Source organism: Pezoporus flaviventris, unplaced genomic scaffold, assembly GCF_033815535.1.
Source record: "Pezoporus flaviventris isolate CSIRO_AGI_PZ_B2104156 unplaced genomic scaffold, CSIRO_AGI_Pfla_v1 ptg000375l, whole genome shotgun sequence".
Taxonomy (NCBI): Eukaryota; Metazoa; Chordata; class Aves; order Psittaciformes; family Psittacidae; genus Pezoporus; species Pezoporus flaviventris.
In genome coordinates this window covers 56,410-128,498 of record NW_026892922.1, presented here as the reverse complement: position 1 = coordinate 128,498, position 72,089 = coordinate 56,410, and the positions used below count along the sequence as shown (strand labels likewise).

General features: G+C 40.6%; 2 protein-coding genes across 2 annotated transcripts; one reads left to right on the top strand and one right to left on the bottom strand.

The window, feature by feature from the left end:
• The first annotated feature begins 20,118 nt into the window (after nucleotides 1-20,118).
• On the top strand, nucleotides 20,119-37,135 carry LOC133263617 (serine incorporator 1). Its single transcript, XM_061443460.1, has 10 exons — nucleotides 20,119-20,234; nucleotides 25,322-25,483; nucleotides 26,823-27,016; nucleotides 30,045-30,124; nucleotides 30,294-30,431; nucleotides 31,375-31,544; nucleotides 31,771-31,861; nucleotides 32,958-33,099; nucleotides 33,217-33,447; nucleotides 35,509-37,135. The coding sequence occupies exons 1-10, from the start codon at nucleotides 20,196-20,198 to the stop codon at nucleotides 35,645-35,647; spliced, it is 1,386 nt and encodes a 461-aa protein (XP_061299444.1). The 5' UTR covers nucleotides 20,119-20,195; the 3' UTR covers nucleotides 35,648-37,135.
• A 1,663-nt stretch (nucleotides 37,136-38,798) lies between these two features.
• LOC133263618 (heat shock factor protein 2-like) lies at nucleotides 38,799-53,075 on the bottom strand. The gene is made up of 12 exons (XM_061443461.1): nucleotides 52,854-53,075; nucleotides 49,434-49,542; nucleotides 49,089-49,216; nucleotides 48,150-48,274; nucleotides 47,027-47,102; nucleotides 46,325-46,386; nucleotides 46,127-46,211; nucleotides 45,063-45,253; nucleotides 43,018-43,287; nucleotides 42,361-42,466; nucleotides 40,102-40,186; nucleotides 38,799-39,740 (listed from the first exon to the last, which is right to left on the bottom strand). The coding sequence occupies exons 1-12, from the start codon at nucleotides 52,998-53,000 to the stop codon at nucleotides 39,451-39,453; spliced, it is 1,674 nt and encodes a 557-aa protein (XP_061299445.1). The 5' UTR covers nucleotides 53,001-53,075; the 3' UTR covers nucleotides 38,799-39,450.
• Nucleotides 53,076-72,089: the final 19,014 nt, after the last annotated feature.

Here is a 72,089-nt window from a genome sequence, read left to right as displayed (position 1 = left end):
GAGTACTAATATTCCTGGATAGTGAATAGTTGTTCCACCAACTGAAGTGTAAATTTACCATTCAAATAGTTCTTGAAGTCAGCCAAATAGAAGGTACCAAATTTTGAAAAAGGCTCCAGAAGGTATTTGTATTTGAGTCAATCCACTTAAAAATATCCTAAAGAGTATTGTCAGCCAGCACATGAACAACTCTGAACTAATGGGGAAACATCAACCTACTTTTTGTGGAAGGAAAACATGATTCCTGCTATCTGCTGAAGGCTTCATCAAGATCCTTTTATATGTACATGATCCACTCTACATGAAACTCTTAAATACCATTAATGCTTCTGTTAAGGTCTTTTAAGAAAAACCTGTGAAGTCCGTTATAAAGAAACTCAACTATCTTGAGATGAGGATTAATAACTACCCAAAGGCCCATCACGGGGTATTAAAGAAAATGGTCCAGTTGCATCTTCTGTCTCAGAACACAGGAAAAGGAGCGTTGAATGAAATCCTCAGACCATGGGTTTGAGACAAACAAAAGGAACTACTTGTTCCATATGGCTCCTTATTAAATGTCACTTTGACCACATAATCAGAGAATCATGTAGAAACAAAAATCATAAATGGGTAAAAAAGTGCAAATTATACCAGAAATATCCATCAGGTACAACTAAAGACACAAATTCAAGTTTCCAGCTCTTTATATGTGTGAGGCCTCTAATAAATGACTGAAAGTAACAAGGTTTATAACAGCCTGCAGAGACAGAAAAGCACGTTCATCATCTGTGTCTCAGCTCCCTGCAGCTTTAACACTTGCAGTCTTCATGCTTACTTGGGGAAAGCTCAAACTCTGGAGACATTCAGAAATCTTCTTGGAAAGAATATTGGTTGGAAAAGGTGTTTCAGTATGAATATTAGATTTTTCATTTACTTCTTTACCAGCATTTCCATTAACATACTGACAGCATGAGCGCTGCATGGAGCCCTTCCTAGTTTGCATAGCACAATTACTCTAAGTGGCAACATCTTTTTCTTCTTACTATCATATTCTTATGCTGATTAAAACCAGGAGAGGGCCTCCAACATATTGGCCTCCAGCCACTGGCCTCTAAATTAGTATGAAGCAAGAGTTAGCTCTGCAAAAGTTGAAAGCAAGTATGAAGCAAAAATCAAGCTTCTGATTTATGAGATTGCGTGTATGCATCCAAATACATGCACACTTCCCTGTGCAAGCAACCTGTCACCTGTGATAGAGCATGAGGCTTCACATCTGTCTGCGACCTAGAGCAGAACTGGCAGGTACATATGTGCTTTGAATTAAAGCTCTCTAAGGAGAATGGAAGAGGTTACATTGCCTAGATTCAGATATGTCTACTCAGATATTCATATTCACATATGTTCTACTGCAGTTGAAATGTGTGTTTGTATCAGAATGATAGAGCCAGGGTCTGAACGAAGATGCTGCTTTTTCAAGCCGGAGTTGGCCCTGACATGTTGCATGTGAGATGTGCCCTGCAGATATCTGCCTCTTGCTTCCTACCCTTCCTCATCTCCAGGCTCCCACACACATTCATAAAGGGATTAGAGCATTTAAATAGCCTGCTTACAAAACTGTATTGAGACATAGATACTGATGCAAATTGTACAGCCTGTTGGCACTGTATGAATCATGCCAGGCCTAGAATGTGTCTACATTAATTCTGTGTGTGCTGTATTTCCATATCCAAACTAGTTCTCTTTTGATATTCATATTTGAATTGGCTTCATTTAGATTATTTTCTTTCTTCTTGCAATTTTCCTTTGCATCTATTAATGGTTTGCCAAGTCTCTGTATAAGTAGCTGATTTCCAAAGCTTCCCTCATCCTGTTCTGTGTTTGATGTGCAGTTCTTCCAAAGAATGTAAACAGTGGCAATTGGAAATCGAGATAAAGAAAGAGGCATCTCTTAAGCTAATTGTTACAAACAAATGCTTGTTAGGAACAGAAACAAAAGTATCAGGAAAGGGTCAATTCCCACTGTAAAGCTTCTTCTTTGCATTTCAGATAGAGACACAGTGGACTTATGACCTACCATTTTGGTCAACTTGACTTCCTTTATATGGAAAGCATGTGCTACCCTTCCCACCCTGCCTGCTTTCTAAGGGGAAAGCCAGCTCTTCCCAGGTCACCTCCATGAAAACACAGGCACACACGAAACCTCACCAACAGCACATACAACATATATGCAAGAGCCTGCTGGTACTGTCACTGACAAGGAGTAGTACTGCCACAGGATGCATCACTTGCTGTGATGGCTGCTGTGTTGAATGGCCATATGCAGGTGATATATTTGAGAGTGGCTATAATACACCTGTCAGTAGGAGTTTGTATTTATCAAGTCAGGCATACCTTTGGTAAATCTGGTACCAAAGGGGATTAGCAGGCAAAATGCATGCAACCCTCTGTGCTGCAGCAGCTACCAATGTTTGATCCTTGCTACCAGAAATTACAAGAACACTTGTAACAAATGCAGTTGTTTATAAAAACATGGAATAGCCTGCTGGGTGAAAAGTTCATTAAAAGTCACATTCTATTAACAAATGACTGTCATTGCCAGATGTGTATATCCTGAGGTATGGTTTAGTATGTCAGACACAGCCAGAGCGACGGGCTACATGGTGTTAATGCTTAGCTGACAATTTCACAAAGCATCACACTAAATAAAGAAAATAAACAGCCTAACTCACATACCTTAAGCTAACTGAGGTGAAATATGAAATAAGGGAAAAAAGATGATGTCCAAAAAATACAGAGAATTGCAATGTGTTTGCATGCATTCCCCAGCCTGTGTTTCCATGCTTCATCCAACTGGGGAGCAAACATCTCCTTTTCAGATCAATAAATAACAAATATTTTGTTCAGAAGCAATAAACCCCAGCAACAGAGTTCTAAGTACATTACTCAAAAGACAACAAAGACAAGGTAGGTCTCAAATGTGACCTGCTGGGCTTCTGGAGAGAAGCAGAATTGCATACAAGCTCAGAAGACCCAAAGTGGTGGGTGGTGTTAATGAGACTTTCCACAGCTTTGTGGAGCATCTTCCAGGCTTAACACATTTTACTGTGATGTTACAACTGAAGTACAGACAGCTGAGGCTGTATTTTCATTATATGAGAGGACTGGCAACAGCATTGAGTTCAGGAGGAATTCGCCCCTGACACCTACTTCACAGACGGCCAGTTTTAGCTCCATGAAATGGTGCATCACCTCCTCAGCTGTACAACTGGCTGCGGGGTCATGATGTAAACTGGAGCAGCAAATGGGACATAAGGGTGGGCCAGAGGCACTGACGAATAGTGCCAGAGTGGTATCATGAAAGCATGGTCTCCACTCAAGCTCTGCCATGCTGCAACCATCTACATGAGCTTTTCTGGGTGGGATTTTTTCTTCCTTCTATTGGAAAAGTACAAGGAAGTCAGGAAAAATTTACTTATATGGCTGTCTGCAATGTGTTTCTGCATGACTGAAGCCAGTTCAGCTTTCCAGAGCTGCTAATGCTGGCTGCTGCAGTAATGTCACATATTGTATGAATTCCTGGGCTGAACATTTTCACTTTTTCTGAACTATCTATCCTCTGCACAGCATAACCAATAGGCAAAAGGACCATATGGGATGAGGATACCCACTAGTCCCAGCTGGAAATGTTGCGAAATTGTCCTACCAGAAGCAATCTTATCAGATGTCCAGAATAAGCTGTAATTGCTGAGGAAAAGTGCTAAAAAGGTGAGAATTGAGATTTAAAAAAAAAAAAAAAAAAAAGAAAAAAAAGTTTGAATACAAAGAATTATCTCCAGTTTTCTCACTCCAAAAGGGGCAGGTTCACAGCATCCCTCTTGATCCCTTCCACATTTCCTTTCCAAGGGTGTTTGACCTGTCCCTCAAACATGGCCACAGGAAGCACATGCCTGTTACAAGCACATGTTGCTCAAACCACAGAAAAGCAAGTAGCAGCCGGACATCCCTTCTGCTTGCACAAGAAGCACTTGTGATACAGCACAAGACAGAGCGCATGCAGTCTAACAGCAGTCACAGTCAGACAGTGCTCCTGACATTAACTCCACCAGCAGTACAGAGCACATGTACAGCATTATATGGCAAGTTAGTTGCAAGAAATAAGTCTAGAAGAGTTACAGTGCCCATGTCTCTCTCATAATCCCATAATAACACATTTATTTCCTCATCAAATGACTGTACACAGTGTGTTGCCATTTATTTATATTATGCGTATGCAGGCTACAACCACATCTCTCTCAGGTCCTACTTGTCATGCAAAAGAAGAGCAAACAAGCCCTGAGACACATATAATGAGGAATAAGCACATATTGGTAGGGAGAGAAAAGAAAAACAGCATTGTGGAGAATTATCTGCATGTCATCACAAAGTGATCAGAAAGTGACAATTATTACAAACATCCAAGCATGCGATTGTTATCTGGCATTAGTTGTCATTTGAATTTGGTTTCTGAGTAATCTGGAGTAAAAAAGTTCCAAATAAAGAAGCCACAGTGCATGTGATTTGGAACAAAAAAAGAACAGAGAATAGAGTGGACTTGAATCTGAGTCCCCATTTCAGACGTAGAGATCATTGTCAGGGATGATGTAAGCAGTGATGATACAAGCGGTAATAAACTTGAGCTTGCACTGTGTCTTACTCATTTCATAGCTGGCTCAAAGCAGTCTCCAGGGAGAGAGCACATGGATATTGAAAACCGTTCTGAAGAGGGGTGAAAGGACATTTTGTCTTAAAAAAAAAAGAAGGCCGAGAGAAGATGTTTCATGAAAGAACCTCTCAGAATGAATCAGCTCTTGGAGTGCGTCAAGTAAGCATTACAAAACAGACTGTTTCTATGTATTCACCATTCAAAAAACCTTCAGTGAATCAGTGAATTAATTTCTTTCAGGAAGTTTCTCAGAAATGCCTCACCAACATTACTGGGGAATTAATCTTTATAATTCAGCTGTCAAGCAGTGTGACTGATCACACTTATTCGGTCTTATTCTTGCTCCCTCATTAAATGGTCTCTGCTTTGAAAAGACTTTTTCCCCTAAAAGAAATAAAACCTTCACCTAGTCACAAAATTAATCTCAAATGTCAGCAGCCTTGAAGATCAACGTTCTTAACTTTGTGTTTATTAGTCTCAGGCAGAATTATAATTATCTGAAAAAACAAGGAAAGCAGAAGTTTTGTTCCTTAGAAAGCCCAGGGGAGAACATAACTAGGGCATAGACAATGGATTTGAAGATACAGGCTGACCCTCTTAACCTTGTACAAGACTCTTCAAGCTTCTGTAAAATGGGCATATTAATAAATGAGAAAAGCATTAAGAGAATAATCACTGTGGATTTGGAGGTCCAAAACATTATACCAGGTAATGAGAACATAGAGAAAGACATTAAGAATGGACATATCTGAGATTTAATCAATTCTGAGGCAGGCAGTTTGAGCAAGAATCTAGCTGCCACTGAAAGGTCGGAAAGAGAGATGAGATTTTAGGAAGCAGAACTGACACATTTCTTTCCCAATGGTAATTAAAATGTGGAATATCCTACCAAAATGACCAAAAGAGTTGCAACAAAAAATCATATTCAAATAAAGGCTGGATGTAGTCAGATGGTGCCAATTAGAAATTGTATCTTCATCCAGACCAAGGAATGGTTGTATCTCCAATTTATTCATGGTGTTAGGATGCCAGAGCAGTGCCTCTGTTTGCACTTCCCGTGACTGTGAGAACAGCTCATCACAGAAAATTTCAGTGACTACAGAAATGGTCCATGTGGTCTTTCCATAATTCTAACTCACTATGAGGTTCCTGCTGCAATAATTTAGCAATGGTGAAGAGCTTGGCTGTGCAAAACTTTTAAATCATCGCCATGTAGAAGACACACAGCTCATTTTTCTTTTCAACTGTCATAATCCCTGAAAAGATATATTTCCTCCAATTGTGCACTGGGAAACATTATTTCCTCTTCAGAGTTCCAGACGTACCATGGGACAGTTCACAATATGCAGAGATGGCTCGTCTTCTAAATTAATAAACTAGATCATTTGGGGGGGTGGTCACTGGAAAGTTCATTTGCTGTGTTTAGAGTTTATGCAATGTTTATTCACTGAAATGTGCTTCTAAATTTAATACAGCTGCTTCTATCAGTAAGTTTTCACCTAGAAGATAGACAAAGGGGTCCTTCCTGTATGGGAAGTGTTAAATATGAACAAACCTTTCTGTTTGGTTTCATGCAACACAACAGAATGTGAATTTCCTCTACTACATTTTCAGTTTACTTAAATTTAGGTCAATTCAGCTTGACCATGAGAGAATAATATTTAGAACCAGAAAGTGAAAAGAACAGAGCCCACAAATACTGTAAGAGACTGGTACTGTAATGCTGAAATACGGTTTTGGTTGTAAATTAATGCTAGCACATAATTCTTAGAATCACAGAACATCCCAGCTTGGGAGGTATCTCAAAAGTCCATCTGGTCCAAACTCTCATTGGAAAGGGAATTCATCAATTACAGCCAGTTATGTGATGAATCCTTTTTAAATTTCTGTGAATGCTGGTTTAGTGAGACCAATGGAGTATAATGTTAATGCTGGCAATATTAAATACATAAGCAAAGCACATAAAACCAGAGGTTTCAATCATCCCATTATGCTGTTGTCTTTTCAGCTTTCATAAGATAAGTGATATGACATCCTTAGGCTATACCTTTACTTTCTCTGAAATTTTTCTAATTTAAAAAAAAATGTAAATTATGCAAAAAATAAGTTTGGGGATATTTGGGGGTGTGTGTTTGGTTGGTTGTTGTGGGCTTTTATTTAATAGAAGCTGAGCAAAGGAAGTCTGGTAGAAAGAAAAAATACTTCTCATTGAAACACTGAAACATAGGGAAAAGACATTTTCCAAACTTTTTAGTTTTAATTAGCACCTATTAGAGTACAGCCCCACATCCAAAGCAAAAATATGAGAACATCTTGCTGATGGCAAGATATAACTTCTACAGGGTTTTCCTCCATTCTCCTCCATTTTAAAGAACCTCTGTGGAGGTTTAAATCTGTATGAACCTCTTGATTATTTTGCTTTTATGCATTAACTGGTTAACCAGGTAATGCTACAAATGTCAGGAGCTGAAAGTAAAATGTGTGGTACCAAACATAAACAGTAAAAACTACGTGAAACCAGCTTAGGCTGGGTTGTTCCAACACACATTTTTGTTGTAGGTGGGTCTCCTCCATATCTATGATATTGTTAATTTCAGCTGGGTTTTCTTTCCTTCCTAGATCACCCGGTGCAAATTAAGGAGGCATTGCTGCCCTTAGACTCCCTTCCACAAAATCTGAGTGAGATGGTCACTGATGTGCCATTGTGGGTGTACAAAGGTTCTGTAGTTTGCTCTCTTTTTTCATTCAACAGGGCATGAAAGTTTCGGGGACTGACCTTTTTTTCTTTCCTGCAGTCACCTTTAAAAACATTTTTTCTGCTAATGGCTTATCAAGTCTTGACGCAAGAATGCCAGAATAACCTATAAAATGGTTTCTAGCCTCCTAAGCTTGACTATCTGTGGCTCTTTCTTTAGAAACACTGCATAAACACTTGCATAAACACAAGTTTCAGCAAGAATCAACATTTATATTGTTTGGATATGAAAACACCTGCTACTCAGTGGAATGCTAGGGATGTTACCTGGGGTCCAGAATGGCATCTGTTACTAGCTAAGCAGATAAAAATAAAAACTTAACACTATAAATTCAATTTGTAAGCATTGTAGAAAAATATTCATTGTGGGCTTAATGTATTTCTTTTGCACTAATGCTTATGTATAATATATAAAGATATCCTGCATATTTATAGGCCCAAACCACATTACACATGCTAAGACACCGGAATGTACCTGCTTGGTTGTGCAAGTCTGGGTTCACCCTTACTGACTGCACTCTTGCAGGCTGCTCTCCACTTTCATTCTCCATTGTCTGGGTTAGGATATACACATGTGTCGTGGTTTAAACCCAGTCAGGTAATTCGTTCACTCACTTCCCCCTTTCTTTTCCTCCCCCTACTCCCAGAGAGATGGAGAGGAGAATCGAAAAGAATGCAACTCCCACGGGTTGAGATAAGAACAGTTTAGTAACTAAGGTATAACACAAATCACTACTGCTACCACCAGTAATAACAATGATAAAGGAAATAACAAGGGAAGAGAATACAACACCTCACCACCAGCCGACCAATGACTTGCCCCCTCCCGGCCTGACCAAGCACCCACCGATACCTCCTCCAACCCTGCAGTCCCAGCCCTTCAGGCTCACTCTCCATTACATCCCGGGCATGACGTGCTGTGGTATGGAATAGCTCTTTGGTCATTTTGGGTCAGTTGTCCTGTCTCTGCTTCCTCCTGACTTCCCCTCCTCCCTGGCAGAGCATGAGGCTCACAAAGTCCTTGGCCAAACCAAAACATCCTTGTTCTCAGCTTTGTTCCCAAGCCGAAAGTCAAAACACAGCACTGCACCAGCTACCAAGGAGGAGAAAAATGACTGCTACTGCTGAACCCAGGACAACATGGGAAGGAGATAATTTGCTTCCTGAAACATGCCTCCAGTCCTGAGGCTTGGAGTCCTGTCACCAACATGCCAGAGTTCAAAGTCGACTCCACACAGACTCCATGCTTAAATCAATGAGAAAAATAGCAGCGAGTTAGCTATCAACCATTCCCTGATTTTATAGGGGAGCTCAGGGAACCAGATGCTTATCTAAGGCACATCATTTAAGAAAGCATTAAGAAAGTTTTAGAGTGGCCTTCAATTTGACATGTTGCAAGAGTCACTTGCATGATGGCCTCAATGCATGAGGGCATTTCTGGGCCTCTAATTTATTCTGGATGACAGACACTGGATAGTGACCTTTAATCCACCCTCAGCACCACGTGGACCAGCAACATTTGGGCCTTTCTCTTTCACCATCCATATCGCCCCAAAACAGCCACTGACCTCCTTCAGACCTGTTATATCATCTGCCCCACTTGACACACTGCTGTCACAGATTTTACCACCCTAGAAAGAAGACAAATTACATTTTATTCATTTTCTTGGAGCATTACCATTTAAATCTGCGCCTGTTGTTGAGTAGCCTGGAGCTAGCTCTTCTGGCCTGGATATCAGGTGGGTAGACAAGAACATTTTTGTCCCCAAGCCATGATTCAGTGCTCAGAGCTGTCAGAAAATCTCATTGCCTGTTTTTATGAGACCTTGCATGCCCACGTGAAATAGGTTTGCTACATAGAGATAGGCAAATGCTATTTGCGACTCAAGTCAGCTTTTGCCAAATTACTTTGGCCAGAAAAAAAGCTGGTCTGAGGATTACAGAAATGATGGGAAGCTGCTGAAAATGGTAGTCCCAATCCTCACCAGGAGACAGCAAACCCAGGCATGACTGTTTTAGCTTTAGCCCTACAGTCAGAATAGGAGTAAATCTAGTTCAGCGTTGAAAAGTTCATGTCAGGGTAGGTCTGAAACAGTATGGCTGCTTGGGACAAGCTGTGGTAAGACATAAGATGAGAGTGCAATATGGAACTGGCAGAAGCTGCCCTGATCATGCTGCTGACTGCTGCAGGTTCCAGAGAGCCAGAAGAGGTGGGAGTCTCTGCAGGCTGGGAGTCACCCTGACAGCCCAGAGGAGATAGGTCAGGTAGTATTTCCTTTTGATGAGCACTTTTTCTCTACAGTTCCACACATTGCCACTCGCACATGTTGTCATTGAAGAGAGATGCTTTCTAGCATAAAAGTAAAGCTGCCATGAAAGTCAAAAGACAAGATAAGAAAAATAATTTTAATTCTGGATCTGAAAGAATATCCACAGAAAATATTTATATAAAATATAGAGAACATATCAAGCAAATTTGCCATAATAATATGCTGTGAAAGTCTGGAAAACCTAAGAAAGCAGATCTGGACTAAGTATTTATACAATAGATCATTGATGACTTACAAAATCAATGTTTGTAATTCACTTACGTGAGACAGATGGAACAGCAAAAATCCAGCTGCACTAGTATGAAAAAAAGAAAAAAGTCTTGTGTTGGTAGAGAAACAAAAGTTATAGCCATTCCTTTTCCTACCTTAGGTTACAGTAAGCCAGTCTGCAAATGGGATCAGGAAGAAACAAGAAGCTCCTAGTAATGAAGAACATGCATTGCCACATTCGTGGTAGCACAGTAGATAGACACATTCTAAACTCTTGCATAGTTAAATAAAGAAATCTCTTGTTTTCAGACATCAGAATTTTTATATACAGGAAACACATCTTATAGGGGACACACTGAATTCACAACAGGCTACATAAATATTCCCTGACATTCCTACATAAAAATTTCCTGACACCATTATAATTGCTTAATATTTGACCAGTGTCCCTCTTCATCATAAAGGCCTTCAAGAAGAGAAAGAATCATTTGGTCAGAGTTAAGAGAAACAAATACAGGCAAACTGACAGCCTAAAGTTAAAAAAATGGGGAAGGGAAGTGTTAATGCCCCCAAACAAAAGCCTCCTTGTTGCTAAGTTGTATCTGTGAAGTGCTATAGATTAGCCAGAATACTGTCCAGTTGACCTCAGCCAAGAAATACAGTTCATTTGTATCACAGTAAATACCTCAGCTTTTAATACCTGCTAGTACTTCATCTTTCTTGATAATGTCTCGTGGGTCAATGCTTGACCACCAAAGGTGGTTATAGGTCATGATTTAGTACCCGACATGCCATAATCCTTGTGCGCTTGCTGGTCTGACATGCGGCAGTGGGGCATGCTGTCAAGATCCAGGACCCACAAGAGAAGTCAGGTTACCTGTCAGTCCCACCCACCATCAACTGGGCATTCGTCGCCTGCAAACCAAAAAGGGTTCTGCTTTGGTCCTTCAGCAGCACTTAAACACTTTAAAATAAGTTGTGACTTTTGCTAGAAAGTCTTTGCTAAACAAATAAAGAAAATTATGGAGATTCATGTGTTTTTCATGATAACAAACTTCCACATGCAGCATACTGAACCAGATGTATGCAATGAAGACTTGCTGTACTTGGGTGATTTCATGTGCATAAAGAGGAAATCAGTGGTGAACATATTCTAAAGCAGTCACAGAAATACCAGTACTCCTGAATGCTTCCTTTAGCCCATGGCTCTTCCATCACTATTGTAAAGCAGCTGCTCTGATACCATTACTGCAGTGCAGAATACCATGAAAGATGAAACTCAAATTTATCAGTGAAAAAACACTGTTCTTCAAACCAGTCTATTAAGCCAGAGAAGAAAAACAGCAGAATTATGTTTCTGTTGTTCAGCAGTTTTTTCTTTCATGGTGTTAAATCAGTTTAACTTCGGTTTCCACAAAATAAATTGGCTGTCATCACAAATAAACAATTGTTAAAAATTAATTCTGGCTATAAGCATCCTCTTAAGGTTGCTTTGTTTTTTTTTTGGGGGGGGTGTATTTTTTTTTTTTGTAAATAAGGACCTAAAATTAGGCATGATTTCTGGGTGGCCTGAATGTTCTGCTAGCTGGAGGTCCAGTGAATCAACAAGTTCAGCTAAAGTTAATGGAACAGAAGAGGGGTTATTTACATATTAATTCAGGCATTAATCTCTGAAAACCTTGATTCTTTTTCTCTCTATTTAAAAACTGGTCCCATATGAAGTCAATGGATTCTGGAAATAAACACTGATTTATTTCTTTGAATGCACTGATCAGTATATCTCTGGTGTCTTTTACTATTGGGTTATACTTGCACACAGGCAATTTGTTCCACTCCAGAAAATAGCAATGAGCCATTCTAGCTTGCCAAGAGATCATATCAACAGCTTAACAGACTGAGAGAGCAATTTGCCCATTTAATACACAGACATAAATCTTTTCTCCTAACAGCTTTGTTTGAGGGACAGCGCTGCCTGCTTCTGCACCTGAAACTGCCACTAATATATATATGTTCATGCTGGGAAAGAAGTTGTAGTGAGGGAGAATGCTTACATTTACAAAAGTTGACTTGAATAGTGTTGCTCTGTCTCATGTGAGTTTATACAGATGCAGAGTTCATGTTGTAGTCCAAACTTCCCTCATGTTCAGTACTTCACTGCTTGTGGCTGTAAGAGTTACTAAAGCACACACATGCAAATTTCATCTTTGATTTCCCAGCACAAATGCAGCTCTCAGGTTGAAGGATTATGGCCATCTTGTGTCCAGCTCATGTTCCTGCTGGTCTCCGAAGTCTCTGCAGAGGCTATCTCTCATTGCGACTAATCAAACTGCAGGAACCTTGTTCCTTTCTCCAAAGTCTTCTAAAAACAAGAGGAATGACAGATTTCTGCATTGCCTCCTACACTGTAATTAAAATTACAGCAATTAAAAAAATGGACAATGGCTCAAATTTTGAAAGTTTGCTGTCCTCCAGAGAAGAAGCTATTGATGTGGAAATTATTGCTCTATTTTTAAACAAAATAGGTTATGTAAGAAAGAGTCCTTTGAGCATTAAAAAGAGGAAAACATAGATAACTGTTATTATTCAGTGCATAATAACACATAATAATACGACACTTAGCTAAGAATATTAGAAAGGGTCAGGTAAAAACTAGGTCAGGGTAAAAGCCTTCTTTCCCAGCATTACTTCCCCGGCAGAGGCCAAGAGCAAATGCTTCAGGAAAAGGTGTAAGTGAAGGACAAGCAGGTGGTGGTAGCTTTGCCATCCCGGTTCCAGCAATTACCATTTTAAGGATTTCCTGAATAGAGGTTGCAACTGGACAATTATGTTTAATAGCCCTTGATGGATCTTCCTAATAGCTATTAATCAGAAAGGAAGCCTCTTTTGTCATTTCATGACTGATTAGTTGCTTTGAAAGCTGTTACTGAGGGCCTTGTGTAGGGGTTCTTAGAAATCCAGGTACACTGCAGAAGCTAAATGACCCTTATTCATATGCTCACTGACTTTTTAAAAGAAAGGTATTAGATTTGTGAAGCATGTGTTCCCGGGAAGCTAAGCTGTGCAGGTGCCTCTGGAGCCATTGGGAAAAATGGATTCGCATCTGTTGCCCCCTTTCTTCTGGGACAACTGCCAGAGCCAGTTAAATAACATCTAGTGGTTCAGCAATTTCATATTTTAATTTGCTTAAAATAGCCAGTGAATGGCATCTCATTCCACCAATGTTATTAATTTCTTTGAAATTAGCCACAGTGCCCAAAATACCAGTCCTAACAGCAAAATGGTCCCTAGCTGTTGCTTTCTTGTTGCTTCAAAAGATATTTTAATGGTGCAAATACTAAAATCCTACAGCCTTACTTCCTCATGATTACATTTTAAGATTAGAACCCCTGTATTGCCACTCCTGACTGGCAAACTTTATGCTAAGCCAAAACTCATAATTGAGGGAAATATGTTCTCTTTGCCTTTGAAAAGGAAGGGAAGGTCATTAATAATACAGACAAATAACATCCCTACAGATACAAAAAAAAACACCCCAACAAGCCCAACAAAAAACCCCACAAAATTTACCAGCTTTCCGTAGGTTTTCATTTTTGTCTACGTGTATGTATTTTAATGGTTATTAAAAAAACCTTATTTCAATAATCAACTAGCTCCAGATGGTGCTATCCAGCAGAGATTGAGGAGATACTGTCTAGACCACTATCTTCTTCTAATCAACGCTATAACTATGAGGCACAAAACTCTGAGGCCATTTAGAATTAGTGTCTCATCTAAAACTTCCCTATTAATCCTCAGATAAAAATATCTACATTTCTCAGTCTATTTTTTTTAGATTAGACAGTAGGTATATGTATTTGTCAAAAGAGGTGGAATTAGCAAAAACGTTACAATTCATATAATTATATGCGCTGCCTACTCCATACCTATAAAAATCATTGTCTTTTTAGTTAATGTTGGGACGCATATACCTCCAGCAAATTCAGTGGAGAGAGGTGATGCTGTGCTACTTAAGGTTCTGGCCCAGAGGTAGATTTCACGGAAGTTAAGAGGCATTTATAAAAATTCAGGAAAAGATTTGGCTCCAAATTAGCCATTATTAATGAAAATAAACAAGAAAAAAACAAATGCTTGTGTATCTACAATGTTGAAATGAAGAGGGAAGTGCCAAGAGATTCACTGAAGTGCTGGTACAGCATAAGGATCCATGACAGTTCCTTTCAAGTAACATTAATTCGCACATGTACACATGTATGCATGTTTGTGTACACATGTATGTACATCAGCGTGCAACATGCAGATACATAATTACACACACATTTATCTATATACACAGATCTACATGAAAAATGAGAAAGAACAAATACTGTGTGTCTGTATCTGTGGGGTTAACTTATACATACATAATGAGATGGTGACAGCATAGCTTTCCATTCTGAACTAGTTTTTCTTAAATCTGCACAGAGTAAAAGCCAAAGAAACCACGCCTGTCTGCAAAAAAACCCACCAAAATAATCTAGTGAAGAGAGGCAGGTTACCATTTAACCCTGAACATGCATGAAAGATGTGCAGGGGCAGCTTTCACAGCATTTTCTCTCTCTTGGTGTGAGGCTGTTGATCAGTGTCTTTTCATGGGCAGGGGAACAGGGTGGCAGTCACAGACCGACAGTGTGTACCCAGGGAACCCTGAGCACAAGCCTCTGAGAACCTGTGCTGAAAGCTGCCTTCAGCAAAGCCACTGCCACCAGGTCTCTGCTCACTGATTCTTGAGGCTGGAGGTCACCTAGTGCATTGCCAGCTGGGTCCCCTCAGGTCCTTTCAGACACCTGAATGAGGCCTCCAATACACAAGACAGAATGATTTTGAAGAACATAGACGGTCTTCTAAGATCATAGAGTCACAGAATGGTCTGGGTTGGAAAGTACCTTAAAGATCATTTACTTCTAATCCCCCTGCCATGGGCAGGGACACCTTAGCCCAGGTTGTTCAAAGCCCCATCCAGCCTGGCCTTGAACCCTGCCAGGGATGGGGCAGCCACAACTTCTCTGGGCAACCTATGCCAGGGCCTCACCATCCTCACAGCAAAGAATTTCTTCCTTACATCTAACCTAAATCTCACTGTCTGATGAAAAAAAGGGGGAGGGAATTGGGGGCGGGGGTGTAGAATAATTAATTGGTGTATTCCACAAGTTTCTTTAGACTTATCCCCAGGACAAATAATACAAACACAAAGCTTCTCATGGATGGACCACTTGATAAGACGGAAATAGACTGAAAGTTGTCAGTATTGTGTTTTAATGGTACCCAACTCACACTGCTATAATGCTAGCAGCAGTCTCCAAAATGCCAATTATTTAGAAACACTGAACCATACTCTGCTACACAAATTGAAGGGAGTTGATTTTATTCCAAGTATTTGTGTATTTTCCTGTTAAGAACACAGAGCATTACGTAGTGATGTGGAACTGTCTTGTTAATTTATGCTTGATGAGCATCTTTCCAAGCAAACAATAACAGTAACAGAAGTAGAAATTAGTTTTTCTCTCTCACTTGCAATGATTGTGATGGGGCTTAACAGGAATGTTAATAACAATCTGTATCTAATCTTCTGATGTCATGAATGGAATAATCTGATGATTAATTTTGTTCTTTGCTTCACAACTGTGCCTGTGTAAACCAGTTCCAGACTATGCACACTTATGTAAAGAAAAAAAAAAAATTCATATATATTTATAAAAAAGAAAAATGTACATTGTTAATCAATTTCTACTCAGTAATGTAATTTTTTGAGATGACAAAATATAATTTCATAAACATACATATTAATGCTTTACCATTTAAATCCATTGCATTACTTGATTTTGATCTACATAAATGGGTATTGTTGGAATAAAAAAAAGCCACCTTGTAAGACTAAGATAAAGATAAACATTTATTCTATAGTCCTATCTATTTATTAGACTCAGTATTAGATTTACATCTAGGTCAGTTCTTAAAAAAGATGGCTTCTGAATTCCATTTAATTTCAGCTATCTCTGAGTCTTTGCACAATCCATCAGAAACAGGAATTTTAGTATTTTGTGCTCCACTTTTCTCTCACAATAGAGATATAACCATGGATACTATAATCTTTTATCACAGACATTATTTCTATATTACTTTTCATTTAGAGGATCAAGGGAGAAACAAGGGGATTTTTGTAGACTTCACTTATATATGGCTTAAAGCAAGTGAAATATAGAGTCATACTGTGTACACAGAATTATTCCAGAAAATACATCTCTGTAGACTATTTTTCTGTTAACATTGTTGAGATAAAAATACATCTTCAAATTGCCGATTTCCATTTATACACCAGCAGCGAGACATTTCCATTCTTTAAATTGCACTGCCCTCTGGAGGAGATGATTTTCACATACAGCTCCACATCCATGTAGACAGAACAAGTCTTCCTCAGTTTTGAAGGCTGAACATTTTGTTTCCTTCGAATTTCATGATAATGCTTGGCATGATTTTGGCATTGTAGCACAAAGATGAGAGAGGCCCCGTTACAGCCACCTTTTATTTGTCCTTTTATTCCCTTACACATGTTCTCATCTGTGTTTGTGTGCTTGGAAAGTCTTGTCTGGGAAGGCCTGGAGATGTATTTGTCTGAGATTTGTAGTCTATCCATGGTGAAAGGTCTGATGCTGTTGTACCGTAGCGCTGAGTGCTTCACGAAGCAGTGCCCTAGGTCCCAAAGAAACGTGCTCATGGCATCTGAACAACTGGAGATGGGCAGAAAACACGTCAGGGTCAACACTTTTCCCAAAATGTTTTAACTCCTGCTTACGTGGTGCACGCTCCTAACACGTACATGGGCACTGCCTGGCTATATGCAGAACTGCTGGGCTTATGGTGCACACATTACGCACATGGTCACTGTATGAATACCTGGTGTCTCCTGCAAGCTGCAGGGTTTATTCTGTGTATGCCAGGCAGTGCAGTATTTACATTGTGCTTCCAGCCTCCTACTTGTTTGTTCCTTCAAAAAGCAAACGCAATGAATGGTAACTCAGTTACTGAGGACAGGAATTCACAGCACAAAGGGCAGGCTCCCTCAGGGTGAGGCAGGCACCAGGCAACTCGTCCACCTCCTGTCCAAAGCAATTTCCAGGATTCTCTCTCTGACGCTGTGTACCAGAGTGTTGAATCACTAACAGAAAAGTGCGGATTCAGAAAAGCCTTACCTAAAGCATAAGCCTGTTTGGTGTATCTTGTTCTGCCTAGCTCACCCTTCCTCTCAGTGGAAACAACTTTAGGAGACAAAATGGTCACCAGAGCTTTTCTGATGGAGGTTTAAGTGAGTATAGCCGTGTTGGCTGAATGGTGTGGGATCCCCCATGATGTATCTCTGGGCTTTGCAGATCCAGTGTTCGCTGCAGAGGCTGATGGAAGTTTCTTGTGCAGACCATGGAACTGACAATGGTCTCCAGTCTGGAAAAATCCTCATTTTCCAATAAGCATTTGACAGAAAGATAGTTTTTAGTAAAAAGCTCCCTAACATAAACGAGATGTGAAAAAAAAAGTTACTTCAGTTTTTTGAGCCCTGTTATTTTCTAAAAATGAAAATTCAGAATGCTACCCAAAAAATGTACAGCTCTGCTTCTCATATCCATACAAACTCAAGAGGCTTACAGGGAAGCAGGAGATCACACTGGGGAAGCCGTCCGAGACACATATTTGGGTATGAAGGATTCCTCCCCGCCCCTTCAAACTGAATAAAACTGAAGTACCACAGTGAAAATAAAGCATCCAAACCTAGCAATGTTGCAAGAGGCTTTTCAAGTGGCAAGGGGACTGACAGCATCTAGCTAAAAGAAACTCTGGTGCACAGTGAAGTATGTACCATCATAGCTGAAGGTAAGCAAAGTCCTAACCATTTCCATAGCAGCATAAGAACAGCCAAAACAGGCTTCCAAATTCTCAAAGAACAACATTGAGAAACTGCTAGTTTCTACAAAACTGAGATTTCACAATATGATTTAAAACTGTTGAGCAAGCTGTGTGAGTTGAAAGTGAAACAGAATTCCAGAAACAAAATTCCTGTAGCAGATCTTTTCTCTCTTACAATTTCTTAGAAAAGATGTGTGATGAAGGAGGAGGACTTGGTTCAGTGAAGTGTATGTGATGATTCAGTATCTTTCCACAGTAAATGCTCCAAATAAGACAGCAGAAATAAAGAAACATCAGAGAACAGTGATGTGATTTCATATTTGGAAAGAAAAGAGATCAGGTTGGTCTGGACAGAAATAGTTTGCCTTGGCTATCAGAAGCTCTTGTAAGGAAAAAGAGCACACTGATGATTGTGGGAATACAGAAGCAGAGCAGATCAGTAACTAATGAAAACCTGTATTTAGAAAAGATAAAGGGCTTCAAAATGAGAGGCAACAGACTCCTTTTTTGAGAGACTATGAATTCATCACACAAAGCAAGTCACGGTGTTAGCTGTGAGCTGACGTTGAGCCTCCAGGACCTTCTGGCTATCAGGTGGTGCTATGTAGAAGATGAACACAACACCCATTATTAGCTTAACTTAGTGCGCAAACAGAAGTGATCATTAAGAACTACTATTGTGGATCTACTGGCCAAACTAAAGGGACTCCAACATTTTCTCCCACCCCTGCCCTCCCATTGTCCTCCTCCACAGGACACATAGAGAAGGTTTAAATTCTTGCTCACTGCCAAACCCAGCCTTACAGCGCAGGACAGAGTAGCACCCACTGCCTTCCTCTCCCTGTCTTTTCTCCTCCTTGCCACAGGTGCAAATCCACCTCTCTTATGGAGGTGGAAGGTCCCATTACCCTAGAGTGAGTCTTGTAAGAGAAGATGGCTCAGGATTAGGCTCAGGCGTCATGCTCTGATCATAGCTAGTCTGCAGTCTTGGTGCAGTACAAAGAGGTGCTTATCAGCAATAGCCAGGGCCAGTGGTGAGTAGACTATTTATCCAAGAAGCAGGTGCACCCTAAGCAACAGTTGATCCCACCTCCCATGCTTGAGGACTTCCATTTCAGCAATGTTTTTATAGGAACTTTCCAAAGCTTTCTTAATGTTTGGTAAGGACAGGCACACTGACTTTTTATTTCAGTTCAGCATTCAGTGCCCACTAATTCTGTGCACCTACCTTTCAAGCTAGTAACTATTGCTCTCTTGTTAATTATTCCCATTCCCTTTTTTATCACTAGATAATAGTCTAAGCCTTAAACCTACAGCCTCCAAAAGTACCTTCTTAGCCTTTTCTTTTCATGTTTGATTTTGGAAAGAGGATTGCCCTTAAAATCAATTATAAACGATAGATTTATCTATATTCATAGAGAAGTCCAATCTGAGCAGCAGCTCAGTATGTAGTACTGCAATCACTGCATATGTTAGCAAGGAGAGAAACTTGTGAGTCAAAGATGTTTCTTAATTTGTAAAATGGTACTATAAAACTCCATATGAAATGTTCTGCCTCACACTTCTAAGTATTTTATTTAAAACCTCAATTATTTATCTTTCTCAGGTGCTTGCTTTTGGGGTTTTAAAACACATTTGACATATGAAATGGTTTTGTTTTTCAGCTGAGCCAGTATCCTTGGTATTACTGTGTCTATAATATAAACAGATAAAATATATAATTATATAAAGTGTACATTTTCTGTTCCATGATTACTGATTGTTTTTTAAAGATTTTTTAGGTATACTTTTTTTTTTTGACTATTTTCGGGTTTGGACTGTGTTCACCTTCTATTTAGCACCACCATGGCAGTCCTGCATGGTTTTATACATTTTATATGGGATGCAGTCCGTAATGCCCGCTAGCACCACTCAGGTAGGGGAGACCTCAGCCCCTCACCCATCTCCAGCCCATCAGCCGATTTCGGGAGGTGCCGGGAAGCGCCGGCTTTGGGTACTCGTGGAAAGCACGGGAGCGGCTCAACCACCTCATCCCCATGACCGGTAACCCAAGCGCAACGAGGGCACGGAGGCTGGTGCCCGCCTGTTGGGGGCGCTCCGGCTGCGCGACCCCGCGGAGCAGCTCAGGCCCCGCCCCACCATCACCACCTCCCTTCCTCCTCCGGAAGTGACGTTAGCGCTGCGTCAGCGCAGCAGGAAGCGCTTCTGGGAGCGGTAAACAACCTTGTCGAGAGATATTTGCCGTCGTGCTTCCATCTTTGAGGCGCCGGAGCTCGCCGCCACCATGGGCGGCGTCCTGGGCCTCTGCTCCATGGCGAGCTGGGTAAGGCGGGGGCTGGCGGGCGGTGCGGCGGTTCCCTGCATCTCCGTGCCCATCGCAGGCCCCAGGCAGGCGGCCAGTGCTGCTCCTTCTCTCCCTCCTCGTCCCGTGCCTCGCCCGTCGCCTCACCGGGCCTTTGTCTTCCAGGGGCGGGCGCGTCTGTGGCGCTGCCTTCCCGCCTCCTCCAGCGTGGGCCGTGGGCGCTCTCCCCCTTCCCGCCCCGTGTGGCAGCCGCTCCGCTGGGGCAGGGCTCGTTCAGCGCAGGCTGGGGAAGGCGGGCCCAAAGAATGGGGGGGGGGGGACGGGGACGGGGACGGACGGACTGACAGACAAGATCGCGGTGGTTCCCTCCCCCGTTGGGCTTTTTCAGGGATCCGCCAAAGCCGAGTGAGGAGCTTCGTACTTCACCAGACAGGCCGGCCTGCAGCGCTGCTGGTCGCTGCTTGATTCGCCTAACGGTGTGGGAGGTGTCACTGTCCACTGAGCTCCCTCGCACCAAACGTATAAAGGAGTCAAAATCTAATTAAATGCTTAAGAATTTGGTGTTTCTTTACGGAAAAATAAACCATGTATGTTTCCCTGATCCTAGTGATTGCATTTAATGGGATTCTTTTTTACGGCTTTGTCTTGAGCAGCTCCACCCTTCATAGTATCTTTGTCTTACTGAGCCATCATTTTCGCAGTGCTCAGTAGTGTGTGCTAATGTGTCGCCACCATGCTGAGCATCGTCAGGTGATTTTTCTTAATGGGAAACAGTAGTTCCGATGTGGTTTTAAATTGTTTGCACTGTGCAGAACAGCACAGAAGTTGAAAGAGATCCTGCATAGCAGTCCTCATTTGAGGCGTTGCTCTTTGATCCTTAAGTGATGACAGGTCATTCCAACTCTAGTGCCTGTGTAGATGCAGTCAGGTGGATTATGAATCTTCAGAGTTCTGTCTTGGGAATGTCAGTGCAATTGTGAAAACCTGAATTTACCAAATCAAAAATATTGTACTATACCTGGATTAAATGAAATTATGCGTATTCAAACAGTTCCTACATGCTGGTCTAACAAAGCCTCATACTGATTCAAACCTCAGTATTTGTGCTGCCAAAATATATGGATTTTGGTTCCTGTAGTATAGAGTGATATTTAATTACAGAGATGATACTTAACTCCTTAGTCTCCTGTCTGAATTCTGTTAAGTGATGGGTAAATTTGTATGAGCTAAGCTTCCTGGCTGATATGCATGTAATAGGTGACTAGAACACTGATAATATCCCATTAAGGAAGTACTGTCAGTGTTCATTTTGCTTTAATTAACATTTAAAATGCTACTTAATGGATTAGCCAGTTAGACTTTTAATTACTAGCTGAATATAGTTAACGTTAGCATTTTTAATTATTGTCAAATACAAAGTGACAGTATGACTGTAGGTTTTAATTCACATACTTGAGTTAGTATATGCTGCATTTTCTAGTGCATAAATGGCCATTTCTGATAACTGGCTGGTGTTTGTAGTTGCATGAAGAATCTCGGTTTACTTGCTCTTAGTTTTGAGTGTTTGCTTCTGTACAGAGAAATACATGTAGTAGTCTTTTAGCCAGAATGATTTACATGAGTATGTAATCTTGATTAAGTCAAGATTTACAGTGGGTAATACCTTCTTTTAAAATGCCCAAGCAAATTGGGGTTTCTTTCCACACTTAATACCACAGCTAAGCAGTACATAAAAACCTTGTGTATGATAGTTTTTACAGAAGTCTGTCTGCACTGGTCTCTAAGGCTATGTCAGTAAAGTGCCATTTGGGATGCAGAAAGCAAAGCAAATTGTGAGGGTGAGGCAGCGGGGGAACTAGAAGGAGCAGAGGTTGTGCTAGTGTGGACTGTCCATGGCCAGTAGAACTGCTCTGCTTTTGTCTGAGAAGATGCTGCTATTGCTCTTGCTTCAGCTGTGTAGCTTTTGCAAGGCCACGTGTTGTGGCATGCAGAGCTGCTCTGAGTACCTGACCTTGGCATCTGGCCTCATACCCTTTATTCTGGGATTTTTTTTTTTTGTGTGGTGTTAGTGCTGGTTATAGCTCTGCCCTGCTCTGTGCTGAGCAGGCAGTGCTTCAGTTCAGTGCTTTTAAGAGCACATATGAGCATACCAGAGATGGGTAGTGGGATGGGGGAAAGGCCTTAAGAGCACTGTCATCTCACTAGAAGTCTTCTGATCCTGATTGGTCAGACAGTGCCATTTTCACGCTGCTGGGTCGTGCCTCTCTTGCTCTGTTCTCTGGAATAGCTCAGCTGCTGTTCTACTCACTTTAATATTCTTTAGCAAAGCAAAGATCTTGACTAAATTGGTTCTTTTAAGCACATTGTAGGGATGATGTAGCTAAAACCTGACTAGGCTCAGCGGGGGAGGGCTTAGTTTTTTTGTGAATACTTAATTCAGTATATAATCATGTAGTCATTACCCCAGTAAGAAGATTATATTTGATACTAAAACCCTGTTCTGTGTACCTCGGGGCAGTAACACTTGATTTTTAGTGGTTTTGTTGGCATTTCTCTTTTTCTACAGTATTCATCTTGTTATATGTTCCTCCTGCAATTCCCAGAGAGAATGAAGTGACTAGTTTAGCAGGCATGAATTAACTTGTCTGCCCAGCTGGCTGCTCCCAGAATAGGTGTGTGGGTCATTTTTTATTATTTTTGCCTTAGCAAACACCACTGAGCTCCTTGTATCCCTGTGCGTTTTGGGGAAAAATGAGTTGGTAGGTACAAATGTTACTGGATGGTGGTTGTGACTTAGTAACTGTTGTCTGAGCTTCCTTACAAAACAATCTCAAAGCTAATTGCAGGGTAACTCTTTGTGCGCATCTGTGACTAAGCTGAGTCTCACCTGGGGAGTTAAGCTTTGATTTCTGTGGTAGTATCTTACTTTTTGTACTGTAGGATTCTTGGTAGGAGGTATGGAATTCAGGAAGAAAGCAGCACAAACTGTCCTTGTCCTCTCTGCTGATAAACTCGCTTCTATGGGCTGAATGTTCTTTGCTTTCTGTTCTTTTGGAAGTCTGTTAGAAGTGGTTTTGCCAGTAGTATGATGACATTTGATTGGAATGGTATGTATTTTGTTCTTTTTTGCCTAAAGAAAGAGGGACTTGGACTATACCATGTTTCCTTGTAGAAGTGGCCAACTTGTATAAATAGTATCAGTAATCAATAGGTGTCTCTTGTTCATGTGCATGGTCTCAGCTTGTAAGGATAAGCTTCTTGGTGGCAAAATGTTTTGGAAGCTGTTGTTGGAGCTCAGACACTTACATGAGTTGTATTGCCTCGTTCAAGGCATGTTGTCACCCAGTGAGGTGGAGACAGTCATCTTTATTTCATCCACTGCAAACCTCCCATGTCTCTCAAAACACACATTCCTCTGTGTGCATTTGGGAGGAAGTTGCTTGAATTATTTAAACGCTTAACAAACAGTTTACAACTGGGATTCAGAAGAGAAGTGGCTTGTATACCAGGGAGTCCTTGCACCAAGTTTTCTGCAGCAGATGACCCTAAAGGTTATATTCTACTCCGCCAAACTCAGCCTTTTATTCAACAGGATCTTTAAAAATATTAATGTAGAAAGAATTCGTTCAAGAAAGTAAGTTTTTTGAATAGAGAATAGAAATACTCTTCACTAGAAGGGTTATTTGTGTGTGTTGAGGAACTGTTGGAATACATATAGTACTATAAAATCCTTATGTATCCTAAGCCAATATTTGCCATACATTTCTTGCGTACTAAACATAGGTGCCCTAATGTAGTTGCTTGCAGTTACAGAACAGCCTCAAAGGATCATCTGATCCAACCTTCTATGGGAAAGGGAGCCTTGATAAGATGAGCAAGCACCATGTTCAATCTCATCTTGAAAACCTTGTCATGAACTCTGCCACCTCCTTGGGGAAGTTGTTGCATTGTAAAATTCCTCTCCTGGAATCAGCATGCTCGTACTCTTTGTGCTATAATGATACTGAGTGGAGGAGGAAGTAAAAAAATGTCAACATAATATCTTTTACATATTGAAATAGTTATAATGAGAATCTGCCTAGTTTCACTTTTTTAGCAAGACAAATTCAGTACTGAAGTTTGCTTATTTAAAGATGATTCTGTAGCAAAGCAAGTGGAGATTCTTGGCTCCTCCATCCTCAGAGAGGAACACAAGTACAAAAAGAATGCAAGGAAATTATTTAAAAGACCTCAAGTGTGTGAGTCTGGTTGAACCTGTAAGAACGCATCATCTGTGCCTTTTCCTGAGGGCTTCTGCGGAGGCTGCTGGGAGTGTTGTGACAGTTTGTCTGCTCTTCCTGTAAGCCCTGGGCCCTTCCTGGTAGCGGCACACTACTGGCCTTTTTAATTGTCATATGACTAAATCTTTAAGAACTTGTTCTGACACATGCCAGTCATGCTGCATGATTGACATGCACTGGTCATGTGGCTGTGTAACTAGTCATGTTTTGATGTGACTGACTGGGTGTCTTCACTGCTGTGATTAGCACCTATGGCTTTTGTCACATGGTGGAGGTGTCCTGTGGATGAGCTGGGGCAGAAGCTGGGTTCTGCTGCTGTCTGGTATCTATGTCAGGGTGATGTTTATGAATCCTCACCAGTGAGGATTGTGGCCCAGCTTGGCCAGATACTGGACATGTTTGTTGTAGGTGGCAGTTGTGCTCAAATATTTTTTTTTTTCTGGAGTATTTGTTTAATCTCTGCAGCTGTGGAAGGGAGGATGGAATTGTTAACTAAAAGCAATCCTTGCATCTCATTTAGCTGAAATTAAATAAAATTCAAGAGAACAAATGAGCCTGAATCCAGTCTTTATTTCCTGTGAATGGATAAATGATTACTTCTGACATAGCACTAATTTCACTGTACAGTGGTGCATTAGGAAGTGCTTCCAAGATTGTGAGGGGGCTCTGTAAATGTGTTACAGTGACTTAGCCTGCACTAGTGATGGAATGCACAGGATGAGTAATTTTCCATCATAACTGCTGATGATCTGCACAGCCTGATTAAATATTGAAATCTAGCGGTGCAAACGTTTTTAAAGAGTTTGTTGTATGTTCTGTTTCTGTCAGATACCATGTTTATGTGGAAGTGCTCCATGCCTGCTCTGCCGATGCTGCCCCAGTGGAAACAACTCCACCATAACTCGGCTCATATATGCATTCTTTTTACTTCTCGGCGTGAGCGTTGCCTGTGTGATGTTAATACCAGGCATGGAAGAGCAGCTGAAGAAGGTCAGGTTGCTTCTTTGCTAACATGTGTGGTAGAACAAATGTCATAGATAGTAGTAAATGACATCTTGAAAGTGTGAGTTTTATTTGGAAATAGGTCATTGAGCTGCCACCTGTGCTTCACAGTCACCGTTAATTTGATTGTAGATCATATAAACAAAGAACTCATGGGACCATCACTGCATGGATGAGAAGTACTATTTAGAGATAAAGTTGCACCTCTTCCTTAACAGCTCAGAGGAGAAAAAAACAAAATCTTGTCTCAAACAAGAAAATGTAGTTTATGTATATGGAGTTTTAAATTATACATTATCAACATGCTTGTATTTGTGGCACTTGATTGGTTTTGGTTGCTGTTAATAAAATCAAAAAATAACCACAGTAGTTTCATTCTGCTATACTGATTAAAATTCTGTTTTAAAGTGTGTAAATGCATAACAAAAATACTTTTCACTAACGATAGTAGCATATTTTTCACTAAGGAAATGAGGAAGTGCTTATAGGATTTTACAGTTTATTAGTTATATGCAGATATGATAGTGCATGTAAAATTACTGAGTGATAATTTGAGTTATGGGAGTGCATATAAGTTCACTGAGCTTGGAATGCATGTGCTTTGTTTCTGTTAGTGTTTGATTTGCTGTTTTTATTTTGTTTGTAGGTGATACGAACTTCTGTTAGACATGCTTTTGATTTTCTTCCCCTGAAATGATTAATCTGTAAATGGTTATTTTGGTGTGGTGTAGTGATTAGAGTTTCTGTGAGAGCCATGTTAGTCACCTAGGAAAGAAAACTAATCCTTCTGGAGTATGATTTGACTTCAGAAAGATGTTGTTCATGTCCTGGTAGTGACTGGAAAGGATATTCTCAGCTGTTTTGTATGGAGGTTACAGATACTTCTAACTGATGTTGCTTTTTTGACGGGGAGGCTCTTTCTGTTTTAAAGAGAAGTAAGCAGGCTGCCTTCTCCTAGCTACCTGATAGTAGCTGTCAAATCAAATTTATTAAATTCCAGATCTTTTATTTATCTTCTGATTCAGATCAGCAAGTGAAAACTGCATTTCCATGAGAAGTTCTGAAATTGCTAATATCAAGACACACACCCCCCGTTAATTAGACTTGGTTTTGTGTAGAATTTGCCTATGTGGGATTTTTTTTTCCTTAAATGTTTTTAATATTCTAGTTAGACTGTAAATAACAGTACAGCCCTTCAGTATTATATTTTCTGACGATGATAGTTGCATAATGTTAAAATACTCATTAATGGTATATTAATAAAGCAGTAATACATACTCGCAGGAGGCCTTTTACAGATGACTGAAGTGTCTTGTATTTATCACAGATTCCTGGATTTTGTGATGGAGGTATGGGAACAACTATTCCTGGTGTGTACGGCCATGTGAATTGTGATGTACTAGTTGGTTACAAAGCTGTGTACCGTGTGTGCTTTGGTATGGCCATGTTCTTCCTCCTCTTCTCCTTATTGATGATCAAAGTGAAGAGCAGCAATGACCCAAGAGCAGCGGTGCACAATGGGTAAGATACAGACATGAGCAGTATGTGCATATGAGATAAAGCTACTGTGGAAATAAAGTCTGTGGCCAAGCACACTAGTCAAATATACTGTTCCACAAACAGAGTGGCATAGTAGCTAGAGGAGTGATGTTGCAGTAGAGGGCACTCAAAGTTCTTAGGCATGGCAGATTAATTTTTGTAAGAGGAAAAGATCCATTTTGACAATGGATAATCTGTCCTGAGGTTTTCCAAGATCAGAGGTTCTGCTTTTGTCCAAATATGACAAAATTCAGAGATGAATGATGGTACTAAGTTTCATTCCACTGAGATTTTTTCAACAAATTGAAAGATTAAAAAGCCTCATCTGTCCATCTGTAACAGGAATTACACTCCTAACTTTGATGTTTGTAAAGGCTTGCACTTTTCTGAACAGTTTTGTTTTGAAACTTATAACAATTTATGTATGTTTCTATATAGATACATAACATATCTCTTCCCCCTCTGTTATCTTTTCTTCATTCTTCCCTCTGCATAAAGAAGTATGAGTTATGTATTAAATTTACTGGGAAGCTCAGAAATTATTCTTTGTATTGCATTATAGTTAGAATTATCAGATGGAAGATGAGTGGAATTGACATAAGTGGTAGTTTTTGTCCAGGCTCAGCTTATGTGTAACATAGCTTCTTGAACCAAGGAGATGTAAATAACTGTAATAGGGAATAGCACTAAAAAGTATAAAATTATTTATGGTACCTAGTCTTGGTGGTCACAGTGATTGCTTAGACTACTTTTTCAAAATTATTATATTTAATGGAAGCTATGAACAGCTAAGCCATAAAAATGAAAATCAGTGTAATAAGATTAAACATTTCTAGCATGAAATGAGAAAAATCTTCAAATGATTGCTGTAGGGGAAAGGAAAATAAGACTGAGAAGAGTATTGCTTTGTTTGCTTCTTTTGTTTGTTTCGGTCTTAAAAAAGAGGCTGGGTACAATATTAAGATGCATTAGCAGCAGTAACTCAGATCAGCCTTTCCCTCCACCCTGCTTTGTTCAGAAGGGCATACTTGGTACATGCAAGAAAATAGTTCAGGTACATTCTACAGCAACACTTTGGGGTGGGTTTTTTGTTTGTTTGTTTTGTTTTGTTTTTTTAAACCTGAAAGTGCTTCTTAAGTGTTTGGGATTTTTTTGATGTCCTTGTATGGGGTTGTGCTATCCAGTACAAATGTTGGTACTATTTATGCAACCTGTAGCAGTTTACTCTTAGCCAGTCTAGTGTCAGCACCAGGGTAGAGGGAAAAACAATACTTGTTACTGGTACAATACTTAATAATGTTACTTCCAACACTTCTGTAATAACTGGTTGCTCCAATACAGGTAGCTTGATGAAAACCATGGCTTTTGATTTTTGAAATTGTATGTATCTTCTGTAATACTTCATGATGTCATCTTTCTGCCAGTGATTTGAAATGTTCAGAATATTGGGTTTTCCCATATATATGTACTAACTTTTCCATACTCATGTGCAAGTTAAGCCTAGTTATGTGGTCTGGTGCCAGTTCTTGCTGCCTTGGCTTTAATGGCAGTACTCAGAATGGTTTCCAGCCTTGGGTTAATAGAAAAAAATCAGTTATAATGTATTCACAGGGTTGTTGCTGGCTTGCACAGAATTCATACAGAATGTAGGTGGTGGTTCAGATGAGAAGTGCTTTCAGCTGTCACACATTATATGGGTAGAGTGTTAAGATCACTTTAAAAAGTCTGGAAATTAGAGATTAGATTTAATCAAAGTTGAACATGTTCCGATTTCTACAGTTGAGAATGAGAATTCAAAAAAATATATGGATTCAAAACCTAATTTTAGTGAGGCATATGCTACACCATGAATGTTGTTAATTCAGCCTTCAAAGTGGGTTTAGTCACTTCTCTGTGTCCCAGTGAATTAGTCCATTTCCCCTACATTCTTCACTCAGTCATCTCACATAGTTCCTCTCCACACAACTGGAATGTGTTTCTCTGGTCACCATCCCCTGATTGTAACAGCCGGAAGGACAGATTCCACTTGCTCAAAGTATGAGGAAAGATGGGCAGGGATAGAAAACTGGAAAACCATCCATTGTGGAGTGTGGTACTTGTCTTTGTGTTATATTCAGTTTTGAAGTACATGTAGATGATACTGTGCCTATATTTGGAGCTGCCTGCCACTGTGATCAGAAAAAATCATCTTCAGCTTCTTGTAGTTTTGTTGGTGTAACTTTTTGATTAGAAGTTTACTATGCAGGGTGTATTTGTACACTGTCTGTATTTGGGGAGAGTTTAGTAAATCTTTAGTGGAAGATACTTCCTTGTCTGTTTTCTAGGAAACATCTGATCTGTTTTGTTTGTCCAAGACTCTATCTTCTACTAGAAAAAAATAAAATCCAATGCTACTGCCCTGGAATGGGGACTTAGTTTGTTTGTGTCTATTCTGTGAAAGATAAATCCTTTGCTTTTGTTGCTGTGGTTAAACCTCAGCAGGTGTAGGCCTAAAAAGTCTGAATCCAGGGTTTTGTACATCTCTTCCATGTAGGAAGTGAATTGAGACTGGTAGGGAACTCCAGCATAATGTTGTCTGTCATTGTGGGAACCGAACAGATCTTCTGACTTTTTGGTTTGATATTAAAAACAGGTAGGGATTTTTAACCTGTTTTTCTGATATGCAGGCGGCTCAGTGATGTCACTGTGCTAGGTAGAAACCTTCTTAAAAAAAAAACAAACATCCAAACATAAATCCTCTCAGTTATCTTCACCCTGGCTTAATTTGTAATACGCGAATGAGATATCCCTGGGAAATGTGCCAAATTGTATGTCAGTCTAGCACAGTTCAAGCATAATAAGAACAAAAATCTTGGGCAGGTAAGAAGAGATTTATAACCTACTTCAAAAGACTTAAGAGTTGGGGGCTTTAATTCACTCATTCTTAAAGATGCGTATTTTGTTACTTTCAAGTTCTGGTGAATTAGATTAGACTTCAGCAGTGGCCTTACTTTTTTTAATTTCACTTTAGATTCTGGTTCTTCAAATTTGCAACAGCACTTGCAATTAGTGTTGGAGCTTTCTTCATACCCGAGGGACCATTTACAACTGGTAAGGGAATATTTTCTTTTGCCGTATCATGGTGCCATCATAAATGGGTTTAAAGTTAAACTAAGTGCATGCTGATGTCTTAGAGCTTTAATTGTAGCTGTCTTAACTATAGCACTTTTATTTGTTTAGAGACATATCTGTGGTTCTTCTTGTTTTCTTTCTCTTCTAGTGTGGTTTTATGTAGGTATGGCTGGAGCATTCTGCTTTATTCTTATTCAACTGGTCTTGCTTATTGACTTTGCCCACTCCTGGAATGAATCTTGGGTTGAAAAAATGGAGGAAGGGAACTCAAGATGCTGGTATGCAGGTAAAGGACTGGACCACAAGCAAGTTTTAGATTTAGTTGTGCATTATATTAAATCAGTTATTCACCAAGCAGTGCATTTTACAAGAGTGCAGAAGGGCTACGTCGTGCATAAGTATCACTTTCTCAGATGGTGTAGTTCAGCTCTGTTGTGCTGTCCTTTTGATGTCAAGTTAAATAAGGGGGGCAAGGGAGAGGGGCAACAATCTATCAGTAATAAGATCTAATTTCTGGGAGCAGAGTTTCAGTTCGTGATAGCAAAGAAGTGGCATTTGTAGGTGTTTTGTTTTTTTTTTGTCTTTTCTTTTTTTCAGCCATAACTTTTGTTATACCTTAGCACTGATTAAAACCAAACTGGCCTCTTACTGCTTCATGTGGAGCATAAATATCTCAAATAATTGTTTTTTACTTTCTGTCTGCCAGTCGGACATTCTTCAAATGTACATGCTGAGTGAAAGGCTGAGATAGTAAAGAAAATACATGTTAATTTTAATAAATCATTTCAGATGTGATAATTTAGGTATTTCAAAAGACAGCACGGCCTGTCTTTGTGCAGTGGCTGTTTTGCTGTTTAATGTTTTTAGCAAGATGGAATTTGGAAATAACATTTGGTTTTCTTTCTATTGGAGAAGTAGTTCTTCAATTTCTTTTTTAAGCTTTTAGCCAGAGTGTGTGTAATAGAACTTTGTTCCTTCACACTTGCTGCTCTTGGTTGCTCTTTGAGCACCAGAGAATCTAGTATGGCTTCAGGCTTCCCATTTATTGTGTTCTTTCTTTTTAACACATCAGAGTATTGAAAACTTACTTCCTTTGTGCTTCAGTGCCCAGAGCTGCTGTCTAATTGTGATTGTATGCCATATCCAAAACCTGAGAGTCATGTAATACTACTTCAATTCTAATACTTTCCATTATTAAGCAGCTTAACTCTTTTTGTGTCTCTTCACAGCACTGCTGTCAGCTACAGCTGTCAATTACCTGCTGTCTCTGGTAGCTATTGTCTTGTTTTATGTTTATTACACTCATCCGGAAGGCTGTTCTGAAAACAAGGCATTTATCAGTGTTAATATGCTGCTGTGTATTGGTGCTTCTGTCATGTCAATTCTGCCGAAGATTCAGGTATAGTTTTAATTCTTTTATCTACTAGATTTGTTTGGGGTATTTTTTTGCCTTTTGTTTTTTTTTTTTGTTTGGTTTGTTTGGTGTTTTTTTTTGGGGGTGGGGGGGTGGGGGGGTTGGGAGTCTTATTATTAGTCCCAGGCACCTATTATATATAACAAAATATATAATTGTGCCTGAGAATTGTAATTGGCTAACTTTGCTGTTCCATGACTACTTTGCATAGGAATCTCAGCCAAGATCTGGTTTGCTGCAGTCTTCTGTGATCACAGTTTATACCATGTATTTGACTTGGTCAGCTATGACCAATGAACCAGGTAAGTATAGGAGCAGTGTATGTTTTTTTGGGTAACCAGTTTGGCAGTAGATTGTATTTTCACCATTTTGCAGGGCAGTATTTGAATGGGCTACTACCATGCGTGTAAGGTAGAGGCAGGAGTCATTACTTAGTGTTCTCTTCCCCCTCCCCAACTTTCTGTAATCATACTGAAGAAATAGTTCTTCCAAAGTAATGTGTTTTTCACTTGCTCTTATGTTTATCATATGGAAAAATTTTGATTTCTTACTGGCAGGACTGCCGTATTCTAAAGGTTAGATGTTGCAAGTTCCCACAGCTCTTCCCAGGTGTCTGGAAGGTTCATCTCCCCACCCAGTTTCAAGTTTCTTTCTGGTGACTGAGATGCTACTGATAATATTTTTCCAAACAGAGGATTTTAAATAATGTATTAATAAATGTTTTCAGTGCTGCTTGCACTGAAACAGCAGAGCATCTCTAAAAAAAAAGATTAAAAAAAATGCAGAAATTCTGGTCGTTAAAATAAGCTGTCAAATATTGATTGTTGGTGTTTTTAATTGGGTCTCTAGCCCTTTCGTCTTTAATGATGGACAGTCTTCTCTGCTTCTGTGTAATAGTACATATGAGTCATATCTAATTCCTGCAGTAATTATGGAGAAATAGGATGGTCTGCCGTTCTCAGCTGTTTCATCCATGTTATCTGTGGAGGCGGTGGATTGGGAACAGTTGGTAATATGAATCTGACTTTGAAGCGTTATTTTCCAACTCTGAGATGACTCTGGTACCCCATCTACAGAGTATATTGTTGTCAAACTTGTTTTCTAATGGTAAAATTTGTAAAGCTCAATATGCAGAGTGTTTTTATGTTGTGGTATCTAATTATGAGATGAAACAGTAATGCAGTTGATGCATATCTTATATAAGTTTAAAATCCGTTTATCTGCTTGGAGAGACAGATTTTTATGTCACATACTTTCATTTGCCTGCTTTAGAGAGACTCAGTAGGTTAAAATCAGATTTAAAGGTTATTTTTTAACTCAAGACTGTCACAGTTCCTTTCTATTACCATGCATTCGATGTGGAAATGTACTGAAGTCCTAACGTAGTATCTCCCACAGACAGGCGCTGTAACCCAAGTTTGCTGAGCATCATTGGTTACAATAGCACCACCATTCCAACTGAAGGTCAGATAGTTCAGTGGTGGGATGCACAAGGAATTGTAGGACTGGTTTTGTTTTTGCTCTGTGTTCTCTATTCAAGGTAAGCTTTTTTAAAAAAAAATAAAATAAAAATTCCTGTTAACTTGTATTACTTCTCATTGCCAGACACTAAATTGTATTTGGGTAACTGTACTGTGTCCTTTCGTGTCAAATGCAGCATCCGAACATCCAACAACAGCCAAGTGAACAAGCTGATGCTGACCAGCGATGAATCAACACTGATAGAGGATGGAATGCCCAGGAGTGACAGCTCCCTTGATGATGGAGATGATGTTCACAGAGCCATAGATAATGAGAGGGATGGAGTTACTTACAGTTACTCCTTCTTTCATTTCATGCTTTTCCTGGCATCACTGTATATCATGATGACACTTACCAACTGGTACAGGTATTCACATTTGATAACATGCTTTTCTAATAATAGTAATAATCATACAAGATGCTGTTAAGGAAAATTCTTGACCCCCAGGTTTCCCACAGCAGAGTCTCTGTCATCTGATTCTTAGATAAATAATGTAACTGAGTGGTACAGGAGTAGGAGCGGCTGGAGCTGTGTGCCTCCGGTACGGGACCCAGAACAGAGATTCCTGGGGTTTTGTACTCTTGCATTCTATGCACCGGACCATCACATTGTTCAAGCAAGCACGTTCCTTGCACATGCTTCTTGGTCCAATGGCGAATTTTGGTCTAGGTTCTTCTGTCGGTTATTGGGTTCTTTCTGAGCCTCTTCTTATCCTTTTCTTATCTCTCCAGTTGTCACTCTTTGCTAACAGATGCAGTTCCTTTATCTTCCAATTTGTAAGGGTCTCAAGGCCTTTGTTTACATAACTAAACAAGTGCAGATTGTAAATTAAGTTCAGCTTTATCTAGGTGGGAGTTACCTGCTTGTGGCCTAAGGCTTTAGTAACTTCAGCTTCCCGTGCTAAGCAACTACTAATGGTAAGCAAAAGCACCCATTCAAAAGAACTCAGTTAAAGGAGTTCAGATAACTAAACTTAATTCACAACAGATGCCATCTTTTGCTGGACAAGGAGGTAAGTTGTGTGCTGTGAGGAACGTAGGTCTGGAATGGGACTTCTCAAGGGAAGTATACTGTTTGATCTATATTAAATGAGTTGTATTTGAAGACTGGGAGTAGCTAGCCTTGTTCACAAGTGCTTTCTTATATTTTCTAGAGTAATTGTTATGATTCACTGGACTGCTGGAATACTTCCTGCTGAAATGAGCAGAATAGAGTCTTAAATTCTGTAACAACTACAGATAAGTAACCACCAGGCCCATGTCTGGTACAGAGAGCTGGAAAAAGGAGAGATGGGACATGTTAATATCAGCAGGTTGAGAGAGAGGTGATCCTTACCTCTGCTCAGCACTGGTGAGGCTACTCCTGGAGTCCTGGGACCAGTTCTGGGCTCCCCTATACAACAGAAGCATGGGCATACTGGAGAGAGTCCAGCAAAGGGCCACAAGATGATGATGGGACAGAAGCATCTCTCATACAATGAGAGACTGAGAGAGCTGGGACTGTTCAGCCTGGAGAAGGCTCGGGGATCTTATCCCTGTGTATAAGTGCTGAAGGGAGAGTGCAAAGAGGACAGAGACAGGCTCTTTTCAGTGGTGCCCAAAGGCATGGGACAGAAACTGAAACACAGGAGCTTCCCTCTGAACATCAGGAAGCATTTTATCACTGCAAGGGTGACTAAGCACTGCACAGGCTGCCCAGGGAGATTGTGGAGCTTCCATCCTTGGTGATGTTGAAAATCCATCTGGGCACAGTTCTGGTTTGCAGGATGTAGGTGGCCCTGCTTGGGCAAGGGAGTTGGGTGACCTCCACAGGTCCCTTCCAACTTCAGCCATTCTGTGGTGGGATCTGGTGAAAGGAAATATGGTTGTCTGCTCCTGAAAAAATTCTCACAATAGAACAGTCCTCCTGAGTGGGAATTGTTTTTATGTTAACAGCTTGAACAGATGCTCTTCAGAGTTCAGAAAATATAAATTTATCATGTTAAAGGACAGGTGTTCTCTTAAAAGTGACTCTTAGTAGATGGTCCTACTGTGTGCCTTGTGTGGGTCAATATGACATCAAGAGTAGTAATTCTTCTAGATGTTGTCTTTTAGCAAGGTGAAATCCATTATTTGTATCTGTAAATGTTTTCCATTCCCTTCCTTTCCACAGACTTCCTCAGAGATTCCATGTAATTATTTCTGCTGCTTGACAGCTTCTCTTACTGTTTTTTGGGGTGCTGTTGCTTTCCACTTTCCTGTGACACCAACATACTCCTGGCATTCTTGTAAACATTGTTGGGAACTGCCTGGAAGAAGGGTAGAAGTGTCCTTGGAGGTGTGGAGCTTAAGTGGAAATGACCTACTGTGCAAACAGAGCTGAAGTGTGGTGTACTACATGTCCAAACAAAGATTGCAGATCTTCACTTTTCTTTTCCTTCTTTCACAGTCCGGATTCTTCTTACGAAACCATGACCAGCAAATGGCCATCTGTCTGGGTGAAGATATCTTCCAGCTGGATCGGCATTGTGCTGTATGTGTGGACCCTGGTTGCTCCACTGGTCCTCACAAACCGTGACTTTGACTAAGCCATGCTGCTCTCTGGGGAGACTCTGTTAGCTTTATTCACAGTGTCTTTGAGACAAACAGTATTCCAGATAGTAGTGCAGTTGTAAATATGTGTGTGTGCACGCATGTGCTGTCCATATAGGATACCCTGCTTTATTCTGCATGAGTACCTTGAATCACGTTTTTTGTCATTTCACTAGATGACTTTTTCTAGCTGAGCTCAGTGACAATTGCTGTCACGATGGTTTTCATAGGATTACTCCTAGATCAAGTGCTTTGGGAGCATTAGATGTAAGATCAAGACCCTTTGAAAGTAGGGTGGTGGTGTTTTTTTTGTCCATCTCAATTGCATTAAGTAGTTGTAGGAAAAAAAAAGTGCAAGTGTTGTTAATTAGGCTAACAAACCAGTGTTAGGCTGTGGCAGCAAAGGAGAGGCTGCCTTTGATTATCCCTGTTGCCTTGATTCCAAAGCAAGTCTTGAGTAAGCATTGTTAAAGTGGTGCATGTGGGGGGTTAGTGGGCATCCTGCAGCAGCATTTTGGCACCGGCAGCCTGACCCTTGTCTGTCCCAAGGGCAGCAGTACCTTTAGCAGAGATGGTAAATGAGGGAACTTGCACTTGAAGCTACAGAGGAGCTGATGTCCTCCCCTCCTGCGTGCTGCTGGGTCTGATGTGTGCCCTTGCAGAGCAGAGGGCAGATGCCCTGTTGAGAAGGGTCCTGGTATCACATGCTTAGAAGCTCATTTTTAAGGCATCTGTTTACAACGTGCATCTATGTATTATTACTATTTTTTAAAGTAGTTTAAACGGGATAGCTGTGCTGTAATTTATTGCTGTTTTGTGTGCCGCTTTCTTGGCTAAGCTACAATCACAAGAGTTTGCAAGGAGCAGAGTGGTGAAAACTGTGTGAGCCCTTTAGAGGCATTTTTGAGTATTGTGGTTAAACTAAAAAAGAAGCAGGGGAAAAGGGGTGCTGAAATTGCAGTAGCTGAAGGAGGTTCGTATTAACTGAGGCTTCAGTAAGTGTCTCTTCATGTATTTGCAGCTCTAAATTTTGAAATCTTTTAATGTATTAGGTATTTTGCTTGTTGTTTGTTGCCAGAGATGGACTTGAGCATAGGGAGTCTAGATCTAGGCATGAGCTATTAATCCATTTGATTAAAATACCGTATACTTCCTGTGCGGTTACAAAACCTTAAATGCTTTTGTGCTTGCTGCTTTGTAACTGAAGTATTTCTCAGTATTTCTGTTACTTGCTGCAACTTGAGGCTGGAGCAGCCTGGCTGGGGGTGATCCAGGGCCTTCAGCAGGCATCATGTTACTGTGGTGGTTATACTCCCTGTTGCCAATTATTCTCTAAGCTTTTAATTCTGCACCTGAACACTGACAGTTACAGCAGGAGTCTGAAATCTCAGACAAACTTGAGATTGTAATGGAAGGATTAAGTAAAGGCTTGTAATAATTTGGAATATGTTGTTAACTTATTAATAAATAAATTTGGATGAAGATATCCGGTGGCTTGATGTCTCATATTACTGCAGGATGTGAACTGTGTGTGGTTTTGTGCTGTATTCTCATCTTCTGTTCCCAGGGAGTGTTTTATGGCCCTTGTCATCACAGATGTCACAGCAGCAGCACTGCAGTATACACCTGCATACAGGGCAGGTACTGCTAAGCTCTTGGGGAGGTGTCCTGGGTTCAGCAGTAACAGTCATTTTTCTCCTTCCTGGTAGCTGGTGCAGTGCAGTGTTTTGACTTTTGGCCTGGGAACAGAGCTGATAGCGATGTTTTGGTTTGGCCAAGGACTTTTGTGAGCCTCATGCTCTGCCAGGGAGGAGGGGAAGCCAGGAGGAAGCAGAGACAGGACACCTGACCCAAGCTAGCCAAAGAGGTATTCCATACCACAGCACGTCATGCCCAGGATGTAACTAACTGGGAATTAGCCAGAAGGGCTGGTAGGCTGCAGGGTTGGAGGATGTATTGGTCAGTGCTTGGGGGGGGGGGGGGGGGGGAGTTATCGGTTGGCTGGTGGTGAGGTGATATATCCTCTTCCCTTGTAATTTCCTTTATCATTGTTATCATTGGTGGTAGCAGTAGTGATCTGTGTTATACCTTAGTTACTAAACTGTTCTTATCTCAACCCAGGGGAGCTGCATTCTTTTTGATTTTTCCTCTCCGTCCCTCCGGGAGTAGGGGTAGGGCAAGAAGGGGGGGGAAGTCAGTTGAGCAAGTTGTCTGGCTGGGTTTAAACCACAACAGGTCACATCAAACCCCAGTGCCAAGCTCTCAGGCAGTTCCTCCATGTGGGCTCTTTTGCTGCCATCTCTGAAAACATGAGCATACAACACTTGTAACTACTTCACCTGCTACCTGTCCCTTCTGTTGCATATGTGCTGGGTGTGTTAAGTGGGGGTGGTGGATGAAACCCCTGAACACTGGTTCTACCACAGCAGTTCTTGAATCCTGCAGTAACTAGGCTGTTAACTGGGAAGATCAACAGATGGCTGGGCCTATAGCTTCAGCTTCCTTGGAGAGGGGGCATATAAAAACTGGAAATCTTGACTGCAGTGCCAGAATTGTGGAATATATCCTGTTAAGTTACTAAATCCAGTTTCTCCCTTCTCTGGAATATCTTGCACACTGGAGCTCCTCAGACCTCCCCAGCTACAGCTTTGAGGGCAGAGAAAGAAGGAAACTTTCATCTTCACAAGCAGTGTAACTTCCTGCTTACACTGAATCAGGAACTCAGGGTGACAAGGCTTAGTTAAGTATGTTGGCAGCACCTTCACTAGTCATTAGTGACTCCTCTGGCATGTAGCCATGTAATGCAGCTCCCAGCACCTTCATCTGAATAAAGGTAGAAGACTTCAGTGACTGACAGAAACACTTCTGCTCCGGAGCTCTTCAGCTGGAAGGAAAGCTGTGGCTCTCAGAAAACAAAGGAGAGAACAGCCTATTGTGTACTACCACACAAAACCAGTTTGCTGCATTAGCCACTTGTGTTGGAGGTATATAAATAAACCTTGAAGGCTGAAGACAATGAAACTATTTTCCAATAAACATGCATGGAGGCAGACCTCACTGCACAGCTACTTGGGCAGGAAGAACAAGGGCTGTTAGATCCATCTGCTACATGGAGTAAGAGACAACTCGTAACAAGTGTCACACTAATTACTTACTTAAGTAACATTTATTTTACCAGCATAGATGGTCCAAGATAAAAGTACTCATGCAGTCAAGGGGCCTGGTGGCTGTGAAGAACTTTTCCCCGGTTTGTGCTATGTGTGAGCACTTCTGCTGAAGTGAAAGTAAGGCAGAACCAAGATTTTGCAAGGTACAGGCACTTTGTTCCCAGTTCAAGCAGGGAAAAAAAAAGCCTACATCAGGTCCTGGTCCCCCCCACCCCCAAAAAGCCATATGTTTGTTAAAATGTTGTAAAAAATAGAAAAAAAAAAAAACAAAATACAGAAAGTCAGTGTTCTCTAACCATACACTACTAGTTTACATCATCGTATGTACGACCAGAAGTATAAGAAATCATAAAGCTTACTATCAACAAGTTTTCAGTTACCCGGATACTTAGCAATATGTGTAATACCAAGTATTTCACAGCAGTACAGCAAGTCTTAACTTGGTATTGCCAACCGTGCCTCACAGCTGTTCTAACCACACAGTTAAACAGTTGCTTGTAGGAAGTAACATAGGAAAAGTATTTTGGATTCCACGTTACCTGGTTACATAAAACAGTGATTTACAAAAAACTCATATACCAAACAATATTCTAAATAAATAGTTCATGGCTATATAAAGAGTCCCCGTTGCATCAGTTATCCAAGAAGGGCATGTCTGTGTCCATGGGTGCCGGGGCAAGTTCGCATAGATAGAACAGCGTGGCTTCACTTGCTTCTGCCTCTGTCAATGGCTCCAGCCGCACCAGTTTGCTCTGGGTGGGCTGAGGATCGAGGCTGCTCTCCAGCAGCTCATCCACTTCAAGGGGTTTGTCAACACAGGAAGGAGTTTCCACAGCAGAGCTCCCACTCTCAATGGTGGAGCCTGGGTTCCCATCAAGGAATGCAAGGAGTGGAAATGCTGTGTACTGTATGAGCTGTTTATCTAAGGAGACAAAAAAATCCCAAAGCATCATCAGTTCACGTGCCTTTCTGTGTGCAAACAAAACCGAACCCACAGAACTGATCTGAAGAATAATTAATAAAAACCATTGTGTTAGTTTTAAATGAGTAATTAAAGGATTGTTATGTTCATGCATTATTTGTTCAGATTCTCCTGCAAAACCCCCAGGTTCTCTGCACCTGGTGCTGTGCCAAAAAAAAAACCAAACCCAAACATGGTAGGTATTTTGGTTATTTGCCTATCAGCATGCCACAAAACCAGACAAAGAGCAAATAACTGAGATGGTATTTAGAACAATGCTTGTTCAACCATTAAACTGTTTTAACACAGCACTACAACTGACCTGATTTGGGCTTAGAAACTTGTGTCTCATGTGAAGCCGTAGGACCAGCATTATTCTTGGTAGTTTCTATTTCCTTTGTCTCCATCTGGAAAACAGAGCAAAATTTTAAACACATGCTGAAACCTGTTCCAATGCCACTAGGACACAGCTGACCAGTTCTTAGAAAACATTTTTATTCGCGAAGGGATGCAGTGGTATCCGTTACCCATACTCACAGACTGAGAAAATGTGAAATGGAAGCACTGGCTTGCTCAACAAAGAGCCAAGAGTAATGCTCATAAACAAACAGGGCAAGTTCAAAGAGCGAGATCTTCGCTCCGCTGCTTGCTCATTTCTTTTCCCACCAGACAATACAGATGAAAACATTCTGACAAAGCGGGTACTATGTTTGCAAGTACTAAACTCTTACAGAATACAGAAATCAAGAGACTGGTACAACAAATGGGCATTTGACCTCAAGGCCATCAAGTTCTGAAGGATGTTATTTATGGGTGTACGTTTCCCTTTTCTGTTTAAAACCTAACAGGACGAGTTCAGCTGCAGCCTTCCTATTCGCATGGAAGCTTCCAAAGCCAGATCATGAAAAAGGTACTGTTATACCAGTAAAGAAAACAGTAAAGGATGAATGAAGTTTGCATCACTCGCTGCTGTGCACATCGAGCAATGGATTTCAGACTTACTTTGATATTATTGATATGATCTGTGGGATTCATCTGCACGGAGCTTGTGAAAAGCTGAATAAGACAAAACACATCAAGTTTTAGGTATCTCAGTGTTGCTATTAAAAATACATGAACATCATGTTGGCATGTGTGAGAATAATCCCTGTACTTGCCGTTTTCACTCTCCATCAGGATTAAAGTTTATTTAAAGGCAGTTATCACTTTTGTAGAGAAAACCTTGTTTTGGAGCACAATGGTTTGGAATTACATGAACCTCAGTCACAAAGGAAACAACCACATTGTGTCTACTTAGTCTAACATGGTTTGCTGCAGTGTTAAAATACCACTTCCTTCTTATGTTTCTGCCCAGAGAACTCTGCGGATAAGGAAGAACATACCCTGATCAAGTCTTCAAGTGAAACCAAAAGGGAGAGAGTCATCTGTACATGGGAGAGTAGAGCTGCTGTCAAGAGGGATCTCAGCAAAGCAGAAGGGCCATAAGGTTCAAAAGCCAAGCGCATTTAGGACACCATAACCTCATGCACCAAGTCAGGGAACAGAGAGGGAGCAGCCCCTCGGAGAGGGTAGCAGGGAGTCACAGTAGGCAAGACCCCACCATGAGCCAGCAGCATGGCCTTGCTACAGTGAGACACGCTCTGCTACAGGCAAACCACAGCCAGGAGGGCCAAATTACCATTTCCTGCTGCTCAGCATGTGAGGCCACCTGTGGAAGAGTGCCCAGGTTTTGGCCTCCCAGTACAAGAGTTTTCAAATTAGAGGGAGTCCAGAGGGCCATGTGACATCCAAGAGGCTGAGGGAGCTTGGCTAATCTTCTCTGAGGAAGGCAGACAAAGGAGAACAACTGTACTCTTCCACTGCCTCCGAAGAGGTGTTATGGAGAAGACAAACTCCACAGAGGTGGACAAAGGACAAAAGGCAAGAGCTACAAGCTGCAGCAGGGAAAACTGTGACTGACTTAAGGAAATCCTTCACAAAGAACAGTCAAGCACTCGAACAGGCACCCAAGAATCTCCCATCTTCTGAGATTTCAGAATTTGAGACAAGGTCCTGAGGAACATGACCAGCTTTCAAGCTGACCCTGCTCTGATCAAAGGGGCTGGCCTACATGACATGCATAGGTCCCTTCCAACCTAGACCATTCTAATAGACATAAATCTGAAGAGAAACTGAGAACATGCTCCTAAGAAATACTGTGAAATGGCAAACAAACTTGTAAAATAAACGCCAAGAACCTTTTTAACACCAGCTCATTGAGAAGCCCACAGATGATGTGCTGGGTTATTTCAAAGCAAAAGTATTTATCTAATTGGTGTCTGAGTTCATGCAGCAAGAAATATAAGCATTAATACATTAAGAAAGCCATTCTTCAATCAAAACATTAAACATTCACTTGACCAGTAGTGCAGCACGCAAAATTATACCAGTGCCGCAGAAACACGCTCACAAATACTTCTAACTTTCCTTTCTTAAAGGGAAGAAAGGATAATCTGTTGTTTTAAATCCATTTTAAACAGTAACAACCCACACAAATATTTTCGGTAGTGTACCACCAAAATACTTAACCAGTGAAGAGTACCTCAACCAGGAGATCTGGATCTATGCTGAACTGTCGTCCTGATAACATAGCTTGGAAGTCCTCTAAACTGCAGTCGATGCTGTCAAGATAATCCAGAAGTTCAACCCTAGAAGACAAATTATATTTTATTCATATCCCTTAACAAAAGAAGGAGAAATCCACACTTACGCTTTACATAGATATACTACGTGCATCTAAAATTCTTCACCAGAACTATAATGAACCAAGTCTTTCATTAGAAACAACCTTTGGAAAGAAAAACTTTTAGCCTCTTCAACCCAAGAAAAGCAGACAGGTGCTCCAAAACAGGTATCACAACACCATAACACTATGCCACGACATTAGCAGAGACGCGATTCTTGCACCCAGCTAGCCCTAATGAGTCCCACTGCCTCCAAGAGTTACACAGACAAATGCTGACAGTTAACAAAATGACATTCACAACATTACACTGTCAGATTATGTACCCTAACTCACTTCACAATGAAAATTAAAGGTCTCGTCTTAAAAGTATGAAGATCTTTATAAGCTGGATAGAATAAAGGTGACCTGTAAACAAAAGTTCTCAACAGGAACTACTACTCAGACCTTCTTACTTCAAGTCAAACAATCATTTCTAATACTTAGAAAAAACCTCAAAAAGACCAGGCTACTCACTTTCCAAGGAGATTTATATTCTGTGAAATGACTCCGTTCTCACTGAGTATGGAATCCATCATTGAGACAGAATCTTCTGCAGTTAATGTTGACTGGTTATTCAGCTGTACAGCACTTGACATGAGTGGGCTTGTGCTGTCACCGACAGGGCTGAGTGGATCATTAGCTGGGACAGCAACTGATTCTGTGCTTTTATCCCCTTGAATTACAGGAGCATATTCTTCTTCATTATCATCTTCCACAATTACAATATCAGGAGAATGACTACAGCTGTAATGTGAGACAAATTAATTAAAGCCCTTCATACACTCATTAAACTGGGAGTATTCTACAGGTTTAGTTACTTCCCACTTTAGTCAAACCACTTTAAGGAAATCAACCTTCCTACTACTTTTTAATACAGAACTTGGCAAGATACTCCAAATATCTATTTTCCATTGATATGGGGCTGTAGTGCTCAACACTGTTAATGCAGCTCAGCTAGCAGACACTGGTGTGCTAAACCACAGTAACAACTAGTAAAAAGACAGAAGAACACTGGTATTTTTCACATTAGAACAACTATAAGCTTGCATATAAAGTAAGTATGAAGTGGACCTAAACATATTAGGCCACAAACTAGACAGATAATGCATTCAATGCATTTTTCCTTTTGTACAGAATCAACTCTGGAGCATCAGTCAACAGTACTTTTCTTATGTACACCAGGAAGGCAACCTAAAAACTAAGTGTCTCAAGTAATTTGCTTTTATCCATATTCTGGTTTTCTTAACCCTTAAGTAGCTGTTAGTTGTGCTGTCTTCTATACCAGAGCCTTATCTTCATAAAACTTTTCTACTAGGGAATGCATTCCCAGGTATCAGCTGAACAAAAACAATCGTACCAGTTCAAGTATAGTTCATATATTCTATGATTCTGTAAGATGGAAATATAGGATCATAGAATAGTTAGGGTTTGAAAGGACCTTAAGATCATCAAGTTCCAACCCCCCTGCCATGGGCAGGGACATCTCACACTAAACCATCTCATCCAAGGCTTTGTCCAACCTGGCCTTGAACACTGCCAGGGATGGAGCATTCACAACCTCCCTGGGCAAACCATTCCAGTGCCTCACCACCCTTACAGCAAAGAACTTCCTCCTTATATCTAAACTAAACTTCCCCTGTTTTAGTTTGAACCCATTACCCCTTGTCCTATCACTACAGTCCCTAATGAAGAGTCCATCCCCAGCATCCTTGTAGGCCCCCTTCAGATACTGGAAGGCTGCTATGAGGTCTCCACGCAGCCTTCTCTTCTCCAGGCTGAACAGCCCCAACTTTCTCAGCCTATCTTCATACGGGAGGTACTTCAATCTGTCCAAATAGCTAAGTTTTATTCCTTAAGGCATAAAACAGGTGCTATCAATACCATGCAACTCAGGAAGAGAGCTGCAAGCCAATCCATGGACCAAGATTCAAATGCTCAGAATTGAAAGAGAAATTACTTCTATAGTACTAGGTCTAGTACTATAGTACTAACTACAGACAGGAAGGAACACAGTCACAAAACACTTGGGATTGACTAATTTCACAGCAAGCTTGAACAGGAAATCCCAGTCATCTAGGAATCCTAGAAAAAAAAACCCTGAAATTAACTGGCTTAATAAAGTTCAAAGACCACAGCAACATTTGACAAACAGCACATGCTGTAAAACCCTGGGAAGTCATTCCTGACTGTATTCATAACCAAAAGTCTGAAGACACCACTTACTCTGTCTTTGGAGAAGTACTATATTTAACAACAGAATACAATAATACAGACTGCTTCTCACTAGTTTCTATCCTCTGCATATTAAAACTCCAACAGCCAATTAACTGTTTCGAACAAATCCAGAGGTAAGTAGATCAGAACCTAGTGTGAATTCACAGGTTAAGCTTCCATACGTGCAGGAGTGTTGAATAATTCTGACTATTACTTAAAAAAAAAAAATCTAAGACATCTGAATTATTCCATATTCCACAACACTGAAAGCCACTGATCTATATACAGTTCTAGAGACTTCTTACTTTGAAGAATTAGAAGTGGAATCTTCATTTGCTTCTGGTGCAGTGGGAATATTTTCTTCATCAGCCATGGGATTTTCTTCATCACCCACAGGATTTTCTTCATCTCCCACATCCTCAGTGACATCATAAATAATGATGTCATCTGAAATCTGTTCCCTTTGTTTTAAGCCCTCATTTCTGTTGAGAGGTACCTGAGAATTATTTTAAAGAGTGTCAGGGGATAGAAAGACAAAGAGCTTCAGCATTCTGGCAGTTACCATTGTATCTTACAATGCCTCAATTTTAAATTGTAAAAGCTGTCCTACACCTCAAAGATTATATGCTGTTTGTACAGATCTACATTTAATCAAGAAACCATACAAAAAAAATGAACAAGATGAAAAATAGCAGCTACAGGAAAACAATGTTTCATAAATACTGCAGCCACAGAAACAAAAATATCCTAGCACTGTCAGCAAAAGCAACAAAAAGCTGTGACAACAGGACTACGCAAGAACAAAAAATATTAAAAAGTGGCTGCTGTTTAAATAACACTTTGGTTTAAGCTATTAATTCTAGTTTCATGCTCCAGCCCTCATTTTAAGAATTTCCCCACCAACCATTATTTGGACAGCAGAAAATAACTTTCAGTGACACGATACATTCAAATGGCACAGGGACTTGACATGATTTTGCTAGGTTGGATGCTGCCTTGCAGAGCAGCACACTGGATCCTTGTCCCTGCATAGGGCTACAGGTGCCTAACTTCCAGAAATACAAATACAACATACATATGTTATTTCTAATAACTCTATTATTAAAAGCAGACTGCTTTCAGAAGGATCACATCAAGCTGCATTTAACACACAGGTAACTGGCTTATACATGCTTATATTGAAAAGTGAATGGTGACTTTCAACACACTTGGCTTCTGAAGGAAACACAACACAGTGTACCACTTGGAGAAGTTGACAGCTCTCAGTACACAGCTATGTTTTATTCCCCATAAAACAAGCTGCTTGATCAGTCTGCCCCTCCACTAGTTCCTTCATCTTAACAAACAATATGCATAAAAGAATACTTACATGATGGTTACTGTCAGCTGGTTCTTTCACGATTTGTTGAAACACACTTGACTTTGTAGGTCCATTAGTGTTCAGAAGTAGAGGCCTAAATCAGAAAGAGTATAGGAAGAAAGTCACCTCAAAACTAAGTCCTTGGTTTCAGTCCACAAAACGTGTCAGTGTATGGACTGGACAGCAAATTTTTAAGACCATATTTACCTCTTGCGTTTCAGGCTCACTAATTGGTTATTCTGCACCAAGGTAACAATAAATTGTACAATCTGTAAGATACAAACCACTACTGTTAGTCACTCTACCCTGTATTTGCTTCTCTCAGATTATCAAGATCAGCTGCCTTTTCTTTTGAAATGTTAGACTTTCTTCCCTTATGTTTTCAATTTAAGGATTAAATGTACGTATCTGGCTTGAACAAACCGGAAATAGTAATCAGTAAGAGTCTCTCCTACAAGGCTGCTTTCAGTGGTTATTTATTTCTGATACGTAAAAAAAAGTATGGAACTCTTTGCATTTACATCAGTTTTGGCAGATTATAAATCTGTTCCATTAAGGTAAGCCAATATACTATCAGTGGGTTCCACTCAATGATCATCCAACACAGAACATTAGTCATTCGACTTCTGAAGTAACAAAGTGGATGGACCATTTTAAGGGTACCTTAATGAACGATGTACAATACTCCTGAACCTCTGAAAATGTTTACAAGAGTTTGGCCTTATTTTCTGCTTATGCATGTTTGTTTCACAAAGATTTGTTCACCACCCTGATGTTTTTTTCTATTAAAAAGACATTTCACATGCTACAAAAAAAGTGAGGGAGAAGCAAGGTAACATGTGGCACAGTATTCCTATCTCAGAAGCACTAACGCACACATTCACATACAATGCCTCAATGGAACCTTACCTTCCGAATAACTTGCTGCTGTTGCAAGTGTTTTGCTCGCAGTTCTGCTACTTCCCTCCACAGGGATTCATTCTCTCTGTTTGTAAACAATGGTTTAAAAGTTTTAGAATATCTACATTAATAATTTTTGTTAAGATTAGCTGGCTTCATTAAAGCTCTTTGAAATGTCTTTTTAGATTGCATGTAGGGAAAAAAAAAACAAGTCACACAGTAAGCAACCTTAGCAAATGATTACAAAATGGAGACCCAAACAATAAATAGCCTGCAGAGAATTTCCAACCCCTTAAAAATAACAATTAATTCCCTAATTTGCAATTCTTATTACACATACAGTCAGCATTTGTTTTTTCTTGTAACAAGGTTAAGTTTTCTTCTTGATTCTAGTGATTAAATAATAACAATAAAAAAACAAGCATAAAACTGGTTCCTACCAGCAGCAAGGGTCCAAAGAGCACAAGAATGCAGTTTCCTCTCACCACTAAACAACAACAGCTCTTCATCTATACTGCTTGTTCTTCAAATTTTTCATCAAACCTGCTTGTCCTCCCTCAGATACCTCTTGCTAGATGGCAAGCTACCTATGAGCAACTGTACATCCCCCTTGAAAGCATCTTTACAGAACAAGCTCTCAAGTCATGCATGCACCGGTAGGTTATCCTATGCTGCCTCTATTATCAGTGGGGGAATGAAGACAACAACAAAAAGCAATGAGCAAAAACATTAACTGTAGTAAGAAAGTATCATAAGCAATTTGCACAAACCAAACTCTGCCTCAAACTAAACATAACAACTACTTCAAACCTGAAGACATAAACCAGCATACTTCATGCTAAGAGCCAAGCTGAATATTCAGCCGCAGTACCATTATGGAACTATTAAAGGTGTTATTTCATTGCCCACTAGTATACAGTTTTCCAAACACTGCCTATTACTTTTAGCCATATCAGAATATTAATTTTTTAATGCAATGCTTTTATTGAAATTTATTTTTATAAAGCAGTATTTAAAGTTAGGAAATTAAAAAAAATAAAAATCAAGAGACACCTAAAAATTAGGTCTTTGGCTGGTATCTATTATCATAATTACTCAAATTTAAGGATTGGTTGCTGGTGGAGCAAATTACCTCTTCAACGCAGACAACTGAGATTCAATAGTCTCTTGTTTAATCTGCACCTTTTGAGCATTACTTATTATTTTGGAGAGATCTTCCTGACGTATCTTGTTTTCTTCAGGTCTCGAAGAAGAAACCTTTAAAAGATTGGAATCCAGAAACAATGCTTTCCTTGACTTATTGTTAACTATTTTCTTTTGGTGATCAAGTATATTTTCCTTTAGTGTTGACAAACTATGCATTTAAGTCAATAATATACCAAGCATCAAATAAGAAAAAAAACAAACAGAAACACACAGAAATTTCTTTTTACAGCTGCCACCACATTAGCTGCCACCACAACACATTTAGTTGTTACAAACATTTGTGCACATTCAGATTTGCCAGGCATTCTCCTAAGCGATCTACTTTATCCCAAGTCTTTCGCAATAATCCAGTGTTAACAAGTACACCCCTCACCACAGTTTAAATGCTGCATTTCTATTCATTATCTCTACCTGACTCACAGTAACGGCAGAACACATTTCAGAATCACATCTGGCAGCATAACAAACATTTATAAGTTTGCCCGCTGTCCAATTTGGTGCGAAGTTTAATGCTTACTGTAGCTTTGGGCTTAAACAAACTACGTAAGCAAGCAGACTGTTATATTACTGATGGTAAAGTCAAAGCATGCTCTGCACGCCTTCTAATACCCATTTGTAAAACGCTGTACTTGCAGAACTAGCTTATTTTTGCCACCTGTGAAACTTCCTATAATGACAGCAAAGGTTAAAGGAAACCAGTCAAGTCACCCAAAATATCTTTAAATAAGTCAAGATATATATAAGAGCGGTGCAGACTGCTTCCTCAACTCCAAACTTATTTGCACTCACAATCCTGCTATTAAAGCTGACATTAACTTTGCTACTCATTCAATACTTACAAGCTTTCCACTGAATTTTCACTAACCTTCCTTTTAATGTGTTCCAACAAGTCCTCCCGGCCCTGCTTAAAATATGGGTGCTGAAACTCTACTGGACCATCTCGCTCCAGTTTGACAATACCAGAATCAACATGAACAACTTTACGGAAGCCATCTTTAAAGAAAAAAAGAAGAAAAAAACCCAAATAACTCTCAAAGCCCACATTAAGAAATTCAAACTACAGTGTTCCAACTATCCTGTTACCAGTTTTGAGGTTAAGACAGTAACCTAGTTGCAGAGAACACAGGGCCACTGCTCAAAGGGTACGGTCTGTAACTGAGCATGCACAGGATCTAGAACTATGGTAGAAAGCAAAAAGCCAAGAACTTACACATATTTAATTGTCTGACAAAGCTTGCCATGTTGTTGTGCTTGAAGTACTTGGGAAGAATCTCTTTTGCAAATCTCTGCTCATCCAATACCAAGAAACTCTGGCCATTCTAAAATGAGAGAGACACATTAAGATATTTAAAGACCATTGGAGAAAACATGCTGGGCTTTCAGAACTAATCATGAGATAGGAACGTTTCCTTTGTGCATGCAGTAGGTAACTGATCTGCTTGCCTACTATTTTCCACAACAAAAAGCATACAAAGCCTGCAGCTGGGAAGTATTATCAATTTACAATCCCTATCTATACATGAAAGGGAACATCTCTATTGTTACTCATGGCTTCCTCAAGAAATTAATTACTTGTTTACCAACAACTACCATAATTTCACTAGAGGACAATACTATACATTTTGCACATAGCTTCAAAGACTTGGGAAGTAATCTAACAAAGAGACTGGAAAGGAAAAACACTAGCAACCAGCTAAGGTCTCCTCTGCTTCCTGGTATAAAAGCATGATTAGTTCAAAATGAGTTGTAGACTGGATGGAGCTGTCAAAGAGCTGAGAGTGTCTGTTAGGTTTTGGAGTCACCAAAAAGGTAACCACCCAAGGCTTCATCCCCCTTCTCCTGGGATGCCAATTGTGAGGGAGAACTGATCTTTTATTTCATCCACAGGCCTAGACTAAAATAGAAGCCTCAGCTCTTTGTTCTTCAATGACTGTGCTCCATTAACCAAAGGACAACTATATGGCAGAATCCAAACCAGCCACTTCAAAATTGTTTCGGTTCTGCCTGTACCTCCACAGTACCCTCATCCTGTATTTAATGAGAAATCTACCATCTTTGACAGATATCAGCACTGATGTTGCATCTTCTTAGAAGCCCTTTCTAGTTAAACGAGTCACATTTGTTTCTTACTCCCAAACAACAGCAGTTCTATGATCCCAAGCTTAAACAACCAACCAGGAAACCATGTGATGATCCTTGCCCAGGAGTTTGTTTCTGACAGACCAACAACGATCATTAGCAACAGGATTTCTAAATGGCTTACCACTGCATGAGTTAGGAGCTCAAGACTGAGAAGAGGGTATGAAGACAAAAACTTCCCAGTAAAGCCTGCCTACCTATCTCCTGCTGAGCATGTCAATGGAAGGGAAAAAAGGGAAGCAAAGAAAATTGCAGGAACAGGCCATTTTAGCCTATGCATTATTGAAAACCACCATCTGAAGATACTCAAACAAGTGTACTACAGTGATCTGCAGTACCTCACTTCACTGTCACTTTGACATTGTTCAGACCTACTGCACAAGAATCTGGGAAACACATCTACTAGTTCTTGTTGGCCTGGCAGCTGTTTACAGCAAAGCTGTACAGACATTAAAGCCTGACTTTAACTCACTAAAGCATTACTACAGAGCTAAATACAGTTTTCAACTGCTAGTGTTACTGACTGCAGCATTCAGCAACCTTCCGAACACTTTGTTTGGTACTCCTCATATGTGTTTCCATGGACAACACGTACCATGGTTTCATTGAGATATGTTTGCAGGGTGACAGAATTCAGCTGTTTGGCTGCAGATGGCATTTATCCATATAGAGTAAACTTATGGATTGCCATAGGCGGAAAATGAAATATTACAGTAGCTGTACTCTTCCTTTCCTGTTAAACTGGTACACTTTCTGTACCCACAATATTGACGCAGCTCATTTTCAAAAGTTGTCACTTGTGCACCAAGTGATCCCAGTACCTTCCCCACACACAAATTACTGCATGCCAATAACATCAACTGTGATTAGTCTATCTTCCTCCCACAAACAGCCTTGCAGAACCCCAATTAGTCTTTATTTCTAATTAGAAAATACTACAAGGATACCAAATAGCTGTGGTATGCTTCCCTGAGATAAGGATAAGCAATTAATTTGGAAAGTCTCCACTGAAAGTGCAAGTGGCAAAACCAGTACTTCTTATATTAGACAACATCTCAATCTTCATGTAGCCTTTAGCATTTCTTGCCCAGGAAAAAAACAAACAAACAAACAAAGACAAAATCTACCGAGTCTACCTGTTTCCTTCTTCAGGAAGTTCTGGCTGAAGTTACTGGTAATGCATTACCAGTAAAATGTTTAAGAAAAGCATTTTATCGTTGCTTAAGCATTTAAAATAAGCTCAGACAACAGCTGCCATCTCAACACCACTTGAAGCTGCTGATGCAGTTGGAGGACAGGATTGTTTTCAGTATTTTAATAATTGTTTTATTACTTATTATTTAATAATTATTTTTTAAACACCAAAAATATAGAAAAATTAAATAAATAATCTCCTGCTTGGCATTCATCAGAAGAGTTAATGATGCTTACTATAGCAAATCTGCCAAGTACTTCCTGCCTTGCAATGTTTTAAGACGCCTGTAACTCTTGTGCTCGGATAATGCTTATTTATTATTTCTACATCCGAATATACGGGATTCAAGACGAGAGGGCATCCATCTCAGGTCTTCCATTTGGACATCCATCGCCACAGGCACCACGCACGCCTAACCTGCAGGCAGCAGGACAGGGGTGCAACAGGCAGACCGACACTTGCCCCGCACCCTGCCCATCTCCAGCAGCGGCCGTGATGGGCGGGGGGTGGTGGTGAGGCGCCCGCCGCAGCAGGTGGGCAAAAGACCGGCAGCCGTGGCCCCACGTGGCCAACAATGGGGGCGGGCCGCTCCCCGCAGTGAGCGGGAGGTCTCGGGTGCCACGCGGGGGAACCATTGCCGCCCGCCTCGCGCGCAAGATGGACTGGCACTCCCAGCATCACCGGCCCCCTCCACCCGGGGCAGGGCGCTGTTACGTAGCGCCCCTCTCCCCGCCCCCGCTTCACCCCGAACTCGCCAACCCGCCCTGGAAACCCCACCGCGGCCCTGTGTTTGCCGTACCACGGCTCAACAACAACTGCTTGTCGGCGCTCCGCAAAGCCCAATCGCTCTCGGATCCCTATCCTCATGCCCCAGTCCCTCAAGCTCAGAGGCAGCGGCCTCCAGGCGAAGCCGGCCTGCTCAGTCTGGACCGGCGCCCATACTCCCCACTTACCCCCAGCTACAAGACAGGGTTTGAGGCAAACCGCCCTCTGACTGCCCCTCCCGGGCTAGGAAACCCGCGACGGCCCAGAGCGGCCGGGGAAGGTGGGACCGCTCCCCCAGACCGGCTGAGGGGAGTCCAGCCAAACCAAGCGCGCGTACCCGGTTCTTCCGCCAGCCCCACGCCAGCCGAGGCCCGGGCCCCGCGGAAGGCCCTCCTGCTCCCCCGTCCCAAGCAGGCCCCAAGTGCCTGCCGCCGGAGAAAGGCGGGAAGAACGACATACACACACACGGGCTGACGGACCGACGGACACACCCCCCCCCCCCCCCAAGCGCACACGGGCAAGGCGCCGCACCTGGCTCCAGGTGATGAGCTGGTTGCTGGGGGCCTCGCCCACCAGCGCCCACAGCTTGCTGAGGAAGGCCGGGACCCCCCCGCCAGCGGCGGGCAGGGGCTGCGCCTGGGGGGGCTGCGGCTGAGGGCTCTGCTGCTGCTGTTTCATTGTCGCTCGGGATCCTCCGCCGTCTGGCCGGGGGAGGGGCGCGGCGGGAGGAGAGGACGGAACCAGTCGGGCGGGCTCCGCATGCGCACCGCGCCCACCTGCACGCACGCCTGCGCACCGCCCAGCCGCCTCCCCGCCCCTATCCCCCCTGCGCGTTACATAACGGCCCCACGTGCGCCGCCCTCACGTTTCACAACAGCTCGGACCCGGCGCGTGGACAGGGAGGGGGTCCCGCCCATGCAAACGTGAGGAGGTCAGGGGCCAATAAGAGCGCGGCTCCGCTCGGGGGCGGAGCCGGGGGGCCTCGTGTTCGCGCCAGGGCACCGTGCCTAAGGCGGGGAGCACGCTGAAGGCTTATGGCAGAAGGAGGTGCGGGGCCCACTGGGGGTATTCTCTTCCTCCTCCTCCTCCGCGTTCATGGAAGGGCTTGCCTCTGTCCGCACGGAGGTACGCAGGGCAGAGTGGGCAACCATGCCTGGCACCTCAGTGTGAAACCCGCGGTACGCAGCAGGGTGCAGCAGCTCTAGCGCATACCCTATATATATAATCTGTCCTTAGACTACGTGTAAGCATATGCACAACAGAGACATTCAAGCTAATGCTAGAAGAGAGGTAGGTACTAAGGAAACTAACGTCTCTCCAACGCAAGCTGTGCTTTGACTTCAGACGTATGGGCTACAGGGACTCTGGAAAGAGACTGATTTAAATCAAAGGTTCGCTCTAGGACAACAATCTTATAAACAGTAAAATGCAGTAAAATTATTTTCCTTCCTAACAACTATTTTTTAAAACTTAATCACAAACTTAATTACTTGCAATTAAGAAATGTTCTGGGAATGAAACCAGTATCTTCTTAAAAAGTCCTCATCAGTTGTCAGTGTTGCTGATACTCCTTTGCTGAGAGTTCTCAGAAAGTCTCAAAAGAATCAAGGTCAGCTTGATCGGCTTCATCTACAGTGACAATAAAGCACAGTGGTGCAGGAGAAAAATCTGAGAACCTTTAACTGTGGTAACCCTGCAGGAAAATTAATTTAAATACTTCCATTTCATGCTATCACACCACTTTTTTCACTTGTAAGAAATGAAAGTTCGTTTGTCATGATGTTCAGACTAAAACTAAGACTCAATTATTTACTTGGTGGAAATGACAGAAGCACAATAAATAACATGTTACAGAAACTGCTGGAGGAGAGGGTGAAACAAGTCAGTTTGCCGAGGTGAAAGCCATCCAGCTGGCCCTGGACATTGCTGAACGAGAAAAGTGGCCAGTACTTTATCTCTATACTGACTCATGGATGGTGGCAAGTGCCCTGTGGGGGTGGTTGAAGCAATGGAAGCAGAGCAACTGGCAACGCAGAGGTAAACCCATCTGGGCTGCTGCACTGTCGAAAGATATTGCTGCCCGGGTGCAGAACCTGGTGGTGAAGGTACGTCATGTAGATGCCCATGGACCCAAGAGTCGGGCCACTGAGGAACACCAGAACAACCAACAAGTGGATAAAGCGGCTAAGATTGAAGTGGCTCAGATGGACTTAAATTGGCAGCATAAGGGTGAATTATTTTTGGCCCCGTGGGCCCATGACACTTCAGGCCATCAGGGCAGAGATGCAACATATAGATGGGCTCGTGATCGAGGGGTGGGCTTAACAATGGACACTATAGCCCAGGTTATTCATGAGTGTGAAACACGTGCTGTGATTAAGCAAGCCAAACGGTTAAAGCTTCTTTGGTATGGAGGACGATGGCTGAAGTATAAATATGGGGAGGCCTGGCAGATTGACTATATCACACTGCCACCAACCCACCAGTACATCAGCCTGTTACACAAACAAACTCATTGACTTGACATTCATTAGATCATTCCTGAGAGCCTAAGTAACAGTTTGTAAGTTTATGGCTTAGCTTTTCAGGGTCAGCATTTGGAATGATAAAACTTCAAAGAATGCCTTTTAGATTTAAGCACAAGTTTACAGTAATTGTCCAAGTCATTTTTCATCCTGACATGCATGCAGCAAGCTTCTACCAGGTTCCATTTATCTAGTTAGAAATGCTAGCTAAACAGAGAAAACATGCTTGTGATTTAATCTAGGCACAGTATTGCTCTCCATCTTTTTTGTTCATAACATACATTTAAAAATAGAAGCTGATTTGCATAATTGTTGGACATTTCAAATTGCATTTGTAATATCAGATTATTTTAAAAGGTAAAATTCTGTATTGATATCTTTTGCTGAGACAGAAGTGGAAGTATGCAGTTAGGTTTTTTGCATTTCACTGCTTGATTAAACATCATCTTGGTGAGAAAAGACCATTGTGTAACTTGATTTCCAACCTTTTACAGTTAAGGGAAGTCTTTTGAGCTTTCTTGCTAAACATCAGTTTAGGAGAAAAACCACCAAATCCTCTGAAACCTTAAGGCTTAAAACTGGGAGTTATTAATTACATACTTAGCATAAAATGTTAGTGATGTGGAACTCAAGTAACTCTTCCATTAGTTTTTTATTATCTTACAATGTCTGAGCACAAGATAATTGCTTGTCCATGTTCATGTTATTTTACAAGTCAGCAACTGTAGAACTCACCAGTCTTTAACCCAGGGCTGTTTTGACTTCTCAGTATCTTCATGAGCAGTGTTACCAGTCAGTTTTCCTCTCTGCAGTACCGTTTTTCTCCATTCAGCTTGCAGAAATCTAGGAATTGTTAGCTCTGAGATAGGTCAAGGTATTTAAATGTTTCACAATACAGTTCTCGCCCTCCCCTCACCAGAAAACGTAACACTCGAAAACCTTTTGGATATTGTGAAATGATGGAAATTCAGGAAGATCTCCTCCCATATCCCTCAACTAATCCTTTCAGCACTAACAGATGCTGTTCCTTCCCAGCCTCATGCCCCCTTCCCTAGGGTCCTCAGTCCTTCCACATGCAGGAGTTTCAACTAAGACTTGGCACTTGGGGAATAAGAAAGGACTTCCAATGAGGAACATCTAATTTCCAGTGCTCTTTCTTACATTCACAGAGAGGTTAAATAGGGAGCAGCAACTCAAATCTGGACAGGAAGCCAAGAGAGTAAAGCAACCTGTTTATTTTGACATCACATATGCTTAGAATCACAACCACCAAGGGTGTCTTCTCACACTAGAGCAGCAGGCAAGCTCCACAGCAGTCCCATACACTCTTAAAGGAGCTTTGGCCACTGCTAGTCTCCTTTTGACATGGTTTTTAAAAAAGTTTGGGATGGGAATTCTTTTTTCTACAGCATACTTACAAAGAGGCCACAGAGCAGCCCTCATGTAACAATATTTGTCTGAAATGAATCTCACCTGTTCTTCTCTCACTTGCTATTTTCTCCCAGCACAGTGAAATATACATCAAGGGTCAACCTCCAAGCTTTCCCTACAGGCTGCTGCTATAGCTCTTGTAAGTCTGAAGTACAATCTGTGTGAATTCCTGTTACTTCAGACCTTGAGTAAAGCCTAAGCCAACTCACCAAGGGTACTAGTTTCCTTAAGACAAACAGCACAATGCAAAACAAGCAACTGAAAATGACACAGAAGCCGAAGGTAGGGTGACGTATTTCAAGGGGATACTCTCCTCTTCTTGTGACCACTATTTGTCCTGACCGAAGTGCGTAATATTGGAGCATTCTGGCAATGAAAAGGTAGTAAAGAACAACACAGTCACCTTGTAACTCTCAGGCATACTATAATTTGTGTTTTGAGATCCAGTAATCTTTATTGATTTGTCTGTATTGATCCCCATGAAAACAAAAGAAAAATCAGTCATCGAACTTGCTCATATTTTGCCCTGGAAAAAGCACAGAAGGCCACAGGGAAACCATCCCAGAATGTCTACAGTATCAAACACTGTGCACAGCACTTCACAGCCAAATTTGATGCAAGCCCTCCACCTTTTAAAAAGGTATTACATATTTAAAACAATGGAAAGTGTTCCCAGGAGTTCCAACTCTGCACATAGTAGGATCTCCCTGAATTAAAAGTGATTAGATTGATTAATTAATTAGCTTTAAATTAATCCTATCCTCCTTGAACCTGTGATAGCCTTTGAGATTTCTGTGTTCATGGTGAAATTGCCTAGAGCAGGCAAGGTAGATGGCATTTCTGAGAGCTTCTGAAGAGGTTGTTCTTTCAAAACCAATACCCTTTTGGTAAATTTTATGCTGTCCTTGTGCACCTCATTCAAGTACTGCTCAGTGGTTTTGATGGCTAACTGATTAATTTTCCCTCTCTTCTCACATGCCCTGCAGGAAGAGCAGATGGCACAGTCATCACACCGGATATCTAACAGACACTGATTTTAAACAGATTTTAAAATTAAGTTATAATAACTGTTCCCCACAGTATATTTAAAATTCAGCTGTGATAACTGAAACCCAGTTTCATTCATGATCAATGGCTTTTTTTCTTAAAAGGAAAATTCAGACCTATATTCATATTTACTACTAACCCTTCAAGACAGCTTGCTATGGAAATGGCACAGAAGTAGTATCCATTTTTTCTTAGCTTATGTATGAGGAATTAGGCGTTTCCCAATTAGACAAGATCTTCTATATTCCATGAAACTGCTTACCGTATCCTAAAAGATTGTTTTTTCTTACTAAGAGGAGTTACAAACTTGAAAAAGGTATATTGTAAACAGGCTAAGATAGCATTCAATTAAACGCAGTTAAATGTGATTAAAAACTTCCTTAAAAAATCCAGTCTTAAAATGCTTGGAGTGATATCTCCTGTGCCCCCCCCGCTTTAAAAAGGAGACAAAAATGAAACAAAAATCTGAGTCTAAACTCACTTCTTAACATGGTAAGAATGAGTTTCACATTGAGGCCAGATTGTCTGATCTTCAGAGCTTTATGCAAAATTAAATATCTTTACTGAAGCTTCTGGATGGATGATAGATTTGGGAAAAAAGGTAAGGAGGCTTCATGGACAGTATGACTGGCAGAAAACTTCATAGAAGTTTTAGAGCAGTTTGCTGCAGCCATGTATTGGTAATTGTGGAAAAATAGTTCCTATGGCAAAAAAAACCAAAACCACACCAAACCACAAACCAAAAAACCCAAACAAACCAAAACATAACCCCCTCCCTACCCCCCCCCCCCCCCAAAAAAAAAAACACCGCCCAAAAACCCCGAAGAGCCCAACCAAAACCCAAAAACCAACAACAAAACATAAGCATATTTGGTCAAACACTGTTTTATTCCAAAATGAAAAGCAGATACAACAGTTTGCACAATTTTCTCCAGATTGTTTCTTCAAGTAGGATTTCATAACACAGAAATTACAAACATTATGGCAATGAAGGGCTCATAAATCAAACTGAGCAAGGCATGAAAAGCTTTTATCTAACCTGAAGCTAGTTTAGCAAGCATATACTACATCCATGGTATAGTTATTCAAAGGCCTCTATTTCATGCTATTTCACATGCCAAACATTAGGACTGCCATAAAGTAACTCTTCTGCCAGGTCAATTCCAGAGCATGGGCAAGCCTTCTTCAAAGATCATCAGCCTCTGCACTGGTTTACTCTGTGCAAAAGCACAGGAGATATTCTTCACAAAGTACCAATGAGCAACTTAAAAAAAAAAAAAAAGACATGTAAAATTAATGGTGTTCTTAAGAACCTTTAAAATTAAATTTATTTTCACGAATAAGTTATATTTGATGAATCTGCTGCTTAAAGCCATTCAGAGATATTATTTCAATGGACAAATCCCATCTGCTCTATGATTGTGGAGTCTGTCACATCAAATCTTTCCCCACACTGATGGCCATTTAACAACTCTCTTCAACCCATTTAAAGTGGAAGACCCTCAGACTGAAAATTGAAAATAAAACAAATTTAAGTGGTTAATCTCAATCTAATTTACCTGAATCAGGTGGAAGTGTAATCTTCTGTGTCTGTCAAATCCACTGTTTTCATCGCACAGATTCCTGTAAGTTTTTATAACGGAAAAAAAATAATTACTTCATTTCCAAAACTATGACCCAAATTTGTGAGATAACTAGTATAAAAAATGATTTGCTGTACTTTTCACAGGATTCTACTATTTCCTTCCCAGTCTGGTTAAAACCACTGCTCTAGCAGCCACACACTACAGTTCACTTGACAGCTGGTGACTGAAATGCTATCTATGCTGCAACTGCAATTGCAGCTGTCATCATCTTTGTTTAATAGTATAATGTAATCAAGCTGTTCTTTAATTTGCATCAATGTTGTTTTCCTTGTTAGGCCAATTATTCTTCCCCACACAAATTGGCCATTATGTTGAGGATGTATGTTAAAAAAAAAAACAACAAGAAAGCCACAACTGGTAGTCATCTGTATTTTTCAGATCCAAGACCTAAATACAGACAGAGCATATGAACTTCGCAGTTCTGACAGATTCTGCCTGTTCTTTGCACGTTTGGTGCCTTATCCTGAATCTTTGAGCTAGAATCTGTACTCTAAAGCTGTAAATAAACTCTTCTTTTACCAAGCCAGTCACACACACAGAGGACAGCTAGGACATTCCACTTGCAGATTTACTAATTATATTACTGAAGAAGCCCATAAGCATAATAATCTCCCCTCCCCCCCCCGAAACAAAGTTTTCCCTTCATGTTACTGTTCAGAAACTGCTGTTCTCTAGTTCTCTTCAGCAAGGTGCTGCTCCTTCAAAACCAGAGAGAACACTGCAAGCAACCTCAGGATGTAAAAGGCTGTAGTTTGAAAACATTTTCCCATCCTACAATGCCTTATTATTCAGTCCTTTCCACTCCCTCCCTGCTGGGCTACCTCCTGTGCTATACTGCAGTAACTACTAGATACTGGATTAAAAAAACCCACACCAAAAAATAATTCTTTAACACCCATGAGACTGTAAACTTTTAACCTGTTGTCAGTTCCATGATCCAGTTCAGGCAATTCAGATGCAAAAGCAGTTGCATCATTCCAGGTGGAAAATGTTCTAGGAGTGGAAGTGAAGAGCTAGGAAGCTTCAGTTAAGGCATATTATGCTTTAAGATTCTCTTCCCCCATTGAAGGATTTGTGAAGAGGCAACAACAAAACAACAAAAGCAAGACATTTCTGTTCTAAAATACTTTAAATCATAGGATGAATCATAGGTTAAACCATATTCCAAGTGCTTTGTGTTTTCCTAATCAACAGAGACAAGTGCCAAACCAAAACAATACAGCCTTGGGGTATAAGAAATCTCTTTAAAAATTAGAGCATTATAAAGGTAGGAGTAAATCTTGTTTCCTCTGTGCATTTCTATTGGAGCCTGTAGGAGATACTGTAGAAGTAAAACGAAAGCATTGTTTGTGTAATAACTGTTAAAACTCTACTAAAAGCAAAACCAAACCACAAACATAAAGCCTGGGTAGCCATCAACAAAATACAGACAAAAAAAAAATATTCTTTATGCCTATAGACCTAAAATGACATGTCCATTGATATTTCATTTAAGACTTACAAAAACGTGCTGTTAGATCTATGGAGTTTCTCTGGAAAAAAGTTAAAAAAAATCCAAGACACATCTATACCCTGACAACAGCAGTTTGTAAGGCTAAATCAAGATGATGTAACTTGAAAAGAGAAAAATTACTCTCTTGTTGTGTACGCAGTTGCCAGGTGACGATGAAGCACAGAGCTCTCCTTTCAAAGGCTTAAAAACTCAGGGAACACACAAATCAGATACACAGACCCTAGCCATGGTTTCCACAGGATGACATCCTGTCAGGTCTTTTTCTTTTCATCCTCATTGTGAGGAAGGTTCTTCTATTTAAAATCCATAGGACAGCCCTACCAAACCCAGCTTCAGGTGTGTGCGTGGCTGGTACCCCCTGCTCCCAACCCTGGTAATGTGGTTAGCATAACTAACATCATTTCATAAGGCAAGCAGCCATTCTCTGTGACCAAATAGGTCATGTATTTGTTCCCTTTCCCCTCGTTATCAAGCCCTGAAGGTCCTGTGAACCAAGCAGACAAACCACACAGATTTCTTCTTCCCCTCCCTGCTCTCCTCAAGGCTCCTGGGCACCAGACCAATTACTCCCTTTCTTGCTGGCCTTGAAGGTCCCAGGCACACAGCCAGCCAGGTGCTGTTGACAGCCCATCACACAACAGCCCCCAGAGCACTGTCTGCAAAATCAACCAGGTTCCAAGTGGGGAGCGTGGACCCAAACTGCTGCTGGTCACTGAGACCTGTGATTTCCGGGTGATCAAGGACGCCTCCACTGTTGGCTTCTTCCTCCCAGGAATGAGGGAGTGACTTGTATTCTTTGACTAAGTGTAGATTCTGAGTGTTACATTGATACAGCAAAACATGTATTAAGATTCTATGATTTGACACAACCTGCAGAGGGTTAAGGTGATTAGAAACCTCAAGTTGTACTGTAAATGTATTACACTACTTACAAACTGTACTACATTGATTCTGCTTGTAGAAATTGTATGCCATTCTAACTGTAAATTATGTGCTATACTTATCATAATATGATGTTAAGAAAATAAAGCTTTAGTTGTAACTACAGTTTAGCATCATCATAATTCTGTTCAGGATACCTAAAAAACCCACTCTGTCCTCTTAGTGTCAGGTGACACAGGTGTGGGTACCTCAGCACTGAACACATGCACGCAGTTTGCATAAATACTGTTTACCTCTCTACTGAACAGACGGGATGCTCAGGTCTTAATGGAGACCTTTCTGACTGGGCCAGCCACCTATTTCCTTTCAGGTTCATGGGACTGCAGCCCAGTCTCCCCCTCTATTATGCATGTTCTACAAGTTCTGCACCTTCCCCCAAACACCAGACTTGCTGCTTCTTCATAGAAAGTGAACGTGTTCACCATACAAGCAGCCTGAGAAGGGGTTCCTATAGTTGTTTCTATTGTTAGCCACAGTCAGCTCAGTTCTCCTAGAAAATACTGTTTTCACTGTCAGTGTAGAATAAAACAAAGGACCATGACACTTTCTTCTCCAAAAGATGCAGCAGCACTCCAGAAATGCTGCTGTCACCTCAGTAATGCACCAGTCCACATCCTGCCCCATCTGCCAAATCAGTCATGCTAACACTTGAGCCTTCCAGATTTAGTGAGCATTAGTTGTAGGACTCCAACTTCTGACTCATCCTCACTGACAGGACAGCTGGAGAGGTTAAAGACATCTGACAAAGGCATTTTGAATCATCCCACTACCTAAAGTATAGGATCAGGGGGATTTTAAATCAGAGCCTCACCCTTTTAAATACCTATTTGAGATACCTCACATAAGCTAGAAATTGCTATACTTACTAGCATGAGGGTTTGAATTAGAAAATGCATCATAGACAAAATTTACGTAAAGGACAGGGTAGAGGTTCTTACAGAGCCTTTTTTTCAAAAAATAAATACTTTGTAAAAATACTTTTACAAAAGAAGTTTCTTCAACCTACCAGATTTTGGCTACTGACACGCCAGAAGCGGCATGTTTTTCCAGTTGTTCTGCCAAAGAAAATCCAAACCTGGGTACAATGCTTATTTGAGTTTTGAAGGGTTCTGACTTAGTATCTGCCTTGCTGATCCAGATAAAGCAGCCTCAGTTCTAACTATTTCTTCTTCCTTAATGTAACCTAAGTTTGCACTAGTGATACGGTGGTTTCTGCTCATCTCCAAGCAGCTGCAGATGAAAACAGTATGTCCATTTACAAGTACAAAGCTGACCATACCGACTCAAACACAGCACAGAATTCTCACCTCAAAATCTTTTGTACTCTGGGGGAAGCAAACTGTGGTAGAAAATGTTCATTAAATACAGTATTGCCGCATACACAACTATAGGTGCATGCTGCTCTCCTGTTTAGATAGGGATCTGGAACTGGCAAGGAATACAGAGATTCTGCTATGAATCAACTGTTTACTCAAAATTTTTTTAAGTTATACATAGGCCTTAACAGACACCCCTAATTTAACTACAGTATTACTGAATGAAGCCATATACTGACAACAAAAGGTTTGTTTCTAAAAACAAAGAGTAAAATTTTTGTTGCTGCATAAATGAGTAAATGACCAACTCCTAAACCCAAGGATTTGTACTGCAGGAGTCAGAGGCTGACAGAAGTTGTGTATGCCCCACCAGTTCTACTTGTTACTCTATATCTTTTCTAAAGGGAAAGCTTCCTAGGGCAAGCTGTCAAAGCACTGGTAAAAATGGAAAGAACCATTATATCTAGCCCTACCACCTGTTTTCCCTTTTTCCAGTGTGGGATCACAAGATCCTGCTTAACAGCAGTTTAAGTTCAAGGCTTGACCAGAGCAAGAATTACTCCTAAAATATGCTGAATAATCCTGAGGAGCCCACTGCAAAAAATGCAGCTTGTGAATTGTAAGCAACTAAGTTCGTTAGCACCTTTACATCAGTAACCACTGAGGTAAAGCAAGAAGAGGTAGCAACCTCTACTGCTTTGCAAATACACAGTGTTTTATACCACAACATCCCAAAATAATATTTTTGTTTTGGATGAGGCTTATCTGATGAAAACCACCCACCTTTCAGAAAGTATAACTAGCTGAATTGTGTCTTAACAGGCACATACCCTCTTTCAGGCTCCTTCATTTCACAATGACTTGGAAAAAAACCCACAATTTCTCCCCAGGAGAAAGTTAACAATGACTGCCCTCATCAGAAGAGCACAAGTAATCTTTTGATCTTTCTTCTCCACAAGACACCAGGCATTCTGCAGGAGAAAATTTCAGACTTGGTCCCAAAGATGCTCTCCACAAGTGTGACAAACGCTGGCATTAGATTAAACACTTCCAAATAAGATTTTAGTTAAAAAACAGAGGGTGAATTTGAGGTGGTAGTGGAACGTGTTAAAACCAAATACACCACAAAGTTTTATTTTTGATTTTTATTGTTAATGACTTAACACATCAGTATCTTTCCATTATCATTCGATGTACTCTACAAACATTTATAGGCAGATGAACTGCAAGGAATGTGAATAAGGAAAGCCAGCTCATGCTGTAGGGGAGGAGCATATAGGCATACTAAAAATAAAGCATTAACACACCCCATATGCTGTGCCGCAGCAAATACCGTTATTTAGAATCATTCCAATAAAAGCTAACGATAGCAAAAGTTCAGACCTACTATAAAAAAACTCCTGAAGGTGACTGAAGTCAGCCACATACTTCACTGCATAAAAAACACAAGTTCTACTGAAAAATTTAGTTTCTTCCATTTTAGAAAGAATGTATAGTATAAGCCTTAGTATAACATACACCCAGTTGAACTAACTATGCCAGACAGGAGCTGAAATGCAAGTGGTGAAACAAATTGTCTTGTATACTGCCTGTGACTATTTTTTCTTAAAAGAAAGACTTGTTTTGCACTTCAGTTGTATCTTTCTATGGAGTAAGTTCTGTTTTAACCTCTGTGTTAGTACTACTACGCAGATGCACATTCTCTCTTGAGCTGTATGAGCAAAACAGTAAAAAAAATGGAGAAGGTCTTCACTAAAGCCAAGTGTTTTCTCAAAAGTAAGATTCTTTGTTACCACAAAATCATGTAATTTCAACTCAAGCAATGTTGTTTTTCAGCATTTTTTGAAGTCACAGACAACATGGGTGCCTCTGTGCATGTCCATAGTGAATAGTCAACAAATAAGCAATTTTTTTTCCATAACTTTAAACTGAAGATAGCAGCCAGGACTGGATTATTTTTTAGAATGCATCAGTTAATGTTAATCAGTTAATCTTGCAATTGGGGAGAAGTTTAAGGAGATTTGGGAGAGGTAAGTTTTTTAAACAGTAGAAACACTTCACATTGTCACACAACAGACAATGTCTACTGGCTCTAGCATGGAACTGGGTGAAAACCTCGTAATTTAATGATGCCGCTGCCCTGTGCAAATCTTAACCTAATTTTCACTCAATTTATAAAATGGTGGTAGCTTCATATACCCTGCAGTGGAGGTGTGAAATCAGTTACATTCTGAATTCTTCAGGACTGGCATCAAGCTTCTCAATCTCAACCTTGTTAAGGTGCTCACTCACACTGTCCGTGTAACCACCTCCAATTACAGGAGTATACAGATGGCGATCACTGTGTTTTCTTAAGGTTTTGTTTTGTTCTCTTAGTGTTAAAACACAACAGAGGTCTTCCTATTGGCTTACTCAGTCTTTTGCTTTGTAGCAAAGTAGGTAAAGTATGGAATCAAAACAGGACACCTTTGCTCAGTAGCCCTAACTCCAGCTCATCAGAAAATGTGGAAGAAAGTACAATAACTTCATACATATTAGAAAGCTTCAGTAAATTACCATTCTACAGTTGAGCCTGTGAGGTAACCTGACATCAGCAAAACCATATGTCTGGGATTAAAATATGCAAGCATATTCTAGAAAGGCACATTTAAACCAAAAGTTGCATGGTTCAAGTTTGTTAGATTTTTACCTGACAGGTCTGAAGTATCACTGACCCATCCAAAAGAACTACAGTTGATTTAAAGCATTATTGGCATCACGTCTTTGTTCTGCTCCAGAAGATGTATTTCATGAGCACCTCAGATGGAAGTTTCAGAGCCCACAATATATGTTCATTCTGGTATATCCATATGCTGAATACTAAAAACCCCTTTTAGAAATCTAACTAGAACATTTACGCTTCATGCAAGGGTGGAGTTGCACTAAGAACTGGCATCAGAAATGGAGCTGAAACAAAAACAACATTCCCACCTCAGACCAACATTGAACTCAAGCTGCCATTCTGAAGAGTTTGATTTTGTACATGGCAGAACTCTACTCAACAGTCAACAGCAAGAACTAAAATGTGTCTCATGACTCATCTGGAGCAACTGTTGGACCACAATAGCTGACATTCGCTGAACACTTCCCTCTCACCACTGCCTGCTTCTGCTTAAACTCCACTTCCAACACAAACAGAAACCACCAAAACCTCAAGATTCACCTGCCAAGTGAAAAGGAGTAATACCCTGAGGGTCAGCAGACATGTAAGAATTCTCTACAGATATAGAAAAAGGGCCCCTTTTCTTACCCTTGTGTCTGTCATCATAAGGGACTGCTGCCAGCCCCCTCTTCATAGAATCACAGAATGGTTTGGGTTGGAAGAGGCCTTAAAGATAATCTAGTTCCAACCTGTCCTGGGTTCAGCTGGAACAGTTATTTTTCTCCCTCCTAGTAGCTGGTGCAGTGCTGTGTTTTGGCTTTAGTCTCAGGACAACGCTGAAAATACACCAATGTTTTAGTTGTTGCTAAGTAGCACTTACCCTTATCAAGGACTTTGCAGTCTCTTGTGAGAGGAGGGGCACAAGAAGATGGAAGAAAGAGACAGGACACCTGACCCAAACTAGCCAAAGGGGTATTCCATACCACAGCACATCAACAAGGATCAAGAATAGGCTTTCTACCACTTTATTTCTACATTCAGAAATTTGAGACACTGAATTTGTCAAAATTCCTTTTCAAGAGAAAAGTAAGTTTTCCATAACATTTTGATCATAGTCACTCTATTTAACTCAACTGGTTTTGTTCTCTTCATTCTTTAGTATTTTTATGGGACCCTTTATAGGTTAGCATCTGTCATAGAATCATAGAATAGTTAGGGGTGGGAAAGGACCTTAAGATCATCTAGTTCCCACCCCCCTGCCGTGGGCAGGGACACCTTACGCTAAACCATATCACCCAAGGCTTCGTCGAACCTGGTCTTGAACACTGCCAGGGATGGAGCATTCACAACCTCCCTGGGCAACCCATTCCAGTGCCTCACCACCCTAACAAGAAAGAATTTCCTCCTTATATCCAATCTAAACTTCCCATTTAAGTTTTAACCCGTTACCCCTTGTCCTATCACTACAGTCCCTAATGAAGAGTCCCTCTCCAGCATCCCTATAGGCCCCCTTCAGATACTGGAAGGCTGCTATGAGGTCTCCATGCAGCCTTCTCTTCTCCAGGCTGAACAGCCCCAACCTCCTCAGCCTGTCTTCATACAGGAGGTGCTCCAGTCCCCTGATCATCCTCGTGGCCCTTCTCTGGACTTGTTCCAACAGTTCCATGTCCTTTTCATGTTGAGGACACCAGAACTGCACACAATACTCCAGGTGAGGTCTCACAAGAGCAGAGTAGAGGGGCAGGATCACCTCCTTCCACCTGCTGGTCATGCTCCTTTTGATGCAGCCCAGGATATGGTCATGGAAAGGAACATGGTCCTCTGATGGCTAGAGATGCTAGGCCAAAGTTATGTTTCTACTCTCTAAGCAAAGCACACTATTTTTATTCCATCACTCAAACCCCTCTCATCTCTGAAGGCTCCAAACCCCATTTCAATCAATGCTTTAATTGTACCATGAGTTTTCAATAAATAAAGCTTTTCAGAGTAATTCAAAACACAGATCTGGCACTTTAAAATTCAGTAGGGAACTGAATGATCCCAGGTAACTATCCAAAGAATAAAAATAAATAAAATGGCATTTTCATTTAAGTACATTCTACCCTTGCTTGCTAAGTTACAGTCCCATACAGCTAGTATGTAAAATACTAAACTCAAGTTACAGAACATTCTCTCTCAGTATTTCAGATTAAGTATTGCTATGCTACTTAATGCTTCATGTAGCATTCTTTCAGGAAGTGAGCATTTTCATATTTTCCAAGCGAGTCCAAGAGAAAAGCTAACTCCTCAATTTCTATGTATTAAGATTACTGTGCTAACAGTATAGTGTGACTACTAAATATTTTTCTACCATTTTTAGGTTGTCTCGAGACTGAACAAATGACATTTAAATGCTGCACGATATTAACTTGAATGCTTAAAAATATACATATTATTAAGTACAGCAATTTAGAATGACCATAGGTAGGTAGTAAGAATTACTGTAACTAAGGCATAATTTTAGAATGCCATGAAGAATATGTTTTTTTTTCAATATCTGATCCTGCAAAATACACATCAGAACACAACAGAACTGATGCAGTTAAGTATTATTATTATTATTAAAAATCCAACAAAACATTAAGACTGCACAAAACCCACACTGGTACAAGGGAGCAAGAGCACTCTTATAGCAAAGACACAAAAGTTAGTATTTTTCAGCTGTATACATTCTTTACTGCTTTCATATAAAATTATTTACATCACACGTTGGTAATTAAGGAAAAACACACACACTGTAAAAAACTATTACCTGCATCAGCGTTGTTTTAAGACCACAAAAAGTGATGATGATTATTACCAAGCTAAAAAACTAGGGAGTTAGAGCTCAGGGTAAAATGATAAATCTCTGAAGGGATTTTTTTTCTCTGCACCCTTAGTTAGTGCTGAGTAGTACCGACTATACTAATTAGCTACTACACTCATTGTAACATCTGTCCATAAGCTATGAATTCAAGTGCAGACTGAGTGTAGCTCCAGCCATGACAGAGTGAATGTGTGCTGAACAGCACCAGTTACTCTGAAGAAATGTAGTGCTGTTAAGTTCTTGGGGCTTGTTTCCAGCTAAGAACACTGGGGGAGGGGAGAAGAAGGGAACCAACCAAAACAAAACATGGAAAGTTTTATAGGTGCTTGAGACCATTTGTTTTTAACCGCTGTCTCAAGTGTGTGGATTGTGAATTACTTTTAAGGGACCTGTGAAAGACAACTGGCAAGACCAAATCTGCTAACACTGCAAATGCTGTACGTGTATGTTCTTATCCACCACAAATTTCCTAGAAGTTCCATTCAGAAAGAGCCTTGAAACAGATTTAGAGAGACTTCAAACACTACGAAGTTTACTGTATTAAAAAACGCTTCTGGAATGGGTTTCCCTCATCTAAAGCACTTTTATAGCAGTATTGAATTTAATTCACTCAAATAGCCATGGAGCAAACCCATGATTTGCAGTCAAAAGACCTTTTTTTTAAGTAATTATTTAATTATGTGAGTATTTTGCAAAGGGAATGAAACCCACTCCTCTCACATTTACATTACTCCAATATCAAGGGTGGGAGTGTTTCCCAGACTGGATCTGATAGAGTAAAATTCTAAGAGAAACCTACAGTAGATACCATGTTAATGATGCAGATCAATGCAGAAGAACACCTAGGTCAGTTGTTTTCAGAAAGTTAACTTTTACTGTCTGTTTCACTTACTGCTTTTGTAGCAGGCCTGGAGTTTGACTGTAAGACTGTAATGCAACATATGGGAAGGGAGGGATGAAGAACAGACCACATACCACTCGACAGTTAGTAAAAAATAAACCTTTCCACATCAGCCTAACTCTAGATATTAATTCATAATCAAAACAAGCAATGCATCAGAGTGATTTTTTTTTAATCATAAGACAAGAAAACTCAGAACCATGATTTAGCATTAATTACAGTAAATTTCTCTTTACTAAAATTATGGATGCTGACACTTTCAAAGGAAAAAATACCTTGAAATTGTGAGGTGAAGGAAGAGTTAGAGTGCTGATGTCCCATGAAGACAATCTGTTGGTAACTGACCAAAATTCATTTAACGCATTATCTTCAAAAGCCATAAAAAACCCCTACAGTATTTGAAAAAGGCTACAGCTAGAGGGATATAAAATGCATCCCTACTTTCTATTAGTTACTAAAATGTCATAATTTCAATAACATTGGAAGCACACTGACATCTGGCTTCTTCAGATTACTGTTAGAAGACTTGGGGAGTGTTTGCACATTTTGATAGAAGAGTAAATTCACAGAGTTTATGAAAGTTTATATATGTTGGAGCATTATGGCTATGTTTTCTGCTCTTAAAGAAGTAGTTCTCAGTAAGTACTTAGACAGCAGTAAAAAAAAAGAAAAAAAAAAAAAAGAACTTGCATACTGGAAAGCCATTAGCCATTACAGTACTAGCACACAACTTTTTATTGCTGATGGAGCAGATGTACTACAGGACTTATTAACAGTATAAAAGCCATCACGGCAAACAAGCCTTGCCGGCTCCATCTTCCTGATCACTGTCACTGCCTAATTTAGACAGATCATACTGATGCTATTTTACTTCTTTATTTATGATAGAAATACCACACATACTCGTTCATGAGAAAAGACATTAAATACTCCACCTAAAATAACCAGGTATAAGTAAATAACTGAGTATAAGTAGGAATTGCTAACATAAACCACCACTAGATAATTCTTATTTAAATCTGTTTTTGAAGTCCATTCAGCTGGCAATTACAGGTAGACACCAGTGTACTTCTCAGTGTCAGAGGTACATAACCTGGACATAATCAGTCAATTTTAAAATATCTAAAGTTTTATGTTTTAGCATCACTCAGTAGCTATGGATGCTCACTGCCTCAACATTGCTGTCGACGCCTCAGTCACTTCCAAGATCAATAACATCCTTCCAAAGGGCTCCCTCTCCCCTAAAAATTCAAGGGAAATATTTCAGTAGATCTTAAAACCCAAAATTGACAGAAAAAGGGTGAAGGGAAACTTGGATTTTGTAAGTAACGGTGAACTCCTCAAAACAATTAAATGCTTCCTTCATCATGAAGTAAAACCTAAATGCATGAAAACAGAGAAGATCTAAGGAGATAAAACAGTGCAAGTGAAGAGATCATTACTGACACATCCTAACACCTTATTAAACTGTTTTTTAATTTAGTTATTATCTCAAGCAGGAAGCACACCTTGCATAAAGTAGCCACCAGAAACAAGTTTTTAGTATCCTTCACTTAGTGACTGAAGGGCAACAATAAATGTCATCCCATGAAGCACTGCATTGCTCATGAACACAAGTTAAGTTTTAAAGCAAACTAACATGACATAGTGACAAATTACACATGCTTATACCTGAAACATGACCTTTAGGTTCCCAGAGTTACAAGCCTCGGTCTCATTTATAAAAAACATACACTAAAGTGATGTTGAAAGATGCCAAAGGCACTACAAAGTGAAATTTTCCATTTCAAAGTAGACAAATTAAATTTTGTTTCACAATTTACTTAAATATTTTACACTGATTAAGGGGAACTTTCACATCTTGATTATAAAAACCTTAGACCTAAAAAGTGCATACGGCAAACAGGAGGAGGGGAAACTGCAAATAGCACACAGAAGAGCATGTTGGTCAGCCTCAGTAACGGTTGCCATGTTGCTGCGTGCTTAGATCATGGAGGCTGCAAGTCATGCAATGTTTCTGTGGAGTGGTAATACCTTTTATTAGACTAATATGATGGAAAAAAGACCTGATGGTCATCTGGGCACATAAGCCCTCTGAGGTCACTCACTGTGTGACCAAAAGCTTGAGTGGCACTCTGTCCCATTATAAGCCAGTCTAATAAAAGGTAATTACCTCCCTCCACAAGCCTCATCTGACATATATTATACCACAGGCAGTCTTGGCAAAGAGATGATAGTGAAAAATCAGGACACTGGTTTAGCAAGAATCACATACCATCATAATACATAATCACTCAAGACTTACAGCATTTCATCTAAATGCCATAAGCAGTAAAAAAGCTCTGCCAAAAAAGCAAAAAGCCCTCATATTCAGGAAGATAATATATTCAGGGAACTTCATAGATCGAAGGAGCAGCACCCTACTAAGTCTGTAATGCCGAGCTATGGAGAAAGGCAGCTGCTGGAAATTCAGTCCCTGGGAACAGGGAAGAACTTAATTATCACACTGGTATTTATTAAAAGAAGTTCCTGTATTACAAGAGCTGTTCCTCTTACAAAAAAGAAGAAACACAGGAGAGAGAGTTAGCCAACAATCTGCCCTGAACAGAGGAGATTTACTTCACCTGGAGAAGCAGAGATTATGTACATCCAAGCAACTAACATCAACAGCCTCCTGAATTAGCTTTAGAGGTCAGGTCTTCAAGAGAGTACTCAAAAGCCCTGAAAAGGTCTTAGTGAAGTACCAGCCTTCAGCTGGCTCCTTGGCTTTCACCACCAGTTCTCCCAGAAAAGCCTCAAGTTGGACAAGAACACATTAGGTAATCAAGTTCTCCAATGGTTTCTTACAATACAGGATTAATTAAGAAATGTATTCTCATAATACAGTTGTACTTCAGACATAACTGAGTAACTCTGCCACAAGCATATTGCACTCCAGGCACACTACATTTCAGCCACCC

What these genes read in the sequence shown, in the direction of transcription:
- LOC133263617 (XM_061443460.1), top strand. Translation starts at nt 20,196, where the DNA reads ATGGGCGGCGTCCTGGGCCTCTGCTCCATGGCGAGCTGG. An exon ending in AGCTATGACCAATGAACCAG is followed by an intron (nt 31,862 to 32,957) that starts GTAAGTATAGGA and finishes TATCTCCCACAG; the next exon opens with ACAGGCGCTGTAACCCAAGT. An exon ending in CTCTGTGTTCTCTATTCAAG is followed by an intron (nt 33,100 to 33,216) that starts GTAAGCTTTTTT and finishes TGTCAAATGCAG; the next exon opens with CATCCGAACATCCAACAACA.
- LOC133263618 (XM_061443461.1), bottom strand. Translation starts at nt 53,000, where the DNA reads ATGAAACAGCAGCAGCAGAGCCCTCAGCCGCAGCCCCCCCAGGCGCAG. An exon ending in TGTCAGACAATTAAATATGT is followed by an intron (nt 49,217 to 49,433) that starts GTAAGTTCTTGG and finishes TTTTCTTTAAAG; the next exon opens with ATGGCTTCCGTAAAGTTGTT. An exon ending in CAGCTGACAGTAACCATCAT is followed by an intron (nt 45,254 to 46,126) that starts GTAAGTATTCTT and finishes AATAATTCTCAG; the next exon opens with GTACCTCTCAACAGAAATGA.